The sequence below is a fragment of the Benincasa hispida genome, chromosome 5, assembly GCF_027475165.1.
Source record: "Benincasa hispida cultivar pf3 chromosome 5, pf3_genome.v1.1, whole genome shotgun sequence".
Taxonomy (NCBI): Eukaryota; Viridiplantae; Streptophyta; class Magnoliopsida; order Cucurbitales; family Cucurbitaceae; genus Benincasa; species Benincasa hispida.
Genome location: NC_143482.1, coordinates 67,532,862 through 67,604,950, shown reverse-complemented (window position 1 = coordinate 67,604,950; position 72,089 = coordinate 67,532,862). Strand labels below are relative to the sequence as shown.

The 72,089-nt window shown below is 38.2% G+C and overlaps 1 protein-coding gene and 1 non-coding gene across 2 annotated transcripts; both read right to left on the bottom strand.

Moving 5' to 3' along the window:
• Positions 1–8,143: 8,143 nt before the first annotated feature.
• Positions 8,144–8,250, bottom strand: LOC120078910 (small nucleolar RNA R71). Its single transcript, XR_005482185.1, has one exon. It is a non-coding gene; the product is annotated as a small nucleolar RNA R71 (small nucleolar RNA).
• A 23,565-nt stretch (positions 8,251–31,815) lies between these two features.
• On the bottom strand, positions 31,816–34,836 carry ACD32.1 (alpha-crystallin domain 32.1). Its single transcript, XM_039030918.2, has 6 exons — positions 34,065–34,836; positions 33,769–33,870; positions 33,406–33,637; positions 33,122–33,239; positions 32,497–32,661; positions 31,816–32,200 (listed from the first exon to the last, which is right to left on the bottom strand). Exons 1-6 carry the CDS (start codon positions 34,161–34,163, stop codon positions 32,164–32,166), a joined length of 753 nt encoding a protein of 250 aa, XP_038886846.1. The 5' UTR covers positions 34,164–34,836; the 3' UTR covers positions 31,816–32,163.
• Positions 34,837–72,089: the final 37,253 nt, after the last annotated feature.

The following is a 72,089-nucleotide window of genomic DNA, read 5'->3' as shown; positions in this document are numbered from 1 at the left end:
AAAAGTTGTTACAATTAGGATTCTTAATGATTAAAACACATTTGTCTTAAAGGAAAATGTGTGGAATTCCTCAAACACTACTAGCCTTTACAAAAACATTCTTTAGGATTTTCAGAAAATTCGCTAAGTGTCGCAGGCTCAACTAACGCAAAGACATGCGTCTGAAGGTTGTCAAAGCAGAAAAGATATATTGGTTCATGTTGTTCCTGTTAAATCACCACTTGAAAATATGGGTATTTGACTATTAGCATTTGGAAAGCAATTGAACTGGAAAACGGCTGACCAGGGCATGGAACCTAACGCATCTACATACATTTGGTTTGTAAACAAGCATTTCTCATCTTAATCTTTACCCACACTCTTGCATGTGTTCATCTTACTTGGATCAACACATACCCCTAGCATTTAGCACCGTTCTTTCATTAAGCCCTGTGTTTCACTTGAACTATTGTGTTTTCTTGTATGCATGTAGTAAGGTTAGTGTAGATGAACTTCTCTCGCATTTATTTAGAACCCTTCTGCAACTACTGCAATGTAAGGTCTGCGTCAGTCTAGCATAAATCTCTATGTTCGACCCTAGACTTACCAGGAACCTGAGTTAGATTTATACTTGGATCTAACTCAGGAAAAGCTTGTATGCATTATAAAGAGTGTAACGCATCTCACCAACGCATCACTCAATCTTCTTACCTAGAGAAGTAATTCACCATTCATCTTCATTCACCTCAATCTTGCCTTACATATTTATTTATAATACACATCTAGTGCACATCACGAAGAACGAACAATGATCCACCTGTATGTCACCATATATATGTTTAAGCTAAATAACCTAGGGTCTTAGTTTATTGGATTGAGTTAATGCACATATAAAATAACCTTTATTTTATTAATAATAATTCATTTATACAAGTTTACAAACTACAAGAATATAAGAGATTTAGGACACCAAATCCCAATAGTCTTTACATGAAAACCACGCTTTTGAGCTTGTGAAATTGTCTAAAGGAAAATCTGCACTGAAAATTAAGTGGGTTTATAGAGTGAAACTAGTGTAAGACCGAAATGTCCTTTTTATAAACAACCAAGAAGGAGTTAGTTAATTGTTAGTTGTTAGCTATGAAGGAAATCTAATTAGAAATCCTTTGAGCAGCAGAAGCGGATCGTTTTAAAACCCATTTAGAATGAACGTAACTATTACAGTCTTAAACGAAAATGAGCACATTATGCATAATTAAAGGATAGAGTATGCATACCTTTGAAGAACACTTCTTAGAGTATACCTCGATCGTTCTCCAATGCATCCAAAGAAGCACTCAAACGCAACGAATAGAACACGATCTCAACAAACGCCTCGAACCAACCGAGTCCAACTCGATCCTTGAACGAAACAAGAACACCACCACAAGTGTTACCTTGGTATTCTCGGTGTGAGAAATTAGAAGTTGTGGACTCTGTATAATCTTGGATTGAGGAAAGTAGGAGGTAGACGATCGAGTAGACGAGCGAGTAAGTGGGAGATAAAGATTGTCTATCGTATAGACGATGTACTCGATCATTTAGAAGATGAAGCCTATCGTATAGACTTTGTTACTTCATCGTGTAGCAACGATTAAGCAAGTAACTATCGTATAGTAAACTCGTAGCTGGATCATGTACGCTTTCAATGTTATCGCTTAGTAAAAATACTTTTTACTTGATAGCCATTTTCGTGACATTATTTCTGAATGAATCATCAATCTAATTTTGGAAAACCATTTTTCTTTTATCTCATAGTTACCATAAGACGTCCAATAACCTCCCACTCAATTCGGTTATTGGAGAAAAAGAATTAATTATCATATAATTAATATATTATAAATAAATATGATAACTAACTTATCATATTATACTTATAACTGATAGTTTTAATATTTCATCATATGAAACATATAAACCATAGTTATTTAATATAAATCATATTTATATTAATTTCTCCAATTAATGTATCTAGTACATCAAATCAATTATATCACATATAATTAAATTTCCTCTTGTTAATTTGAACAATTCAAACTAACCTAAAATCTGATTCTCAACTTGAACCTATTGAGCTACCAAGGGGACCTTATAGACTTGTAGCTTGAAGCCCTAACGGTACATGAGTCACTGACTAAAATCTTTAGTCACGAGATCCACCATCTGTTAACTGTTGGTCGGTCCACTAAAGACCGACAGCTGCACTCTTCGCACAATAAATATATTTTTGTGTATATATAACAAATCAACAGTGCGATGATCCTTCACAAATTGCTTGTAAGTACAATTGGGCAAATTTACCGTTTTGCCCCTATAGTTACATCTAACTCCTTAAGTACCACTGATTCCTATAATGAACAATAAGTCATAGTCCTACTATGACTGAGTCCTCTCTTAAAAAGAGAGGGTGTGACCACTATGTTCAAGACCCGGAATCAACTCTTAAGAGAGCAATTTATCTACTTACACTTGCTTCGAGAGCAATTTATCTACTTACACTTACGTTATCATGTGCTAAGATCTTAAACAATGTTGGATTGCATTGGTGAAATATGTTAAATTGCGTCAATTAAGCATAAAATTGATAATATTACAGTCGCATGCGTCCAACGCATTAGAACAGTTGATTTTTATATTTTTGTGCAGAATATGCGTTAATGCAATGCAAAGATTGCGATCATAGGAATTCATTGGTCGAGCGCAACTTCACCGCAAGGCTTTGCGTTGATCTTGCTCGCAAACATTCATCCAAGAAGAATCGTCGCAACTTGATCAGCCCAACATGGTGAGCGCATCAGGGGGAAAGGATAATTAAGAGTGATGGGATAGAAAACTAATGACAGTCGGATCTAAATTAAGTTGACAGCCGATAACCGTCACAAAGTATATTCAGCTTTATCAGTGATAATTATTCGACGCGTCAATCAGGAATTAAAGTTGTGCCATCTGTACAACCTGGAGAGAGAAGCCGCCTTTCACCATGGAAGCTCTATAAATACCAAGTGCATTCTTCAGAGAAGGGGTTAAGCAGTCGATTAATTCATCACTTTACAAGTTCACGCCTCTGTCCATAGTTTTCTTTCATTTTAAGGTGGACACGAGGAAGAAAGTGTGCCGGTAGGTCGTTCTGGTAAGCTTGGGAAAGCACCGAAAGCTCCAAGACAGAGAGAGAGCTGACGCTTGCGGAAGCGGGAACATTTTTAGATCAGAATAGAGATTCAGTGTAAAAAGCCTCGGTCAGCAAGGAATTGCTACCAGGCTCTCTACCTTTACTTTCAACTGTCATTTTGTATTATTTATAAGAATGGAATTTCCTTCTCTATATTTGTTCACTCTGTTGTTCACGCATGAGTAGCTAAATTAGTTGAATGGGTTAAGAAGCAATTAGCTAGCATAACGAGGGAATCTTCATTCTTGCGATTGTCCTGTTTATGAATACTTCATTCGTCTATTAGAGATACTCGTGAGGGTAGTCTAAGGACAGGATCTAGACTTGGGAAGGTCAAGTCAGAATCTAGGTTTGGAAGAACCAGATTATAACGCATAAACAAGAGATAGGCGCTTAGGAATGAGCACTATTTGTCATTAATGAATCGAATGTATGTTAGCGATAAGATATGATTGTATGCGGTCACCTTGCTTTCATGCATTTTGCATCAAGGTATAGGAAAAGAGTAGAGACTTAGGGATAAGCTCTATGGACATTTTGCATTCAACACATGCGTCCTAGACTTAGGAGCATCGCATTTACATTGGAAAATGACTTCCTGTGCATTGTTGTAACATGATCGCATAGTCTGACGGATTCCCGAGTAACGCTAGCTAAAAATCTTCTCAACCTGTTCATCACATACTCATTGCATCTATCAACGCAACTATCTTTCTCAAATCTATCGCCATTATTTACTTCTTTTTCATCAACGCAACAACACACCCAACACTTTATTTATTTACTTGGTTACCATAAAGTTTTCATAAACATTACCAACGCATCTATTTTCACAAGTCCCTGTGTTCGACCCTGGACTTACCAGGAAACTTAGGAGAATTTACACTTGAATTCCGCTGGGGAAACTTGAGTGCACAACGTAATCCATCAATGCATATCATCCATATTTTCATTCAATAAAATAACACATCAAGTTTTTGGTGCCGTTGCTGGGGACTTGCCAGCTAAATGTTTGTTAAGTTTTGTGTCTCTGCGAGCAAACTTTTTATCTTGGGTGTATTGCAACTTTTGCGACCAGGTTGCAAACAATACTGAAGTGTAGGCGATGTGCTGAAAGCCAATGTTGACCCCAAGGTAGAAGGGCAATCAGTCGCAAAAGAACTGAAGGTAGTTCTAAGCTCATGGTGGCCAACATGCGCCCAACAATTGTCGGAAGTTCCAATGGTCAGGGCAACTTGACCCAAGCAGTTGAGAGCCATCTCTTGCATGGAAGACTCCTTGCGGTGACAACACTCCTATTTTTCCAGGGACGTCTTCTGCTTTATTTTTACTTTGCTTTCTTAGTATAGGTTATTTTATTTTATTTTCATTGTTATTTTGGATATATGGCTACTTCCTTGGTTGTGGTACGTTTGCTCTTGTAGGTGCAACACTAAGTCTCCTCGGTTCGTAGTTCAATGGAAGAATTCCTTTCACCCTTCAATGCATGGCTTCAATCTCGTGGATTCCAACGCATGAACGCATGCGTTGTTCCATCTAAAGCTCTTCTCTTGTTATCTTGTATGCCTTATCCTTTTGAAATCCTTTCTTTCCCGATTGCGTTGTTTTGCGATGTTTCTATGAAGGTACGTATAGTTCACCGCATTTTCTAACTAATCAATGAAAGGCATTCTTTATGTTTATTAGTTTCTTCAAATTTTGGAAGTCTTGAGTTTTATCTTGTGCAAACCTTTGTTCAAATATTTATTAATGCATTCTTGTAATTTTGTCTTTAGCTTTGCGATGAGAATGTTGCCAACCTCTAAGTTTGGGGGTTGCAGTAGTTTCGGAGAATTGCATTCATTATATTGCGATCAAAAGAAAAAAAAAGAAAAAAAAAAGTTGAAGTGAGCTTTTAAGAATAATAACTCCACTGTCAATGCAATGGGGAAACCCTTGTTGATAAGAGTTAAGCTGTGAAAGGCACTTGCTCGAAGTTGGATATCTGCATGACACACGTAGGGGCAAGCAAAAACGAAGGCAAGTCGCCAGGATCAGCACATAAGCGCAACTCCTCTATCAGGCGCAAACCAAAACAAACGAAACAAGAGTTGAGTTGAATATGTAACGCAACGGAAGTTGGATGCCCGCATGACACATGTGGGGGTAAGCCAAAACGAATGGCTTAACCAGGTTCAATGCCGCAAAGGAAAGCATGAAGGTGAGTTAGAATTTCTTGAGTATAATGCATGCTTGAGGACAAGCATGATTTTAAGTTTGGGGTGTGATGACATGCAGAAATGCATGTCATCTTAGGCCTTTTACTTAGAATTATGAAGGTTGTTAGGCAGAATATGCGTCGATCATGATAGGAATTCATAAGAATATGAACTTGCGTCGATCGACATGTCGAATCTCGGCTAACTCGTTGTTTTACGTTAATTATGTGTTCAATGTTCTATCTTTGTAGCTAATGCAGGAAATGAACGCAAACGCAGCAATCGAACCACCGCATAGACGACCGCATGCGGAGAAACACTCCATCGCAAAGGCAAACACATCGATCAACGCATGGATGTTGCGGTCATCGTGTAGAGTTACGGTATTAAGCGAATGTGGCCATTGAATGATTGCAGTTGTACGACAACGCAACTAATGGGATCAACCCAAGGTAGGTGGAATGAATGCATCAACGCATCTATCTTGAGAAAATCCAAAAATGATGTTGACATTTCACCTACCACTCTATTAGTGGCAGAGGTTCAGAAAGGACGAACGCACCAAATGTCAGACTCAGAGCAGTCCAATTAATGCTGTCAGCAACCCAAGCTCTATAAATAGAGGCCGAAGAGCTGAAATTCAATCATCTGGAGATTATCCCTCAATCGGGGATTTTCCTTACGATCCAGACAAAATGCCTGAGAAGACACCTGAGAGTTCTTCACCTCTTTCATCCATTCTGAGTGATGACCGGAGTTAGATCTCGAGAGAGTCAGCTCCTCCACCCATCTATGGCACCAACGGCAGCCTTGACACACATCCGTTGGAAGTAAAGCTTAGCTTCCAGCCGGTCATTTTTTTTTCCTTTCTTTTCCCTACATTGTATTGTATGAAATTTTTGAATTAAGAAATTAATACAATCTGTTTTCAATGCATTTCTCTATTCCTTCGACTCCATCTCCATCTTCTTTGCTTAGCATCTTTACTTTCATTGCAGCACTTAGTGGGATTACTTGGATATTGCATACTTAGTCATATGGATTCGGAATATGAAGCATGTAGCAACCCACCGAGAGGTGTACGTTGCGTGAAAGTGTGAGTAAGCTTATTTGCTTAGTGTGAAGCTGCTACAATGCCTATCTATCAGCTAATGCATTGCTTGTCTATGAGTGAAGTCAGCAACTATCAACTGCCCAGGAGTGTAAGTGGTTGGACGCATTAAGCAAGGTATGCGTTGTTCACTAGGGATAGTAACAATCTTGCGTCAACCAAGTTCATGCGTATGTCTTGTCTTATGTTGTGCCCAACACCCCTTTAGAGCTACTCGAGAGAGAGTCTAAAGAAAGAACCTAATGACTCGAGAGAGCTAGGTTAGAGTCTAAACTCGAGAGAACGAGATTAGATCGACATAAGCAAGAGATAGGGACTTAGAGGTAAGCTCTGTTTGTCAACACTGCATCGCATGCACCCTAGGAATAGGAATGATGATATGTGGTCGCCTTGTTTGTGTATCATCGCATAAACAAGAATTAGAGGCTTATGTGTAGGCCCTATAGACACCTCTGCACATACATTGCATGCGTTCTAGCATAGAAATCGTAGCATTCGCACCGAGAGGTGGTTTACTATTGTATGAGTGTTGCATGATCGCATTAGTTTGTGTTGACTAGGGTTGCCCTTGCGGTCACTCTTAAGGGTTGCAATGAAAACATCTCCACGCATTTTATCTATTTCCCATACATTTATTTCATGTCAAGGTTTGTCGCATCTCTACCTTTCATGAATATTCTCATTGCGTTGTCTGTTAGATAGGAGTAGGAGTAGGATTAACGTAACAATATCCCCTCCATTCTTTTATTCAACCGCCGCATGCACAATCACTGCAAATATATAGTTACAAGTCCCTGTGTTCGACCTCAGATTACCCGAGAAACTTGCGTCCATGTTATACTTGGCGTGAATGCAAGAAAACTTGTGGCAGGACGCATGGTCATCGCATACATTTATTAACGCATATTCATTCCAACGCATGACCATCGATGCATGACTATCAATGCATATCTTAGGAACATGCATCGCATACCGCGTCCAAGGGAAGTTGGTTGTCGAGTAAAATGGACTTCCAATTCCCCTGTATCAAGTTTTTGGCGTCGTTGCCGGGGACTTCGGCAAAATAGTTTGTTAACGGTAATTTTTGTGATTTCTTTGCAGAACTCTCAATCTCTGGCGAACTACGACCCGGAGATTGAGAGAACATTTCGAAGGAGATTAAGAGACCACCAATAGCAACCACAATCAGACAAAGAAGAGATGGCGGAGGAGCCTGGAAATGGAGCACCAAATGATAATAATATCATGGCGAAACTGATTCTGTTGGTAAACGATCGTAATAGGCCCATTAGAGACTATGCATCGCCAAACCTCTATGATTTCTCTCCGAGAATCATGAGGCCTTCCCTCGACGGAAGTAGATTCGAGATGAAACCGGTGATGCTGCAGATGATCCAAATTGCAAGTCAATTTAGAGGAAGGCGTGGTAAGGATCTGCACGCCCACCTCCGAAGTTTTATTGAAATCTACAATACTTTTGTGTTCCCAAACATCTCTGCTGAAAAAGTTCGACTAACGTTGTTCCCATTTTCTCTATATGATCAAGCTAGGAAATGAGCTTATTCGCTCGAACCAGGAGAGATTACTTCTTGGGAACAGGTAGTGGAGAAATTCATGAAAAAGTATTTTCCACCTATTGAGAACGTAAGACGAAGAAAGCTTATTACTAATTTTGAACAAGATATGGACGAATCACTCAGAGATGCTTGGGCGAGGTTTAAAAGGTTTGTCCGGGATTGTCCGCATAATGGACTACCAGACTGACTTCAAATGAAAATTTTCTATCACGGTTTGAATCCCGCTTCCTAGACTACTGCCAATGCAGCAGCCGCTGGTGGTCTGCTTGAAAAAATTTACGATGAGGCAAAGAATATCCTAGACCGCATCTCCAAGAACCATGAAGACTAGAGGGAGAGTGACCAGAGATTGAGACTTAAATATTCTGACGCAAACAACAGTGCCATTGTTTCATTACAAATCCAAATGACCGCAATGATGAATTTGATTCAAGGAATGGCGATCAGCAGCCCAACACCGCAAGGTGGGCAAATTAACGCAATAAGTCAAAATACCGCAAGGTGTACGACTTGCGGTGATGGGCATACGATGGAAGATTGTTCGCAAAATCCACAATCTGTATATTTTGTAAAGAAAAATCCCTTTTTAAACACTTACAACCCCAGGAAGAGAAACCACCCCAAATTTTCCTGGAAGAATCAACAACAAAATTTTCAATCTGTGGCAAAAAAAGAAGGGTCACCAGGATTCTTCCAATGCAACAACGGTCAACAGAGCAATCAAGCAAGTAGCTTAAAACAACCACCGCAATCCTCTTCTCTGGAGAGCCTATTGAAGCAATATATAGAGAAAAACGAGACAGTGCTTCAAAGTTAGGCTACGTCCATCCACAACGTCGAATTGCAAATGGGCCAGATTGCGAGTGAGCTGAAAAGTAGACCACAAGGGGCATTGCCAAGTTCTACCAAACTTCCACACAACCCAGTGGGATTAGGTAGGGAGCAATGTCAGGTTGTGAGATTGCACAGTGGAAAGACTGTGGAGGGAGAAAAGAAGAGAGTAGAACAACTGAGCCTGAGATTGCGGTAACGCAAGAAGAAGAAAGAGAAAATGAAGCAGTAGAACCTGAGGTTGCATCGACCTCAAAGTCAAATGAAACGGGAACCGTGAAAGTTCAGTTACCACCTTTCCCTTAGAGGCTAAAGAAGAAGAAAAACGAAGAGGTACAGTACCAATGCTTCTTATCTATGTTAAAGCAATTACATGTTAACATTCCTTTCAGTGAAGCAATTGAGGAAATGCCTACCTATGCCAAGTTTCTGAAGGACATGGTAACTAGGAAAAGAGGCACTGAAAAATTTGCCATGGTGGCATTAGCGCAAAGTTCCAAATCCATTATCCCACTGAAGATGAGTGATCCTGGGAGCTTCACTATTCCTTGCTTCATAAGAGGACTCTATATTGGGCAAGCACTGTGTGACTTGGGGGCCAGCATAAATTTGATGTCGCTGTCAATTCTTAGACAATTAAATGTGAGGCAACTTGTGCCCACATCAGTGACTCTCCAATTGGCTGACAGATCTCTAGTTCATCCAGAAGGTAAGGTGAAGGATGTGCTGATCACGATTGATAAATTTATTCTGCCAGCTGACTTCATCATTCTAGACTATGAGGCCGACAAAGATGTGCCCATTATTTTGGGGCGACCTTTCCTATCAATGGGTTGTGCTCAAATTGATGTGCACAAAGGAGAAATCACTTTGAGTATAAACGGACAGAAGCTCAAATTTAATATAATTCGTGCCATGAAATTTCCGGATGAAGAAGACCTGCAAGATTCTGATGATGTCCTGAATTCGATTGAAGAAGAAAAGTCTGATGAAGAGTGTGAAGAAGAGGATGCCAACGCATCCGTAACTGCCTGCAATGCGATCGTAGCAAAAAAAAAAAAAAAAAACAAAGAAGAAGAAATGATTTCAACACAAGAACAAGAGCCAAAAGAAGAAAAAAAAACAATGTAACCTTCCTCGTGGAACCACCAATACTTGAACTAAAGACCCTACCAACCCATTTGAAGTACGCATTTCTGGGGTACAATGAGAAGCTGCCAGTGATAATTTCCTCTGTGCTCAACGAAGATCAAGAGAATGCGTTGATGAGCATTCTCAAGAAACATGTGCGAGCAATTGGCTGGACGCTCACTGACATCAGAAGAATTAGCCTTGCGTACTGCATGCACCACATTCGTCTTCCACAAAGCAACAATTGAAAATCAACGCAGACTTAACCCTACGATGAAGAAGGTCGTAAAAAAGGAGATTATCAAGTGGGTGGATGTGGGCATTATCTATCCCATAGCAGATAGCACGTGGGTCAGCCCCGTGAAATGTGTGCCGAAGAAGGGCAGAATGACGGTAGTCCCAAATGAGAAAAATGAACTAATACCGCAAAGGACCATCACTGAATGGTGCATATGCATGGACTACCGCAAGTTGAATGTGGCCACAAAGAAAGATCACTTCCCTCTGCCATTCATTGATTAAATGCTAGACAGACTAGCAGGGAATGATTTTTACTACTTATTGGATGGGTATGCCGGATATAATTAAATCATGATAGCTCCTGAGGATCAAGACAAAACCACATTCACCTGCCCATATGGGACATTCGCTTTTCACCGCATGCTGTTTGGCCTCTGCAATACGTCGAGCACATTCCAGAGGTGTATGATGGTGATCTTTTTAGATTATCTCGAGGACTCAGTGGAAATATTTATGGATGACTTCTCCGTATATGGAAACACTTACGAAGTCTGCCTAGCCAATTTGGAGAAAATTCTAAAGAGATGTGAAGAGACGAACCTTGTGCTTAACTGGGAAAAATGTCACTTCTGGTGAAAGAGGGTATAGTGTCGGGACACAAAATCTCCCAGGAAGGGTTGGAGGTGGACAAAGCAAAGATTGAAGCAATTGAAAAACTCCCACCTCTAACCAGTGTGAAGGCTGTGCGAAGCTTCTTGAGGCATGCTGGATTCTATAAACGATTTGTCAAGGACTTTTCTAAGATTGCACGATCACTGAGTGCGTTGTTAGAGGTGGATAGGAAATTTGAGTTTGACAACAATTTCCTCAACGCATTCAGTGTATTAAAAGATGCATTGATTACCACTCCCATACTAATTGCGTCGGATTGGACAATGCCATTTGAAATCATGTGCGACGCAAGCAGGTATGCGATGGGGGTTCCATTAGCGCAAAAGAAGAAAACTATTTTACACCCCATCACATATGCAAGTAAAACTCTAAACCCTACTCAAATAAATTATACCACCACTGAGAAAGAACTCCTAGCTATAATTTTTGCGTTGGAGAAATTCAAGACATATTTGTTGGGAACCAAGGTATTCATTCACACCGATCACTCGTCAATCAAATATTTAACGACAAAAAAGGACACAAAGCCGAGATTGATCATATGGGTTCTCCTCCTTCAAGAATTTGATATCGAGATAATTGATCGGAAGGGGACAGAGAATCAAGTTGCGGATCACTTGTCTAGACTGAAAAATCCTGAGTTTGACCGCAATGAATCTGAACTGAGTGTCGTGTTTTCGAACGAGCAGCTGTTCCACATAGAAGAATTTCCCTGGTATGCGGACATTGTTAATTATTTGATTTGTGAACAATTTTCTGAAGATTACACCTATCAGCAACACAAGAAGCTCAAGCATGAATGCAAACATTATTATTGGGATGAGTCGAATCTATATAAAATAGGTGCAGACCAAATCATTCGATTATGTGTACCAAATGCCGCTCAACAACGCATATTGTCGCAATGCCACGACTCGCCATATGGTGGGCACTTTGGAGGGCAACGCACTGCAGCCAAGGTTTTGCAAAGTGGATTCTTTTGGCCTTCATTATTCAAGGATGTGATTGACTACGCAATGAAATGTGATCGGTGAAGGCATAGGCAAAATTTCATGGAAGAACGCAATGTCAATGAACACCATCTTGGAGCTGGAATTATTCGACGTATGGTGGATTGCTTTCATGGGGCTATTCCTTCCTTCGCATGGCAAGCACTATATTTTATTGGTCGTCGATTATATCTCCAAGTGGGTAAAGGCAATAGCATGCACTGCAAGTGATGCGGCGGTAGTCTCCCAGTTCCTCAAGAGAAATATTTTTACTCATTTTGACACTTCTCGTGCCATTATAAGTGATGAAGGATCACACTTTGTCAATCACAATATCAAGGAGTTATTGCGTAAGTACAATATCCTTCACAAAGTGGCCACCGCATACCATCCGCAAATGAATGGCCAAGCTAAAGTGTCCAATCGTGAAATTAAATTGATCCTTGAGAAGGTAGTAAAACCTTAACGGAAAGATTGGGCAATAAAGCTTGATGATGCATTGTGGGTAGTCAAGAAGTTGAATTTCGATTTAAAGAAAGCAGGGGAAGTGCGAAAATTGCAGATGGTTGAGCTAGAAGAATGGAGAATCAATGCATATGAGAATGCGAAGATTTATAAAGAGCGCACCAAGTGCTGGCATGATAAATGCATATGCGCTAGAAACCTCCAAGTCAGGCAAAAGATCATACTTTTCAATTCAAGATTGCGGCTCTTCCCAAGAAAATTAAAATCGCGCTGGTCCGGTCATCATCAAAGAAATATTTCCAGATGGTGTGGTGGAACTGATCACCGAGGATGACAATCGAACATTCAAGGTTAATGGAAAATGGATCAAGGCATATTGCAGAGGAAATTTCCAGCCAGAAATAGCCTCCGCAAAGTTGAAAAATCTAGACTACCCTCTTACATGACTTTTGAACTCTCTTTCCTTTGTCACTTTACTTTTATTCAAGCTATCTGTATCTTACTCATTCTTATAATTTCCTTCTTTCTTTAAATAATAATAATAAAAAAAATACTTGTTGTTTTGTTTTAAAATCATTTGACCCTCTCTTTGTCTATTTACAATGATTAAGGCACAGGATTGTGGAGATATTACCAGAAGAAGCAAATGATCTCACTCCATCACCGTAATCCACAGAAGCAAAGATCGCCGCAAGGATGGATGCATCAATACACACTGTGGGCAACAACGCAAAATTTGGGGGTGTACTCTTCCTTATCCTTATTTTAAATTTTGCGTTATCACATTGTATTTCACTTTTCGAAGTTTTATCACCGCATCCTCCTTGATTACCGCAATCATTTAACAAATAGATAAATTTAGTAGTTTACCGCATTCTATTTCTTTGCCAAGTATGATTTCAATGAGGACAAATATGCTTCTATGTCTTTCGTATATATCAAAGTCAACTTAATCTTAAGATAGTCACCTCATGAAGAAGTTAGGGGTTTGCTAGCTTTCTTTCAAACTCTCTTTACAACGCATTCTATGACTATTGCATGACTTATTTTAATTTCTTTTGGCAATGAGACATTGCCGCATATTAAATTTGGGGGTGAGGAATTTATTTTCGACCTTGCTATATATATTTTGAAAATAACAATTCCACTGTCAACGCAATGGGAAACCCATGTTGATAAGAGTTAAGTTGTGAAAGGCAGTTACTCGTAGTTGGATGTCCGCATGACACACGTGGGGGCACGCCAAAACGAAAGTAAGTCACCAAGATCAATGCATAAATCAATGATCGCAACTCTAAAGCCAAATCGGTATGAGTTTAGTCTGAGAAAGAGTACATTGCTCGTAGTTGAATGTTCGCATGACACCCCGGTGGAAAATTTTCTTTTTGAAATAAATCATGCGATGTTCTGGAATTTAGTAAAGTCCTTTTGAAAGTTAAGCTTGCAATCCCTAAGTCTTAGAAATATTTTAGGAAGAGACTTGAACAAGACTTAAGGAAATTCTGGCATATAGGATTTGAACGAAGTGTTCTTGAGAAATCTAGGAAAAGAACTTTGCGGTTGACTTGCTAAAGGAATCTTTAGGTTATGCTTGAGGACAAACATTGTTTAAATTTGGGGGTGTGATAATGGGCAAAAATGCACGTTATCATAGTGCTAAGTTCTTAAACAATGTTAGATTGCGTTTATGAAATATGTTAAATTGCGTCCATTAAGCATAAAATCTATAATATTGCGGTCGCATGCATCCAACGCATTAGAACAGTTGATCTTAATATTTTTGTTCAGAATATGCGTTAATGTAATGCAAAGATTGCGATCATAGGAATTCATTGGTCGAGCACAACTTCACCACAAGGCTTTGCGTTGATCTTGCTCGCAAACATTCGCCCAAGAAGGATCGCCGCAACTTGGTCAGCGTAACATGGTGGGTGCATCCGGGTGAAAGGATAATTAAGAGCGATGGGACAGAAAGCTAATCACAGTCGGATCTAAATTAAGTTGATAGCCGATAACGGTCACGAAGTACATTCAGCTTTATGGTGATAATTATTCAACACGTCAATCAGGAATTAAAGCTGTCCCATCTGTACAACCGGGAGAGAGAAGCCGCCTTTCACCATGGAAGCTCTATAAATACCAAGTGCATTCTTCAAAGAAGGGGTTAAGTAGTCGATTAATTCAACATTTTACAAGTTTATGCCTCTGTCCATAGTTTTCTTTTATTTTAAGGCAGACGCGAGGAAGAAAGTGTGCCGGTAGATTGTTCTGATAAGCATAGGAAAGCACCGAAAGCTGAAGATAGAGAGAGGGCCGACGCCTGCGGAAGCGGGACATTTTTAGATCAGAATAGAGATTCAGTGTAAAAAGCCTCGGTCAGCAAGAATTACTACCAGGCTCTCTACCTTTACTTTCCACTGTCATTTTGTATTCAACTTATTTATAAGAATGAAATTTCCTTCTCTATATCTGTTAACTCTCTGTTGTTCACACATGAGTAGCTAAATTAGTTGAATGGGTTGAGAAGCAATTAGCTAGCATAATGAAGGAATCTTCATTCTTACGATTGTCTTGTTTATGAATACTTCATTCGTCTATTAGAGATACTTGGGAGGGTAGTCTAAGGACAGGATCTAGACTTGGGAAGGTCAGGTCAGAATCTAGGTTTGGAAGAACCAGATTATAATGCATAAACGAGAGATAGGCGCTTAGGAATGAGCACTATTTGTCATTAACGAATCGAATGCATGTTAGCGATAAGATATCCGTAGTGTCACAGGGTAAGGTATCCCTCCTTTATCCATCTACTACAGACCATTTAAGTTATTACTTAAGGCATGATCCACTTGTATGTCTCACATACATGCTTAAGTTACATGAAATAAACATGGATTTTAGCTTATTGGATTTGAGTAAATGCTTATAAAATAACATTATTTTATTAATAACAATATGTTTACAAAAATTTTACAAACTATGAGACCACAAGAAAAATTAGGATACCAATCCCAACAATCTCCCATTTATCCTAATGCCTTGGAGGACTAAGGTAAATACATAAAAATAGTACAATATACAATAAACTAGGGCATTCTCTATACCCAGTATCATCTCCCACTTGCCCTAAATAAGGTGCTGCATATCTCATAGACCCAGACTCTCCAGATGACTCTCGAACACTTTAACCGTGAGAGCCTTTGTAAACGGATCAGCAATGTTGTGCTCCGACGCAATCTTCGTGACTATCACATCACTGTGATGCACAATCTCCCTGATCAAATGATACTTCCGTTCAATATGCTTGCCTCTTTGGTGACTCCGAGGTTCCTTAGAATTTTCCACAACTCCACTATTATCACAATAGAATGTGATCGACAAAGACATATTTGGAACAACTTCCAAATCGGTAAGGAACTTCCTTAGCCAAATAACCTCTTTAGTAGCTTCACAAGAGGCTACGTATTTGAATTCCATAGTAGAGTCCATGATGCATCATTGCTTGATGCTTCGCCAAACTACAACCCTTCCGTTCAGAGTGAACACTGACCTTGATGTCGATTTCCGAGAATCTCTATCAATTTGAAAGTCAGAGTCTGTGTATCTTGTCAGGATCAAATCCTTACCTCCATACATGAGTATATAGTCCCTCGTTCTCCGAAGATACTTGAGGATCGTTTTGACCGCCGTCCAGTGATCTAATCCTGGATTGGACTGATATCGACTGAAAATCCCTACCGCATAGCAAATGTCAGGTCTAATACATAACATTGCATACACAAGGCTTCCTACAGTCGATGCATAGGGAATCTATCTCATTTCCTCAACATCTTGAGATGTCTTAGGATATTGCTCCTTAAACAAAATAATTCCATGCCTGAAGGGTAATAAACCCCTCTTGGAATTCTGCATCGAGTACTGGATCAATATTTTGTCAATGTACGATGCGTGAAACAAGGCCAACCTTTTATTCTTACGATCCCTTATGATCTGGATCCCTAGAACATACTATGCCTCTCCCAAATCTTTCATTTGGAATTGGGCAGCTAGCCACGTTTTAATGTCAGCCAGAAAACCTACATCGTTCCCAATGAGTAGGATATCATCCACATATAGCACCAGGAAAGCTACTGAGCTGTTGATGATTTTCTGGTAAATACAAGGCTCATCAACATTTTGATTAAATCCAAATGATTTGATCACACTATCAAATCTAATGTTCCAAGATCTAGATGCTTGTTTCAGCCCATAAATTGACCTATTAAGCTTGCAAACCTTTTGCTCTTGATCTAGAACAATGAACCCCTTGGTTGTGCCATGTAGATGGTCTCCTCAAGATTATCATTCAGAAAGGCAGTCTTGACGTCCATTTACCATATCTCATAATCATAAAATGTGGCTATGGACAGGCTGGTAGACTTCAACATGACAACAAGTGAGAAAGTTTACTCATATTCCACTCCCTCAACTTGGGTATAACCCTTTGCACGAGTCTAGCCTTAAAAGTCTGCACATTTCCATTTACACCTCATTTTCTCTTGTAGATCCACTTACACCCTAGAGATTCTACCCCATCAGGCTGATCCACAAGTTTCCAGAGGGAATTGAAGTACATAGATTCCATTTCATGATTCATGGTTTAATCCACTCATCTTTGTCAACATCCTCCACTGCTTGCTTAAGATAATGGATCCTCCACTCCATCATCAGACATGATGTTTTGGGCTTCAGTCAAACCTATGTAGCGTTCTGGTGGGTTCGCAACCTTCCCACTACGTCGAGGAGACTCAACTCTTGAGATGGTTGACTAGATGAACCGACATCAACAACTCTTATTAATCTATCAGTCTATTCAACAACTCTTGTTGAACTCTCAATAGTCTCACTATAAATCTCATTTAAAACAAGCTTACTACGTGGTTTATGATCTTGGATGTGGTCTTCATCCAAGAAGATAGCATTTGCCAACACAAACGCCTTGTTCTCACTTGGATCATAGAAGTATCCACCCCTCGTTTCTTTGGGGTAGCCTACAAAGAGGAAAACTTTCGAATGCAGTTCCATCTTTTTAGGGTTAGCCACAAGCACGTGGGTCCGACATCCCCAAATCCTAAAGTGGCATAAACTACCTTTATGGCCTCTCCATAGCTCAAAAGGTGTTTCAGAAACACTTTTCGAGGGAATATTGTTCAAATTGTAACATGCAGTCTCCACTGCAAATCCCTAAAACGAGTTTGGAAGATGAGCATAACTCATCATAGACCGAACCATGTCCAATAGAGTTCTGTTTCTCCTTTCTGATACACCATTCTACTGAGGTATACCTGGGGCCGAGAGTTGGGACATAATTTCATGTTTTATCATATAGTTCTAGAATTCTAAGTCCATATACTCTCCACCATGATCAGATCGTAGTGTTTTTATCTTCTTACCTAACATGTTTTCAACTTCAGCTTTATACTCTTTAAACTTTTCAAAGGTGTCAGACTTATGTTGCATTAGGTATAAATACCCATATCTTGAATAATCATCTATGAAAGAGATGAAATATTCATATTCACCTCGAGCTCTTACACTCATCGATCCACAGAGGTTTGAATGTATAAGCTCCAAGGTTTTCTTGGCTCTATAACCTTTTCCAGTAAAAATTCGTTTGGTCATTTTTCCTTCAAGGCATGATTCACATACCGACAGAGTTTTCTTCTAAACTATTTAGAATTCCACATTTCACCAACTTCTCAATCCTATTGAGGTTGATGTGACCTAATCTTAGATGCCAAACATGGGCGTTTTCCTTAGGAAACCTTTGGTCTTTTTGCAGTTTTCGTTATTTTGAACATTTCAGTATTAAGCAAGGCTTTTATGACTAACGGCCTTAGTATATACAAGTTATTTTCCATTGAACCAAAACCAATCTCCATACCATTCTTGAAAAAAAAACACTTTATTCTCAGAAAAGGATACGGAATAACCTTGTTCAATCAGACAAGAAACTGAGATTAAGTTCATCTTGATATGAGGAACTACATAAACATTATCCAATAACAAATAATATTCTTATCCAAAAATAACTTCATCCTGCCTACAGCAATAGAGACAACCTCACCAGTACCGACTCGAAGAGTCAACTCTCAATCTTCCAACTTTTTCTAGGAACTAAATCTTTGATAGGTGGAACTTACGTGATTAGTAGCACCTGAATCAAGTATCCAGGTAGAATCATCATTCTCTACCAAACACGTCTCCAAGACAAATAAATCACATTTACTGTCTTTAGACTTCTTCCTCTTCTGGAGAGTAATGGGGTCAGTATCATAATCTATATAAGCTTCAAGTTCTATTTTAGAGAACAATTCTCGCCGATGAACTTCATCTGAGTCAGCAACAATTGTTTTCTCTTTTAGTTCCTTGACATTCAAGAAAGATGGGAGATTATCTTTAGAATTGACACTACTGGTTTCTTTGTCATCCATCCTTTTTTGCTCAAAAAGTAAGAATTGACATTCAAACAATTCTTGCAACGAGTTCATGATCTGACATGCAATCACCATGTTCTCAAACCTTTTGGCTAATACATGAGGTATGCTAGCCAAAATGTGAAGTTGGGCCATAGAATTAGCCTCCATCCACACCTCATATGCATTACGAACATTTCGCAGTGCATCAAGGGTCGGGACTTGAGGACACTCCTCAACCATGAAAAATTCGAGGTCATTTATCACGAAATACGTTTTAACAGACTCTTTCCAATGTATGTAATCGGTCAAATTAAAAGAGACAACTAACAGAAAATCAAACAATGACATGTTGCTGAAAAAAAAAACACATTGATCTACATTAGATTTTAGCAAATACTCTTGAAAAACAAGATCTAATTTGGTTTAGCAAAATCTAAATGAACCCCGTGTGACATCTAATTTTGCAATGATGCTTCAGTGGTTTAGGACAAAAGCCACAAAAAGGCAGTCAATTTATCCCTCATCTGAATTAAGACACTCTCAACCAGTTGTTAACACTAGAACAACTATTGTTCCTATAACAACTAGCCATCATTGATTTAGTCAAGAAATCATTAACTTGCTTAACAATTTCCCGTAAGTGTGATCCTTTAGTTTAGATCCTAGAGTTCCGCCCCAAGCAGCCAATCCGAAGGGAAAAATCCGATTGGGGCAAAAAATAAACCGACCCTATCCATTTCTGGATTTCACCTTGATATTGACCAACCGCACAAACCATCCGAAGGGGGAAGCTCCCAGGGCGCCACAAGGTCGTGCAAGAAGATCTCATGGTGCAAACTAATGAAGGAGACCGTGGGACATGTTGACATACATCTTTCACCCACTCACTATAAATACTCTCTGCTTCCACCTTGATATTGACTCATGCAAATACCATTCGAAGGGGGATGCTCCCAAGACACCACGAGGCCAAACATGAATCTCACGGTGTGAACATTAAGGGAGAAACGTGAGTGGAATTGACATATCATATATATATATATTCCTCACACTGAGTATTTTAAGAACCTAGGATTTAGTTTACTTAGAAAAACACGGGTAATGACTTTAACTAAGTGACTTTTTAGGTTTACCCAAAAGTAACTCTTACTTTGGAAAGTTAAACAACTTTTGATCATCATTCATTAAACACTTTAACAAAGTCTTTGATCAACTATTGCATGCTTGTAGTAAATCTATCTAATTCACCTTTCTAGGTAGGTTCCCAAGTAGGGGTGTTCCGTTTCCGTCAGCTTAAATACCCTAGCCTAGCCAAAACTAGCCTTAGACAAAAGGTCCTTTATAGATAGATTTATTACAAATTTAACCTTTTATTTAAATCAATTTAATCCTATTAAACCGATTTAAAAACTTAGGTATCTAATCTCATTAGAACCATGAACTTCGGTCTATCTCAATCAAATTTTAAAACCCTTTTAAAACATGAGTCCACCTAAGTTCGCATGCAACTCTTTCTTATTGATTTTTATTCTAATTTCCATTATAACTCTTATAAAAGGAAACAACTAAAACCAACCACAATGAAAAGCAACACATTCATAACTCTTATAACTAAGCCTAAGTGTCATGCTCCATGCATTGTTCATTCATTACTACTTTTATATAACTCTTATATAACAAAGTAATGAAACAAGTATACATGCTCTCATACACCCTTATACTATAACTCTTATAATATAAAGATGATGCATGAATATGCTCAATGCATGCACAAATATAACTCTTATATCATATGATGCATGAGCATGCTTTCTTGTAATTTATTCATGATTTACTATATTATAACACTTATAATATATGATGCATGAATAAATGCATAGCCCATGGTGTGTTTTAAATCTATATGTCATACATTATGGCATATAATAAACATACATATCATGTATATTAGATAAAATTTGATGAACCGGGATAATTAGCTTCAAATCCTTAAGAATAAAGCTAACTGTTACAAAGAGCATTGAGTCCACCAGTTCAAACAGGCAAACCGGGTCTTGAACGGTCTGGGCCAAACCATGTCTCCTTGATCGTGTAACAGCTCTTTGTGATCGTCTAGCAACGCTGTATGAGCATAAACGATCGTTTAGCAACGATCGAGTACCTTTGACTATGTGATGAAGCATGAAGGTTACGCGATCACGCAGCGCACATCGTGTAACGCATGCCTTAAACGATTAAGTAGACGAAAATGATGCGGTGAAGCATAATCGTCTAAATGATCGCAAAGCAAGCATAAAGTATCGTATACTGGGTGATCGTGTAGCCAGTTACTATGAGATGAAGCATATTGGACTACACGATCGTTTAGTGCACGCGCCTGTTAAATGATGAGTGTTAAAAGCTCTATGTAATCGTTTACCTTAAGCGTCCACACGATCGAGCAACCAATGCTACACGATAGAGTAAACTCTTTACTCAATCATTTAGCATCAGCTATACGATTGTTTAGTAAATACTACACGATTGGGTAGAACTATTCTACACTACCATTTAGCCAAATTTGAACGATCATTTAACCTGGACTATACAATGTGACTAACCTTTGGTCTTCTTCCTCGATGAGAATAGCATCTCCATGCTTCGAAATTTCATCAAGAACGACTAAAAAAACTTCAAACACTTTGAATAAAGACTCGATTACGTGTTAATTATATCCAAAAACGCAGGGGCCCTTACAAATTAACACTCTGTAAACTTAAAGAAAGCTTTAAATAGAGGTAATCATTCCGCAAACATCCATCAACACATCCACAAACACATTTAACTCTTAAACGCATTGTAGAAAACTTAAAACCCACCATGACGGTAAAAGAAGTTCAATACAATGATGGAATTTGGAATATCATAACAACCTGGCTCTGATACCAATTGAAGAAAATCTAATTAGAGATCCTTTGAGCAGTGGAAGTGGATCATTCCAAAACTCATTAAGAATGATCGCAACTATTACAGTTTTAAAGGAAATGAGTAGATTATGCATAATTATAAAATTACAAGTATGCTACGAGAAAGGAACAAGCAAGTGATAGAGTATGCATACCTTTGAAGAACTCTTCTTCAAGTATCCCTCGATCGTTCTCCAATGCGTCCAAAGAAGAACTCGAACGCAATAAACAGAACACTATCTCAACAAACGTCTGAATGCACCTCCAACCCAACCGAATCCAACTCGATCCTCGAACAGAACTGGAACTCCACTACAAGTGTTACCTTAGTATTCTCGGTGTGAGAATCTAGGAGGTTTGGGCTCTGTATGATCTTGTTTGAGGAAAACAGGAAGTAGATGATCGAGTAAGTGGGAGATAAAGACTGTCTATCGTATAGACGATGTACACGATCATTTAGAAGATAAAGCCTATCGTATAGACTTTACTACTCGATCGTGTAGCAACGATTAAGTAAGTAACTATCGTATAGTAAACTCGTAGCTCGATCGTGTACGCTCTCAACACTATCACTTAGTAAAAACACTTTTTACTTTATAGTCATTTTCGTGAGATTATTTCTGAATGAATCATCAATCTAATTTTGGAAAACTATTTTCCTTTTATCTCATAGTTACCATAAAATTTCCAATAACCTCCCACTCAATTCGGTTATTGGAGAAAAAGAATTAATGATCATATAATTAATATATTATAAAGAAATATGATAACAAACTTTTCATATTATATTTATAATAATTGATAGTTTTATTATTTCATCATATGAAACATATAAACCATAGTTCTTTTTCTATTTCATGGTATTTAATATAAATCATATTTATATTAATTCCTCCAATTAATGTATCTAGTACATCAAATAAATTATATCACATATAATTGCATTTCCTCTTGTTAATTTGAACATTTCAAACTAACCCAAAATCTGATTCTCAACTTAAACCCATTGAGCTACCAAGAGGACCTTATAAACCTGTAGCTTGAAGCTCCAATAGTACGTGAATAATTTACTAAACTCTTTAGTCACGAGATCCACCATCCGTTAACTGTTGGTCAATCAACTAAAGACCGACAACTACACTCTTCGCACTGCAAGTATATTTCTTTATCGATATAACCAATCAATAGTGCAATGACTCTTCACAAATCGCTCGTAAGTACAGCTAGATCAATTTACCATTTTGCCCCTAAAGTTACATTAACTTCTTAAGTATCACTGATTTCTCTAATGAACAATGAGTCATAGTCCTAATATGACTGAGTCCTCTCTTTCAAATAGAGGGTGCAGCCACTATGTTCAAGATCCGGAATCAGCCCTTAAAAGAGTAATTTATCTACTTACCTCAGCTTCGGTGAATGAATGAATTCCGTCTTGTGTAGTTGAGTTCCCAGCTCCCTAATCAGACGAATCCCCAAAAAGGGCTTGTTGAGTTTGCAATCTAGCCACTCCCACTCATACTAATCAAAGGACACCCCTCATAGGCAGGAGTTCCCAACTCACCCAGGATTAAGGTCATGTCACCTATGGTCATTTTAGTGAAATGTAAGTCTCAATTATCAGCAGCGTTATATAAAGAGACTAATCATTTCGTGGTTCGGTCTTATACAAACTCTTTGTATAGGATACCCTCGCTTGCATGTCTCCACATGAATGGTCCGGATCAGACTATTTGTAGTACTTTACAATACTTGTAAACATCTACAAAGCAGGTCGTATCCGTAGTGTCAACACCATAAGGTATCCTTCCTTTATCCATCTACTATAGACCATTTAGGTTATTACTTAAGGCATGATCCACTTGTATGTCTCACATACATGCTTAAGCTACGTAAAATAACCACAGATCTTAGTTTATTAGATTTGAGTAAACGATTATAAAATAACATTTATTTTATTAATAACAATATGTTTACAAAAAGTTTACAAACTACGACATCACAAGGAGAATTAGGATATCAATCCCAACAAGTTAATTGTTAGTAGTTGTAATAGTTAGTTAGTCATCTTGTAACTAATTTCTTCTATAAATAAGATCTTTCTCTCCCATTTTGAGAGAGAATAATTTCTTTCAAAAATTTAGCCTTTTGGTATTGAACCAAATTTTGGTATCAGAGCTCTCCAAAATTAAGGACCAATGGCTAGAAGAAGAGTCAATCTGCCAATCGAAGGAGACATTCACGAGCAAGAACAAGAGGTGGAAGAAACCCCCACCCTTTCTCTAAGAACTATAACATGACGTTTGTTGTCCGTTGAAAATTCGTTTGAGGGAATTCATAGAACATTAACGAGCCTTCAATAAATTATGGAAACCCTTACTCAAAGAGTTGATATGCTGGCTGCAGCACCTCAAAATCGAGAGAATTTTCAACCATTCATTTGGAGGAAGAGGAAGGAGAGGCGGCGGACAACTAAGACAGGGTAAGAATCAGCAAGAAATTCACCAAGAAAGAGCTCCAAGAGTTCATAGACAACTCCAAGAAAATCCAAAAAAAAAAAAAACTGATTGTCCAAGAAAGATTTCAAGAAGAGTAAGAATGAGACTCATTTAGTGAATATGATCAAAAAGAAGAATTTTTTGTGCCAAGAAGAGGAAGGGGCGAGAGATATGAGATGAGAGGTGATTCAAATGACTACAAAATGAAGATTGACTTACCAATGTACAGTGGGAAGCGTGACATTGAAACCTTTCTTGATTTGATTAAGAACACAGAAAATTTCTTCACCTACATGAATATACCTAAACACAAGAAAGTGCATCTAGTGGCCTTAAAGTTGAAAGTCGGCACCTCGGCGTGGTGGGATCAACTTGAAATCAACCAGAGAAGAAATGGGAAGCGGTTGATTCACTCATGGGAAAAGATGAAAAGATTGATGAAAGAACGATTTTTTCCTCCCAACTATGAACAAAAGTCGTACAACCAATATCAAAATTTGTATGGAGCATGGTCAGTGGCTGATTATATTGAAAAGTTCCACCGACTAGGAGGAATAATGAACTTGATTGAGAATGAGCAACATTTGATTGTGAAATTTGTTGGAGGCCTACGGACATCAAAGAAAAGGTAAAATTACAATCTTATCACTTATTATCTGATGCTATTTCTTTTGTTGAAACCATGGAGGAAATAAATGAAATTCATTCTTCATAAAAAAGAGAAGCATGGGAAGCCTCCACAAGTAGAAGGAGAAATTCCCCAAATAAGATCCTTGACCAGTCGAACTTTCCATCTTCAACCAAAGGAAAAAAGAAAGAAGGCCATGATGAATGAGAAGAGAAAAAGATAGAAGTTGCCTACAAAAAGAAGAATCAAAATCCTTACAATCGGCCTTCTTTAGGCAAGTGTTTTTGTTGTGGCCATGGCCATCTTTCAAATGCATGCCCCCAATGAAAAAAAGTGGATGAAGAAGGCAAAATTTTGATTGAAAACAGTGAAAAACATGAAGAAGAGATTGAATTGATTGAGCTAGATGAAGGAGAAAGATTATCTTGTGTTCTCCAAATGGTGCTAATTTCTCCCAAAGGAGAATCCAACCCTCAACGGCATTGTCTCTTTAAGACAAGACATACGATCAATGGAAAGGTGTGCAATATGATTATAGATAGTTGAAGTAGTGAAAACTTTTTGTCCAAAAAGCTTGTGACAACATTGAACCTTAAGGTGGAGCCTCACCTGAATGCTTACAAGATTGGTTAAGTGAAAAAGAGTGGAGAGGTTCAAGGGAATGAGATTTGCATTGTTCCCCTCTCGATTGGAAGTGGTTACAAAGATCAAATTGTGTGTGATATATTGGAGATGGATGTATATCATATCATTTTAGGGAGACCATGGCAATTTGGCACTCGAGCCTTGCACAAGGGGAGATAAAATACATATAAATTCCAATGGATGGATAAGAAGATTGTATTACTCCTACTAAATAAGAAGAATAAAGAAAGGGTTAAGTAAAAGAAAAAGACAACAGTCACTTGTTTATTACAATCAGTGGCAAAACTTTAATAAAAGAAAGAGAAGTTGATATTTTGAGGTTTGTTGTTGCTGAAAAGTCCAATGACATGCCAGATGGTGAAATTCCTCCTAAAATACAAACATTATTTGATGAATTCCCATCGTTGAAGGATGAACCCGAGGGGTTACCCCCACTACGAAATATTCAACACCACATTGATAAATTCCAGGAGCGACATTAACACACTTGCCTCACTATAGGACGAGTCCTAAGGAATACAAAATTCTTCATCAATATAGTAAGGATTTGCTCAAAAAAGGGCATATTCAACCAAGTCTAAGCCTATGTGTGGTGTCAACCCTTCTTACTCATAAAAAAGATGGTAGTTGGAGTGTGCGTGGATAGTAGAGCCATCAATCGGATCACTATGAAATACCACTTTCCCATCCCTCGAATAAGTGATCTACTTGATCAACTTGGAGGACCACTGATCTTTTCTAAGGTGGACTTGAAGAGTGGATATCACCAAATATGTATAAGGCTAGGAGATGAGTAGAAAACGGCCTTCAAAACTAATGAAGGACTATTTGAATGGCTAGTTATGTTATTTGGATTATCGAATGCTCCAAGCACTTTCCTGAGACTTATGAATCAAGTACTTCATCATTTCCTTAACAAATTTATCGTAGTGTATTTTAACGATATTTTGGTGTATAGCAGGAGCTTCGAGGAACATTTACAGCACCTTCAAAGGTTATTTCAAGTATTGATAGCAAAGAAGTTATATGTCAATCACAAGAAGTGTCTTTTTATTGTGAAGGAGATTGCATTCCTTGGCTTCCTAATTAGCCAGAATCAAATCAAAGTTGATCCAAAGAAGATTGAAGCAATCACTCATTGGCCAACTCTATCAATAGTGAAGGACATCCAAGCTTTCCTCGGCTTGGCATCATTTTGTAGGAAGTTTATTAAAAATTTCAGCTCGTTGACAGCCCCAATAACTAATTGTTTGAAAAAATGCAGCTTTATATGGGGTGAAAAGCAACAAACCAGCTTTGATTGTATTAAAAAGAAGTTGAGCACCAACCATGTTTTGAAGTTACCAGATTTTTCAGTTCCATTTAAGGTTACAGTTGACACTTGTGGCGTGGGGATTGGTGGTGTCTTGTCTCAACAAGGCCATCCAATAGAATATTTTACTGAAAGAAAGCTCAACACCTCGAGGCAAACATGGAGTATCTATGAACCAAAGCTATATGCTGTTGTCCGAGCATGAAAGCAGTGGGAGCATTACTTACTATCCAAGGAGTTCCTTTTGTTGACTAATTACTTCTCTTTAAAATATTTGCAAGCTCAAAAGAACATAATTCGAATGCATGGAAGGTGGATTTCTTTCACCCAACGGTTTGATTTTGTTATCAAGCATCAAATTGACAAAGAAAACAAGGTAGTTGATGCCTTAAGTCGAAAGAGTTCTTTGCTAACCTTCTTATCTATTAAATTGATTACATTTAACCACCTTCTAGAATTATATGAAGAAGATGTAGACTTTGGAAGGTATGGTACAATTGCACTAATCTCATAAATTCAGAAGATTTTCATATTGTAAATGGTTTCCTATTCAAAGATGAACAATTATGTATCCCACGTGCATCTCTTCAAGAGGCTCTAATAAAGGAAACTCACTCAGGAGGATTGCAGGACATTTTGGTCAAGATAAGACTTTGACTTAGTCTCTATGAGATACTATTGGCCACAAATTCGAATAGACACTAGTTTTGTTAGAAGACGTGTCGTATGCCAAAGAGCCAAAGGGATTTCCACAAATGTCAGCTTATACACACCTTTGCCTATACCCACATCTAGGAAGACTTATCAGTTGGTTTCTTACTTGGACTTACTAAAACACAATGGGGTTATGATGCAGTTATGGTGATTGTTGATCGCTTCAGCAAGATGTCTCATTTTCTAGCTTGAAAGAAAATGAATGACGTGATCTCCCTTGTTAACCTCTTCTTTAGAGAAGTTGTTAGACTTCATGGAGTGCCTAAATCCATCGTATCAGACAGAGATGTCAAGTTTCATAGCCATTTTTGGCATGTTCTATGGAAGAAGTTTGACACGTACACTAAAATTTAGTACTACATCTCATCCACAAACAGATGGCTAAACGGAGGTAATCAACAAAACATTGAAAAATCTTATATGTTGTTTGAGTGGCACAAGACGTAAACAATGGGACTTAACCCTTGCACAAGCCGAGTTTGCCTTCAATATTATGAAAAACGAATCAACCAAAAGATGCTCGGTTGAAGTAGTATATACTCGGGTTCCAAGACTCATATTTGACCTTGTCAACTTACCATCCTTTGTGGGTGTAAGTATTGAAGTTGAAAATATGGTGGAAAGAATATAAGAACTCCACAAGGAAGTCCGTGATCACTTAGAAAAACAATTGTGTCGTACAAAGAAGCCAAGGATAAGTCAAAAGGAGAAGTAACGTTTGAAGAAGGAAATCTTGTGATGGTTCATTTACGTAAAAGCCAATTTCCTACAGGAACTTATAATAAATTGAAGGATAGACAGCTTAGACGATGTAAAGTACTAGAAAAATATGGTATGTCAATCCCATCTTCAATATTGCTGATTTGAAGCCATATTATGCCTCGGAAGACTTTTATTTAGCTTCTTAACTCACTCGAGGACGAGTTTGATTTTGGGAGGGGTGGATTGGTGTAAGGCCGAAAGGCCCTTTTTGTAAATAACCAAAGAGTTAGTTAATTGTTAGCTGTTAGCTAATTGTTAGATATTGTAATAGTTAGTAAGTCATCTTGTAACTAATTTCTTCTATAAATAAGATCCTTCTCTCTCGTTTTGATGGAGAACTATTTCATTCAAAAATTAGTCTTTTGATATTGCACCAGAAATAGGAAGAACATACCTCAAAATCGTGTTACAAAGTGAGATTGGTTGTCAAAGGGTTCGGTCAGAAGAAAGGTGTCAACTTTGATGAAATTTCTACTCCAGTTGTCAAGATGTCTTCTATACATGTAGTCTTGGATTTGGCACCTAGTCTTGACTTAGAGGTTGAGTAGATGGATGTTAAGACTGCTTTTCTTCATGAGGATTTAGATTAAGAAATATATATGGAATAGCTAGAGTGTTTTGGGCTGAAAGGCAAAGAGTATCTGGTGTGTAAATTGAAGAAAAATCTTTATGGGTTGAAACATGCACCAAAGCAGTGGTACAAGAAGTTTGAGTCAGTCATGAGAGAATAAGGCAACAAAAAGACTACTTCTAATCATTGCGCTTTTGTTTTCTGGTGATGATTTTATTATAGTATTGTTTTATGTTGATGACATTTTGATTGTTGGCAAGAATGTTTCAAGAATTGATAGGTTGAAAAAACAGTTGAGCAAATCCTTTGCCTTGAAGATTTGAGGCCAACCAAAATAATTCTTGGGATTTGAATAATTTGAGACAAATCATCCAAGAAGTTTTAAATGTCACAGTTGCAATACTTGGAGAAAGTGCTTGAGTATTTCATCATGAGTAAAGTGAAACCGATCAGTTCTCCTTTATCCAGTCACTTCAAGCTGAGTAGCAAACTGAGTCCTTCTACAGATAAAGAAAAGCAAGATATGAGCAAGTCCCTTATACTTCAGCAGAGAGCTTGATGTATGTCATGGTATGTAATAGACCTAATATTGCTCATGTTGTTGGAGTTGTAGTCGTTTTATGTCCAATCCAAGAAAACAACATTAGGAGGCAATCATCATGAGATATTTGTGAGGCACTTCTAGTTTGAAGCTCACATTTGGAAGTGGAAAGCCAGTACTTTCTGGTTACACTGATTCAGATATGGCAGGAGATCTAAACAATAGAAAGTCTACTTCCAGTTACTTGATGACATTTGCAGGTGGTGCATTGTCTTGGCAGTCAAAGTTGCAGAAATGTGTTGCACTTTATACAACTGAAGTATAATATATTGTAGCAGCAGAGTCTTGCAAAGAGATATTGTGGATGAAGCATTTTATATAGGAGCTTGGCTTCAAACAACATAGATATGTGATATAGTGCGATAATAAGAGTGCTATTCATCTTGGTAAGAATGCTACATTACATTCCAGAATAAAGCATATAGATGTGAGGTCTCATTGAATGAGAGATGCTTTGAATGATGAATTGTTTGAACTTGATAAGGTACATATTGATCATCATAGATTTGATATGTTGACAAAAAATCTACCAAGAGAGAAGCTTGAGTTTTGTCGTTCCGTCGTAGGAGTGGCAAGTTCTTCCACAAAGTGAAATACAGGGATATTTGTTGGGTTATTTCACTTTTTAGTGAATAGCCCATTAAGCGGGCATTAGTTTATTTTATTATAAACAAGCAGACACATAGAGCGAGAAAAAGAAGAAAAACAGCAGTGAGAAAATTTGAGAAAGCTTCATCCAACAACGAAGTTTTTCAACCATTTAGGGAACAATTCGCAGTTCGATCAAGTTAAAATTTTGACAATGAATTCCTAACACAATGGTCTTCAACCTTGAGAGTAAAGATTTAATTTTGGAGTTATCTACAGATAGATACCGTGGATAATTGGTTGGTATTCAAGTGAGACATTTATAATTTTATTCTTCTTTATTTGTTGTCATTTGTTGCCGAGATTGTTAATCTTGAGATACATTTGTATATGCCTCTAGTTGTGACTACGAAGAACTTGTAAAATATCCATTATTTGATTATAGTGGAGATTTTGACTCTGGTCCATGGTTTTTTACTCCTCACATTGAGGGGATTTTTCTACGTTAAAATTGTCTATGTCCTTATTTGATTATTATTGTTGTTACTAGTTTATTAGTACTCAATTAGATTCATACAAGGGGAGATAATTGATCCAAAAGGTATAGTAGTTATCCCAACCGTTTCCAATTTTATTACATAATTCTTAGGTACTTTGCAGGTAGCGTCTTTATTTGACTTCAAAAACATCTGAAATGCTTTCTTGTTGTCTAATTTTATGTAGAAATATCAATTTAGAAACGCCTCAAATTTTGAATTAATAATATACACACCAATCTGATTAGAGGAAAAGTAATAAGAAAGTTTCATTGGGATTATATTTGAGAAAACTCCATTAAGATGCTTATAATGATGATCAACAAATTAATGCATTCCTTTTTATTTTTAAGTACTGCAAGGTGAATGATTGAACCTCTGACCTCTTGAGACAGAGGTCATATCAATATCATTGATCCGAACTCACGTTGGCAAAATTAATGCATTCTCATGTGAGTAATGTTCTTAACATAGAGATGAGTTCCAAAACCCACTCCTCTTTTAAGGTGTTTAAGGTAAGAAGTAAAGGGTTATAAAATCTAGAGAGTTATGAACTCTTAAGACCCACGTTGTAAGGAGTTGATTAGATATAAAAATAATATTTTTTTAGCATGGGATTCACCAACTCCTTGAAGCAAACAATAAGTGGAGTTCACAACTCCTACTTCTAAACACTCTGGGTCAAACACACCCTGAAAGAAAATCTATAAACAAACACTCACAAGCACAAAGCAAGAAATTAAGCAAATAAGAAGATTTGCCCACTAGAGTTATTCTTAGGATTTTTGTTTTTTCCTAATATTGTGAATAGACAAGAGAAGAGAGTTGGAAATGTTTTTAAATTTCCAGGAATTCTTTAAGGTGATTATATTGATTCTTCATCAACATGTAGAATCAAAATTGACAACAAAACATGTGTAGATTCCACAGGATCTGTCCAAGCATCCACAATAAAAACTAAACATTATTTCGGTGTCTTTTTTTCTTTTTTCTTTTTTTTTTTTTGAGATGAGAAACAATTTCATTGATAAATGAAATAAAAGATATTTTAACATAATTATCAACCAACCATATCTTGTAGTTATAATATTTTTCCCAAAAAATTGCTCCCTCACATATTTTTGAGGTGATTACCCTAAGGCACACCAAAAAGGATAGAAGATAATAGAAACTTAAATATAATATAACATAAGCCAACTTCATCTATAAGTTGAATACAAAAACCATCATAGCAATAGCCAATAGCCAATAGCCAAACGCAATTACCAGAAACAACATTGCACAACCAGACATGTCACAGATAAAAGATATACGTATACATATATAATTATACATATATATTTTGACAGCAATCCACATTGATTCATATGAATACTGTAGATGTATTAAATAAACCATCTTTGGATATTTCACCTATGTAATGTATAGATGTAAAGATACTGGATGGTTTAGATTGGGAGCAATTTGCGCGTACCATATACCTTGCGCATGCCTTTGAGAAAAATGACACTCAGAGTTTTGGTAGAGTAATCCGCAGTAATCCATCCCTGCAACCACATAAAAAGAAGACAACACCACCGTGCCATTAGCGAGCAAGCGAGTGAACTATCTATTTAAAAAAATAAAATAAATAAATAAAAACTAAAAAAAATAAGTAAATAAAACAGGGTATGAAAATGAGCAGTTTGGCTATCTGTCATACAAATCCACGAGTGAAGGGGAAAAGAAAAGGCATTGTGGGCACATGTGCAGAATTAGCCTCATGAAAATACTGGGATGGACAGCTTGAAGTTGAAAGCTATTCAGATGTAACGTTGCGAAGGACTGGCATCTTGCTACTTACCAGAACTCAGCTAATACTCCATCCTTGTTAATGTTGGTTGGAAGTGGCCACACAACCTGGTAAGGACCTTGTAAAATCTCTCTCTTGTGATATGAAGAGATAGAGTCGCTTGAATATCCTACTACTTCACAGTATTGATTTGAGCGTTTGCCGATTATAGTCAACCTGCCAGAGAACAGCTTTCCACTATCAGATCAATGTATTTATACACTCATATTTAAGTTTACTTGAGTTTTTGGATTTGTAGTAATTTAACGTGATATCATATAGAAAACCTTGCGTTGTAATCATCTCATGTTAGTTAGAGATTGTTTTAAGAGAGGATTAAAATGACCCACAGGGTTAGGGATGATAAAGCCATTTTGACCCAAATCCACCCCATTTATATTCCTATATTCATATTAATAGTTCATATATAAGTTTCATGCTAACATTCAAGCTTACATGAGGCAAAGATTATCGAAAACATATTGAAAAGATTGTTCTCCATCATCATTTTTCTCTTCAATTTTTAAATCCAAGTCCCATAAGAGAAGTGTGTTGAAGATATATCAATGAATAAAATTACAAAAGCATTTCAAAGAATCTCAAATTTCAAAGAATCTTTATAAAATCGTTGTCTTACTTTTGGTCATCGACCTCAACTCTAATGTCATTGATCTTGACTCCTGGAATTTCCACGGTCAATACATAACCTCGGCCCGATTCTGCCACATCCATCCTCGGAGACAATCCACCAATTCCTGTATTAGAATAAGAAAAATAGAAGTAAATATGTATGCCCTTTTCAATTCACATTAAAGAAGAAAAAGAAGTAAATTCTATGCTTCAACATCATGTGGCCAAGAGCCTGAGGTACATTCAGCTTTATCTATTCATCAATAGCTAATTGAAAAATCAACAACCAACCATTTGATCCAGAGGATGGCTGTTTTATCTCTGAAATGAAATGGTTATTATGTTCATTGATTCCCAAACATGCCCTGGCAAACAATGGAGGTTCAGATGCAATCAAATTGAAATTCTGAGCCACAGGCTGTTCCATTCCAACACTCGGAATCCTTCCTTCCTCTGCAGGTCTTGAATACAATGGTCCTTCAGAGACATCCCAAAACGCCTGAGAATTAGACCGTTGATTACCCTGAAATATCATTTTAAGGTCAGAGAAAGAGAACAAAACCAAGGTCTCCAGAAAGAGAGAGCAAAAGTTCTGAAAGAAATGTGAAGTGTTCAATCACTACTACAGTGAATTCAATTTCATAAGTTAATCACCTCTGTAGTTGAACCCTGCCTCATATAAGCGCCACAAGCTTCGGATCCTTGTCTTGCAAAGTACGTCTTATTATCGCACCTTCGAATGACAGAACTACAATTCTAATCACCCCGAAGAAAAAACATAAACACGTTAAGAAATCAAGCAACCCCAAATCCTTAAACAGACAAAATGGGTACCCAATAGCATCAATCAAACGTATATTACAAAATTTCAGTAATAACACTGTACGATCTAGAATTTACACCCAAAAAAGAAAAGAGTTCGTCGGGAAAAAAGATACACAGAAGAGTACCGCAGGGAGAACATGGCCATGTGCGGGGGAAATATCGCCGGCGGGAGCGAGGTGGGCGGCAAGGACGTCGAGTCTGCGTTTTCCGGCGTGATGCTCCATCAGAATATTGCCGAAAAGCTGGAGAAAACCCTGAGATTGAATTAAACTGTAGCGAGGCCTTTGCAGTGAACAAGTGATTAGTGGTTGGCGCGAGGAGGTATAGAAGTGGGAGATACAAGATTTTTTTTTTTTTTTCTTAAAATATCGTTTTTGACCTTACTTATTTGGTTGAGATAATTTGTATCTATACAAAATAGAATTTGTCCCACGTCCTAAAATAAATTGAATAGGAGAGGGATAGCTCATCTATTCATTATAATTGAATATAAGAGTAATAGTTCATCTATTTTTACAAAGAAAGAGAAGTCGTTTAATTTTTTTTTCAATATGAGATCTCAACAAAAAAAAAAATATTATATTGTATGTGTACTAGACTCTCGACTCTTATCGCATCTTACTTCTTGCAATTTAATTATTCGATTTCTTTTAATACAAATAGTGAGAGCAAAAGATGAGAGCTAATAACAAAGAGTGAGAATGAGTTGTAAGAGACAAGAGAGAAAGAAGTGAGAAAACCTAAAATCTAAGGAACGAGAATAACGAGAACTAGATTCTAACTCAAATACATAATATTCCATTTTGGCAATTTCATGTACATCTTTAAGAATTGGGTACGATTACATTTAGACCTTTTAAAATGAGTCATGTACTTTTTAAGTATTGAAATTTAGTTAAATATATTTTTAGAAACAATTATAATACTATGTTTTTTTTAGCACGTTATTCATTCATTACCATTTATTGCTTGCTAAGAAGTATAGATGAGTATTTAATAATCATGAAGGATCCATGAAATCAAATAGTATATCTTTCAAGGACTTGTCAAATGTTGAATGGAAGGATAAGATACTATTGTACTACTAGAAATTTTCCTTATGCTTTCACTATATCTCAAAATTTTCCTCTATTATTCTTCTGTCGAAATAGGTAAAAATTAATTTCAAACTAATGATAAGGATGTAATACTCGAGTATGAGAGGGATACATGAATACACTAAGAATATATTCAAATGAAAGGAGATCTTGAGGCTATAAAAACAAAGTCCATATAAGTTTAAAATATTTGATAGTTACTATCTATACGAATAACATACACTTTCATAACTCAATTATAAAAACTCAAAATTAATACCTAGTTCGTTAAACATTTGATTTTTTAAAATCGAAATGATATTTACTAATTTGTTTTCTTTTTCATTGGAAAGTGACAAGAGTGGGGACCTTTGAGATAAGCGAAAGTCTATGTTTAAAGACGAACTGTTGCCACGCCATTGAGGAGGTAAAATATCAGCCGTAGATATTAATATTCAATCACTGTATTTTGTCTGATCTTCACATTAAAGGACCACAATTGTTAATAGAAAAGTCATATTCCTTTTTTAAATATTTTAAATAACAAAATTTCTAAAAATATTTTCATCCTAAAATGTCACTATCTATTCATAGCCAATAGTATAAATAAGATTTATATAATATAAATATAGATAAATAGTAGATATTTGTAAATAAGTTAATTTATTTTAATGTATTTGAAAACAAACCAAAAAAAAGTCTTGATTTCTTTTAAATAATAAAATGATCGGCTTTATCTCTTACATAATATTTGTCTAATCTGCTTTCAAATTTAAATTTCATTTTGATTTAACTTTTGCATTACTGCAGAAAGTAGAAAATAGCTTACAAGAACGAGCATTGTAATATTAATCTTATAACAAAATGTAGGTCCCACCACAAAATTTGTAATCGACAAACGTAATCTGATTGCATAAGGGAAGGTCATCAATACATTTATGTTTGCTTATTACGTGTTATCCACACCCACTTTTTACATTTTTATTGATGGATTACGTTTCATTTGGGGTAAACATGGCCTAAACTCACTATCATTACGACAATTTTGATTATGAATTAGTAAACATGACTTTCCATATGGTTTGGAAAATAATCCTACATGGTCTATGAGTAAATTTAACCGTTAGTTGACTAACAAATAAGTTGGTGTGTCATATTTTAAATGAGTGGATAACATTACTAATTTTTTTATTACATTTTAGATTACATAGATTTCTTTTCTTTTATTTTTTACCCTCCCTCTTCCTTTGTAGAGGTATTCATGGGTTGGATTGAATTGAGTTGAAAGACTTTTTAGACCCAACCCAATTGTTCGGGTGGTAAATTTCTTCAACCCAAATAACATTTATTAAAAAATGAACCCAATCCAACCTAACCCTGAAATATTTTGGGTTGGTTCGGGTTAATCGGGTCATTTATTTAAAATTTTGTTCTAAAAAGAAACAAAACGTAAATATGTAAAAATTTTATTTAATTATTTTCATATATTGAATTAAGATTAACTACTCAATTTCAATTTATATAGTGAAAATTTTATTTTTAAAATGCAAAAACTATTTTTAAGAGTTGTTGAAGAATAAATTATTAAAAAAATATTGAAGTTAAATAAAATTAAAATCAATATATATATAAATAATTGTGTTATAAGTAACAAAAAAAAAATTTATATTTTAAATTTAATAATAAATTCGGATTGATTTGAATTATATTAGGTGAATCCATAAATCAACTCAATTCATAAAATTTCCATTTATTTGAATCCAATCCAACTCAAATAAAATGCTAAATTGGTGTAGTTGACAAAAATATTAGTAACAGTTTGTGCTTCTAAAAGCTATTTGCAAAATTAGCGTAGATGTTTTGTCGTTATTGAATTATTGGTCTTTTGAAAAGACAAGACCCTTCAAAATTTGAGCAGGGTGTGTCTTAAAAGACACAATTTCTGTTTTTTTTTTTTAAATAATAATATTTAATTTCTTTGAACGGTCGTTAACTGCGTTTCTTCTTCTTCTTCTTCTTCTTCTTCTTTTTCTTTTTAAATTTTACATCTGTTTCTTTTTTTCTTTTTTTTTTTTTTTTTAATTTTACACCCATTTATTTTTTGTATACTTATGGCGAAGAGTCACCACATTTTTTGTTCGATTGTTTTGTTTATCTTAGAGATAAAAAGAGAAAGTTAATTTACTCGAAGAAAAATGCATATTTTGTCCGAGTAGTTTGAGTCTATTTTCTATTTTGTTCATAAGTTTCAAAATATTACATTTTTAGTTCTTAAGTTTTGAGTTTTATTTTAATTTGATCCACATGTTTCAAAATGTTACAAGTTTACTCTCAAAGTTTGAATTTTATTTCCATTTAATCCCTAAGTTTCAAGATTTATAGTTTAAACCTTGATTTTTCGCTAAATATTGATTTTCAACCTTTAATGCTCACGTCTACTAATTAATTTAAAAGAATTAAGAGAAATGCAATTAATTAAGTTTCACTATTTTTAATCACTATTAAAATTAATTTTAAATTTTCACTTCATAATTATTTTAAATTAATTAATAGACACTAATGCTAGAGATTAAAAGTAGGCATTTAGTTTTTAAAAAAAAGAAAAAAAGAAAAAAAGAAATTTTGATGTTAAAAAGTGTAAATCTTTAAACATAGGGACCAAATAGGAAAAATCAAACTTCATAGGTAAAATTGTAACATTTTGAAATATGGTGACTAAAATGAAATCAAATTTAAAACTTAAGGACTAAAAGTATAATATTTTGAACCATAAGGATGCAATAAAATTAACCCCAAAATCTAGGGATAAAAATGCATTTTTCTCAAAAATAAATTAATTTTTACTTTTTATCCTAATGACAAAAAATAATAATAATTTTTAAAATCTTAAAGAGAAATAAAATTGTTGATGTCAAAATTCAGAGGGAGAAATGCACCTGACATTCATGTGACACAAAGGCCTACCAATGAGAAAACATGCACACTAATGTGGTGTTTGCTACACACACTCTGATACGTAAGTTAGAGAATTTAAGAGTGTTGAAGCTAAGGAGATTGACAATAGGATTCAAGTTACCTCTTCTAAAGTTATAAAAATGTATTTATAGATGTGATTGACTTAGGTTGTTTTAATACGATTTCAGAGTCGCTTTAGGACAATCATACAACTACCGGGTCAAGAGGTGTACCCTATTTTGCGTTTGGCTAGGATCGGCCTCGGTTAGTCGAGCATATTTCCTTAGGCCTATTTGGTCCTAGGGTGATGCCTTGGACTAGAACTGTAACGAAAAACAAGAAAACAAAGAGAATGGAAGTTGGAAACAAGAGAGAAAAATTGCACGACGGATCAAGTGTTTCAATTAAGTTCTACATTTATTTAAGTGGAAACAATACAAGTATTTATAAGAAAAATAAGAAACCACCAACTAATGCATTATCCTTAATTTTCTACCACTAACCTAGAAAAACTCCCTTAATCAATTCATTAAACCATTATACCTGGATCCTCCAATTTAGAAACCACTACCCTAAATAAAAGTCACTAACTTCAATTAAAGAAAAAAAACTAATTTAATTAATAATTTGCAAAATAAGTTTGCACTAATTTTTAACACTCTCCCTTAGTGCAAACAAACAATTAACAACACCAAGTGCACTCCTGAATTCTTTAAACTTGACTTTATTAAAAGCCTCGGTAAATATACCAACAACTTGCTCCTTGGAATATATCTTCTCCAATCGAAAATCTTGCATCAAGACTTTCTCTCGAATAAAGTGAAAATATGTTTCTATGTTTTGTACGATTATGAAACACTGGATTTCCTACAACTTGATCACACTTTCATTATCACAAAAAATGGAAACTAGATAGTTTAAGCTGGAAGATATTTCTTCCATAAGCATTTTTAGCCAAATACACTTCTGGTAGCCATAGTAGTTGCTACATATTATGTTTCACAACTTGAAAAAACAATAAAGGATTACTTCTTACTGCACCACGAAATAGCTTCTGAACTTGTATTGAAACGGTATCCTGTTGTGGAACGTCTGCCATATACGTTACCAGCCCAATCTGCATCAACAAAACCACTTAAAAAAAAGGTGTAGCTTGTTTGACAACAAGCTAAAGTATAGGGTGCTCTTCACATATCGTATAATCCTTTTTTCTGCAATTAAATGAGCTTCAGATGGTATATCCATAAATTGAGCAGCAACACCAACATAGTAAGAAATACCCAACCTTGTGATAAAAAAATAAATTAAACTACCAACAAGTTTTCGAAAAGGTGTTGCATCAATCAATTATTTTCCTTCTTTCTTAATCAGCTTCAAGGGTGGCTTCATGGGAGTAGTCATTGGTTTTGACTGATTCATGTCAAAACGATCAAATAAACTTGCTGCATACCCTTTCTGTGAGACAAAGTATCCATATGATCTTTCAACCTCCAAACCAAGAAAACATTTTGCTTCACCCAAACTTTTCATTTCAAAACGAATAGATAAAGCATCTAGAAGATTATTAATTTCAACTTCGCCATCGCCTGCTATGATCATGTCATCAACATAGAGTAGTAGCATTGTACATCATGAACTTGTCTTTTCAGCAAATAGACCTGATCTTCATTTGAAGATCTAAACTCACAAAATTCAAGATACTGAGCAATCTTACCATACCAAGCATGAGGAGATTGTTTAATACCCATAAAAAGTATTCTTGAGTCAATACACAAAATTTTGAAACTCTTTAGAAACAAAACCATGGGGTTGTTCCACGAAAATATCTCGATCCAACTATCTATAAAGGAAAGCATTCTTCACATCTAACTGCCACAATTTTCAATCTTTGCATGTAGCTAATGAAACAACTGTCTGGATGGTTACCATTTTTGCAACAAGATTGGATGTCTCTTCATAGTATAGACCATATTGCTGTGAAAAGCCACGAGCTACAAGACGAGCTTTATACCTATCAATAACACCATCAAGCTTTTTCTTTAACTTGTAAATCATTTACTAGTAATCAACTTGACATTTATTGTCTTTAGAATAAGTTCCCATGTGTCATTCTAGCTAAAAACCAAGATTTCCCCATTCGTTGCTTCTTCCCATTCAAGAATGCCTTTAGCTTCATTATAAGACTGTGGTTCATCTTCACAAATATCGCCCATTGAAAAACAAGATACAAATGAATAATTATTTAACTGTACCTCATAATCAGAGAAATAACAAGACTATGTTCTCGATCTAGAAGACCTGCGAGAAACAATTTTAGTATCTTCATTTGCTTCAACATTTTATCCACGATTAACATTAATATCATTCTCATTCGATACATCATCAGTACGGAAAAGGTGACACGTCAAAAATGTCTTATTTCTTTTAATTTGCATCCATTTGGTATGATGAAACTTCGTCAAACACCACATCTCGAGAAATAAAAACTTCTCTTGTCTTTAGATCCATACATCTCCATCCTTTCCTGTGAGTATCATATCCAACAAAAATAAGGTGTTTTACCTTTGGGTCTAATTTAGTACGTTTACTCTTTGAAACATGAACATAACAAATTGACCCAAAACTCGACGATAACTTCTTTCGTCTTTGTATCCATACATCTCCATCTATAGTGGATTTTTCCCAAAAATGAAATCCATAGTGGATTTATCCAAAATTAAACACCTAGTCCACTAATTTAGTGATATTTGAAGTGTCAAATAGTTAACTAATTAGTTTTTTCATGTTTAATTTGATTAAATACCTGAGAATTCATGAGAATTAAAGGCATGCATTTGAAATTTTCAGACAAATTTCTGCTAAAAACTACTTTTTTCATCAAACTCTCCAAACTGATCTAAATCCCTTCTCATTTGGAGTTCCACCATTCAATCCAAGACTAGGATTAGTAGAGAAGACTCTCTTGGTGGTCTACTGCAAGAATTGAAGGTCAATTTTGTGGAGATTGCAAGGAACAAGTAGAAATCATCAAAGGTATTCAAACTGAAACCCTACTGTTAGAAACTTTAAGTTTGCATGCTTGTTACTCAAATTAATGGAATTCGACTGCTTAATGATTTTGTTTGCTTCCATGTTATGCATGTTTACTCTATCATATGCGTGATGCGTTAGAGATTTGTTCTTTAATTCATGTTCAACTTCTTTCGATGCAGATACCACATTTATCCTATTTCTAGGGTGTATGCGTTAAAATAAACAGACAAGTGACATGAATAATTTTATCTCTAGAATTATTTCATGCCCTAGCTTGATGCGTTCGACAATTAACTACTCTCTTGAACGACTAATTTCGTTTTCACTTCAATCAACCGATCAGGCAGATTTAAGTAATTAACTTTATGCATTCATCAAGCCAGAAGATTCACAAACACAAACAACTTAAATAATTAACAGGTGGAAATGTGAAGAATGGTCGAAAATGAGATTGAATTAAAGATATAAGTTTGATACAAATACTCTAAGTTCAATCAAGTGGAATGATAAATGAGAATGCAAAGTAAAAGAAGTCAAGCCGCAGGGTTCAATCTCTTATCCCCTTTGGCTTGTTTTAATGCTCGCTATGACCAACTCAGTGAGGGGTTGAAGAAGATGTCTCTCTCGAGCTTCTCTTCGACAGCATCTCGTTACCAACGGTGGAGAATGGCTACCATCTCTCCTACTCCTTGCTTGCAGACGAAAAAGGTGAAAAAATGTCTAACTCTCTAACTACTGGCTAATTTTCTCTAACTTGAACTGTTTATCTTGCAGGAAACTTCTCCTTATATAGGCAATCAACTCAGTCACTTGGTGATGTGATTGCATTAAATTCCATACCCTGAGACAACCGCCTCCCACTCTACTTTGATTAGACGTTGCTAGTCAGATGTCCATGCCTGCAAATTGTGATTTGACGTGAATTGCACGAGCCAAGTGTATCTCTCATGTGTCAGATAAATTGGAAAGAATTCAGCAAGTTAGATCTACCTGATCAGTTGATTGAAGTGAAAATGCATTTAGTCACAGAGTAGTTAATTGTTGAATGCATCAAGGTTGCACGACTGTTTTGGGTTGAGTGATGGTTTTTCTAGTGGAAGATGAAGTGGTTAGTTTATTGGTTGAAATTAAGGGTCTTGAAGATGGAGATAAGGATGTGGGTGGGGAGGGAAAAACAGAAGGAGAGGAGAATGAGCTTACCGGGCTATTTTCGAGGAAGCTCATTTAGTTGGTTTGGCTGTTCGAAACGTCTAACGTGTTTCCTGGTGAGGAGCTTGAAGGTTTCTTGAAGAAGGCGACCGGAGTGAGGCAGATGGACAACAAGGGAGTTTGAAAGAATTTAGGGCACGGGAGACCAAAATAGGAAGAAAGAAGGTTTGAAATATTTTACCCTTTTATAGAAAACGTGTTAGGAGAGAGAATGAGGGGATAGACGTGACTCTTCGCCAGTCTGCACGTGATGTTATAGCTGTGCAATAAACTACCTGAAAAGACGCCTAGGGCCACCTAAATACTTGAGCAGTTCGTCTCCCAATATAATGGCTTTTTTTCTTCCAACACATGGGTATGTGTTGGTCTAACTCTAACGTCCCCAGTTCAAGTTTCCCAAATTAAAAATCCACAAAGTTGGTTTCACGACATTCATTCAAAAGGCAAACTAAAAAAATTCACTACCAAACCAGAATTCAAACAAGAACAGAAAAGAAACATGATATATAGAAAGCAAAAAGAAAGAAAAGGAAGTGTCCCTAGAATATTTGTACCTGATTGCACGCAGGGACAACTTCGACGCAAGCTTCAAGCAGGTTCACGTAATTCGAGGATGTTTTGCAACGTTCCGCCTTCAAAGTATGGGTTGACTCTCTACCCATTTACTTTAAAGGAGTTTGTTCCATCCTCTCGTGTCAGTTCCACGACTCCATGGGAAAGATTGTCTTGAGAATAAATGGTCTGGACCATCTGGATCTTAGTCTTCCTAGAAACAATCGCAAACACGAGTTAAATAGTAAAACTTTTTAACCAACAAAAAGTTCTCTCTTACTAATGTGTTGGTCATGCCAATACTTGGTCCTTTCCTTATATATCTTTGCATTATCATATGAATTCAGTCGTCATTCATCCAACTCATTTAGTTGCAGCTTTCGGTGTTCTCCAGTGACTTCCAGGTCTAAATTCAGCTTTTTGACTACTCAGTATGCTTTGTGCTCCAATTCTAACGACAAGTGACATGCCTTCCCAAACACTAACACATATGAAGACGTTCCTATTGGCATTTTGAATGCGGTCTGGTATGCCCAAAGTGCTTCATCAAGTTTCTACGCCCAGTCCCTTCTTAACACATTGACTACCTTTTCCAAAATTGTTTTGATTTCTCTGTTTGAGATTTCAGCTTGCCCGTTTGTTTGTGGGTGGTAGGCAGTGGCCACTTTGTGCCTAACATTGTATTTAACAAGTAACTTTGAAATAATGTGGTTAATGAAATGCGTACCTTCATCACTGATTAACGGCCTGAGCATTCTAAAGCGCGTGAAGATATACTTTTTCAGGAATTTTGAAACTGTTGCCACATCATTCTTTACACAAGCTATTGCCTCAACCCACTTCGATACATAGTTTACTGCTACGAGAGTATATTACTGACCACAAGAGGAGGAAATGGCCCTATGAAATCAATACCCTAGACATCAAAGAGTTCCATTTCAAGTATGTTGTTAAGGGGCATTGCGTCCCTTGCGGATATATTACTTGTGTGTTGGTATGGATTACATTTGAGTACATAGTCTCGTGCATCTTTGAACAGAGTGGGCCAGAAGTACTTACTTCGAAGGACCTTTGTCGCAGTCCTTTATCCTTCAAAGTGGCCTCCATAGGGGGAGTCATGCCATTTAGATCGTATGCGTTGTACCTCCACTTCAGGAACACATCAACGCATGATCAGGCCAGGGCCTTGTTTTTAGAGAAATGACTCATCCAAAAAATAAAACTTGTTGTTGTTGATAACTTGTAGAAATACAAGTTATTTTTGCTCTTAAGTCGGAACAACTAAAGTTTTTAATGATAAATTCTCCTCATTTTTAGAAGAAATGCATGGAATTACTCAAACATTAGCAAACTCATGCAAAAGAAGTTTTATTACTAAATACTGCAGCACTAATGCATTGTATTGTAGGATTTCAACAAGAAGCTAACGCATGAGTAAGAAGTATCGCAGGCAAAAGTTCTAACGCATGGGCCATGCGTCAGAGAGAATTCAATGCAGAGAAGATTCATTGATGCAGGCAATTTGTGTCAAATCACCACTTGCAAGTATGGGTACCTGTAGTAGGCGGCGTCTGAAAAGCTTCTGAGTGTCAGGCGGCTGACCAGGGCATGGACTTTAATGCTGCCCATCACCAAGCCGGAGATGACCAATGCCTATAAATAGATGAAGTCCCTCCAGAGTTCAACACACAATACATAGAAATTTCAAGATTCTCACTCTCATAATTAGCGTAGTCATAGTTTAGATCTTTAGAAGCTGTGTTGTGGTGCCAAGATGATCAGAAGGGTTGAGAACCACCATCACCGCCGATCAAGGAGCGAAGGAAGCCAATCTTGAGAAAGATACTTCGTCCGATTCCTATACAAGTGATTGTACACAATTAGAATTGAGTCAAAGAGATACAAGAGATTGTACTCCGCGGCTTGACTTCGTTCCTTTCATCTCATTTATCGCCTTCATTTCATTTGATTAAATATTGCTTTTGTAAAGACAATCTACTTCTTTATAAATTCATATATTTGATTCATCATACTTTGTCGTTGTTTATTTCTTGTTTATGTTGAATGCATCTATACTTTATGCAAAACTTCATTTCAAATGCTTAAGTTATCTTGATCAATTGTTAAAAGCATCTTTAATTTAGACTATTCGAGAGAATAACTAAGTCGCATCAAGTAAAACGCCTAGTACATCTAGAGATAGACTTACTGGTGTTTATTGCATTCTGTGTTCGATGCATGCATCCTAGAGATAGGTTTTGTATGTTATTTGCATTGAGAAATGTTGAATAAAGTCTAACACATAAACAAAGATAAGCAAATCATCCCATCTCATCTACATCACACTCTGGTTTGTGTACATTCATCTTAGACCAACGCATACCACTTACATTAAAATCCCTTCTCGCATGATCCATCATTCACTACTCAACTCTTTTGTATCTTCTTGCACAAGCACAACACTTTAATGTAAATAACACATTTCTCTCATACATTTAGGAAACCCCTACAACAGCTACAATGCAAGGTCTACGTTAGCTTAACTGAATCCCTGAGTTCGACCCTGGACTTACCAGGAACCTAAATTGGATTTATACTTGGGTATAATTTAGGAAAACTTGAACGTCAAATAGGAGGAGTGTCATGCATTCTGTTTCACATCTCTAACGCACCAAAGTGTTACAAATACATAAACGCATCAAAGCATCAATGCATCATTTATACTTATAACTTCTTTTTCCAATTTATTTTATACAATACACTCCCAGCTCGAATCATGATAGCAACGAACAAGTTTTTGGCGCCGTTGCTGGGATTTAGAAACAAAACTAACCAGAAATTTCATTGTATCTTTTGTAGGAACACTTCAATCGAGGGAGAATTACAAGATACGCCTAAGCTTGTGAACGTTTATGAGCAGGGAAAGCACTCTTGAACTCATATACGAACCCGAGATTGAAAGGACCTTTCGACATAGAAACCGATCTAATCGTCATCGAAGGTTGAGGCAACAACTTCTTAGACAACAGAACAGACAACGAGCAATGGCAGACATCCAGGAAAATTAGAACTTAGATCAGAAACTAGCTCATGCTGCACAAAATCCGATCCTAATGCCGAACAGTAGCACGCGTCCCATGAGGGAGTATGCGTCCCCTATACTATATGATTTCTCTCCAGGAATCATATACCCAACACCAGATGGGATGAGGTTCGAGATGAAATCTGTAGTGCTTCAAATGCTCCAGACTGCTGGACAATTTTGGGTGGTCGTGGTGAAGATCCTCACGCCTACATGAAGCGTTTCCTGGAAACGTGTAATTCATTTGTGATTCCTGGAATCACCCTAAAGGCGATGATAACTTGTAGAAATACAAGTTATTTATGCTGCCTTATCTAGATATTGCGGCAAAAAAGAGAAGGAATATGCGTCGATTGTATGAAAATTAGCTCAGAAATACAATAAATATAAATTATCACAATTACACCCACGAACATCATCAAGATGGTAGAAGAGAATATTTCTATTCTGTTTTGCAGGAAAGCAAGTCACTGCTTGCGATCAAGGCTTAACGAGGAACTGAACAACGCATCTCTGTCACATTACGCCTGTCAATCAACAATGAAGAGACGATTAATGCAATGACGGCGCAATGCAACAGTTGATCCCGAGCTGAATTTCAACCGCATGCAGTAATAAAAACAACACCGCATGCGAGCAACCGATCGAAAGATGTAGCTGAGCGATGCAAATGTGGAGGATTGTGATACGTGTACAACTAACCGTTCTGCAGATTTGACGGTCTGATTGCATAATAGAAGGAATATCTACTTCTCCATCTTCAGAATTTCCATAACAATAAGTGGGACCCACAAGCAAGAGTCAAAGCTTTTCACCTACAAACACCCCCATAGAATTCAGAGAAGATATACTTGATACAAGGGCTAATTAATGCTAGATTATTGAGAGAAAGGCTGAGATGAGTACTAATCGGAAGAAATCCGGGAAGAAAAGAAACAAGGCCGAGAGGTGAGTCTCAGTGCAATTCTGTCAAATCCCCGTCGTGAAGCTCTGTGCTTAGATCCCTGCTATCAGTTGAGTAAGCCTGAGAAGAAAGCTCATCCTTCCGCACGATCCATCCACATCGGCAAGCAAATCTCCATCCAGATCGGCGCCAAGACATTGACGTTCATTTGTATTTGTTTCTAACTCTATTTCATCAACTGTATTTCATCTTCTTAATCTCTTCATTCACAAATCATGTATCAGATGCTAAATAGTTTTATTGAATGTCTTGATCACTTTTATTTCCACTTTTCTGTCTATTTTCGTTCCTTCATTAATCGTTTTCTCCATGAAGTTTTCTTTATCCCTTGGTAATTAATATGGATTAAACGAGTAACTTAATCTGTGATAAAGAGATAAATGTGTTTAGCTAAGGCATGCTAGATGGCATCTTCACTTGTGAGAGTAGAAGTGAAGATGTCATTCTGATCTATCGAGAAAAGGTTAGAAGAATGCGTTGACTAAAGCGAGTAGTACTTCCAGAGATGGAAGCAACCTTGCGTTCATTATGTTCGTCCCTGTTTCACCACAGAGATGTGAGAACGCGGCCAATCAGCAAGAGGTGTACGCCAAGGAAAAAGTGGAACAGTACTTATATCTTTAACGTAATTAAGGAACTTGCGCTGTTTATATTAGTTATTTTTTCTCTTTCTGATTCACACAAAATACTTGTCACCGCATTACACGATCTTTGTATAATCTTCACAACCAGCCTTGACCTCGGTATCTTGTATCATGAAACCTGTATCTTGTATCATCTTAGCTTAGATTTACTTTATCACAATTTATTTTATTATAGCATTTTTACCGCTTTACTTTACTTTATTGCATGTTTAAGTACTTATACACAAAACTCTTTTATAAATTGAAAAACCCCTGGTCGCATATATCACAAACATAATGCAATGACCTCAAACAGTCCCTGTGTTCGACCTCGGATCACACTGAGAAACTTGCGATGAAATTATACTTGGTTTCAACGCAAGGAAACTTGTGACAATACACAACATACTACAAGAACATTCATTAATAACACATATCTAGAAGTAGTATCGCATATCATCGCATAAAATCTGCGTAACAAGTTTATGGCACCGTTGCCGGGGATTGGTTAAGGGTTTATTGTTTGAGTGTGTTTGTGGTGTTTTGCAAGACAGATTTCGTTGTACTGGCTGTTCAACGCGAAAAGTAGTTTGACGGTTTATGAATACTGGTGCTGAACCAGAATTCGAAGCTGACCCTGAGATCGAGCGTACCTTTTGTGTACGGACATGTCAGAATCGGATAAGGCGAAAGAAAGCAGAGAGCATGGCAGATAATAACGACAATGCGGTTCCCGTAGTGAATCAAGGGGCTGTTCGACCAATGCAGGATCCTGTGTTACTGGCGGCTGATCGTAACATTCCCATGAGGAATTATGCGGCACCCAACCTATACGACTTTTCGCCTAGGATTTCGAGGCCTATTGTGGAGGAGAACGCAAGGTTTGAAATAAAGCTAGTCATGCTACAAATGATCTAAAATGTAGGGCAATTTGGGGGTCTGCAAGGTGAAGACCCGCATGCCCACTTGACCAGCTTTGTCAAAATGTGCGGAAACTTCTCACTACCTGGTGTTACCCCGGAGAGTATTAGATTGTATTTGTTCCCTTACACCTTAAGGGACAAAGCCAAGAGGTGGGCTCACTCATTGGAGCCGAACGAGATCACATCATGGGATCAACTGGTGGAGCAATTCATGAAGAAGTTCTTCCCACCAACTGTCAACTCAAGGCGGCGAAAGGACGTGCTGAACTTTGAACAAATGGAGAATGAGACCCTGAGCACCGCCTGGGTGCGATTTAGAAGATTGGTGAAAAACTACCCGCATATCGGGATACCCGATTGCGTTTTGATGGAGACCTTTTATAACAGCCTGAATAGATCGATGCAGGTTGTTGCTGACGCCTCTGCGGCGGAAGGTTTTATGGACAAAACGTATACTGAGGTCAAGGTCATCCTTGATCGTATATCACGGAACATGGATGATTGGATTGATGATGGCTATAGAGGTCGAGGCGCCAAAAGAAGAAAGAACGAAACTGCCATTGTCCCTGCGGAGACAATGACCATACTGGCCGCTCAGATGGCCACGGTGACCTCGATCCTTCAATCGATGGCAATCAATCAAGGAGCCATCTTCCAACAATCAGTACAACCTACTACGCCGGCTCAAGTGGTTGCAATAAGTTGCATTAATTGTGGAGGGGCTCATGTAGCAGAAATGTGCCCATCAAATCTTCAACAAGTATGCGCCATCCAAAACAACCCCTTCAGCAAAACCTACAATCCTGGCTGGAGGAGCCATCCTAACTTCGGTTGGGGAGGCAATCCTAACCGGGGGGGCAATCAACCATCAGAGTGGCAGTCGAGGAAATCCTCCTTTTCACCATAACTCGAACCAGGGGCAACCAAGGCAACCGCATAACCAGCAACCCTCATCATCAAACACCTCTGGAAGCTCATTGGAGGCCCTGCTGAAACAATACATGGATAAGAATGACGCAATAATGCAGGCGCAGGCGTCTTCAATTCGAAACTTGGAGATCCAAGTGGGCTAGCTGGCATTTGAGCTGAGAAATAAAGCACCAGGAACGTTGCCCAGCAACTCAGAAGCCTCGGGATCCAATGGAAAGAAGCAATGTCCTTAGGACATTGGGCAGGCAAGTCGGACCACCTACAGAAATGCGGATTGCGCTCATTCAAAGAAACGCATCTTCCAGTCCATATCTCACATCTATATTTAATGCTTTCTTTAAATTCCTGTCTTATTGAATTCTTGAATTTTATCTTTACTTCTCCATTTAATTCGTTTCTTAACTTCATGAATTTAATTCTTCATTTATTTCTTTGCATTTATTTTTGTACCGTCTTTAATTCTTTTAACTTTTCTGTAATTAATGCGTTGGTCCTTAATTAGTGAATGATTGAGAAATAAAGAGAAATTTATTGCCGCAAGTCATAGCAACTTGCGTTTATGAAAAAAATAATAAAATAAAATGAAAAAAAATCAACATCTAGTATGCAAGGCGATGATGGACGCATCTTGAACCAAGCAAGATACCTTTGCGTTCATCCAACTCAAATGCGTTGAAACCGAGAGGTGTGTTGCACACGCATATGTCCTTTGCTCGTCCTTGGCTAAATGCACTATGTTGAGGTAGAGTGCGCTGGTAGCAATGTCGTGCGCCCGATCCTCCGAAAATGTGTTAAGGGGTGTGTTGAGGGGATGCATGAGTTGTTGCTCATCCTCTGTGAAGATGCAGTTGCGTTGGTGAACACATTACGTTAATCTTTACCTTGCATCCATTCGAATAAAACATTAAAGAAAATTCTTTTTGTCATTTAAGGAGTCCAATCGTTTCGTATCACAAAGCAATGATGATTCTGCAGACAAAAGGACGTTTTTATGAAATTTCATAAATGAGGGAAGTTCGAGCGATAGGCCTTTTGAGTGTCTCGAGACTTGTCACCACGAAAACCGCGTTGGGCCCACTACGGCCCAACCTATAAATAGGAACCTTTCCCTGTTTGTGAACTTTTTACCTCATTTTGCAAACTAAAAACCCTAGTGCCCAACATATGAAGCTTTCTTCTTCCCAGAAACCCAACGGTTTTTCCAGTCCTCCTCAGCTTATCATCCATGGCCGACCAAGCTTCCCAACACTCTACTTCACCATCAACCTCTTCCTCTGACCAAATCACCATGCGAGAGGCAGCATTCCTCACTGCCAGTCGCAGACTTGTTGCCTAACCCCACACCGTCCCGAGGATCACTGGTAGAACCTGGAGAAACCCCTTAGCCATCAGACCTCCTCAGTTCAAGAGGGGGCAAAGCACTAAGAGCACCCTAGTTCCAACTCCTGCTGTCTTAACTGAGAGTGAGAAGAAGAGACGTGATGATATGGAGGTGTTTGGTAACATTCTGAGCAATCTGAAGCAAGGAGGGGGATTACCCGAGGTAGGGGTTGTAAACCAACCACTGACGACAGAGGAGGTGACGGTGGTGGTGCCGGAGGCAGTGGTGAATGAAGAAGAGATAGAAATAGGCACTCTGGCCTTAGAGACTCCTGAGGTAACTGCCAACGCAGAAACCTATGACAGAACCTCCAAAGTTGCAGTGGCTGAAGTTGTGATGGATGAGGTTTTAGTGGAGACGCAACCAGAAGTAGTTGAAGAGAAAAAGAAGAAAAAGAAAAGCAAAAGGAGAAAGGCTGGAGAGGAGGAGTCTTCTCATCATCGCAAGAAAAAAAAGAATAAAGAAAAGAAGGATGATGACGAAGATGAGGAAGAGAAGAAGGATAGGAAGAAGAAAGAGAAGGAAGAAAGAAGAATGCGTCGGCGTGAAGAAAGGCGCCTAAGAAAAGAAGAAGAAAAGAAGAAGAGGGCTGCGAGCCCAGAAAAAGGATAGAGAATCAACCTCTGTAAGGGAGGATAGGGGGGAAACAACACAATTGATGGATCCGGCGCAACCTGAATCAACGTAAATGGTTGTAACGAAGGCAGGCGAAGAAGGAGAAGATACCCCCCTGATGTAGCGTCGCAGGGAGAATGCGCTGCAAGGGTCTACTGTTGACCCTCAAAGATTAATCATCGTATTAGAAGAACAGGAAAGAAGGAGAAAAGAAGAGGAGGAGAAATAGGAGAAAATGAAGCGCGCAAAACTCATCATGGCAGAAGGAAATCACAGAAGAAGACTGCAAAACGAGGAAATGCAGTAATAATGAGATCGCAAGGCTTGAAGCGATAAGGCAGCACGGGGAGGAACAACATCTGTTGCTGGCCTCCGAGAAGTTTGTAGAAGTGTTCGAGAGAGAAGAAAGAGAAGAGGAAGAGGAAGAGAAAAAGAAGAAGGAAGAAGAGGAGAGGAGATTGGAAGAAGAGAAAGAGAATAAGCGTAAAGCTAATAGGAGGCACTTACAGAAGAAAAAAGGGTAAAGAACTTTCGGAACGCAAGAAAGAAGAACAACGCATAGAACGGGAGAAGAAGCAAAGGCAAGTAGCCCGCCTTGCGTTGGCAAAAGAAAAGGGTAAAGCAATCGCAGAAAGTAGTGAGCCCGCGTTGGCAAGGAAACATCCATCGAAGAGAAAAGAGAAAGATGACATACTGAAAGAGATGGGCTTCTATCCTATGCCAACGCCACTACCTGATCTCATCACAAGTGTGATTGTGGAACATGGCTGGGACATATTTTGCCAATGCCCAGCCATTATTGTGCCGCAGGTAGTGAGAGACTTCTACAGAGGGCGTCTACATGGAACCAGGGATGTGGTGACCTTCAAAGGAGAAACGGTGTCCTTCAGCGCAAGGGACATCAATGAGATATACCAAATGAAGGATAACTCGAATGTACTAGGGAAAAAAATTATTGATGACCCTATTGAGCAGCAGATGGAGGACTCGTTGCAAGTATTAACGCAACCAGGCACGAAGTGGTCGGTTTCACTCAAGGGCATCCGCACCCTAGCATCCAAGTCTTTGCTTTCGGAGGGAAGGCTTTGGGTCTACTTGGTCAAGAAGCGGCTGATCCTAACCACACATGACAAGACTGTATCAAGGGATCAAGTCATGGTCGCATATTGCATCGCGCGCGGCATACTGATTGACGTAGGGCAACTGATCGCAAGACAGCTCAGAGCCCTAGTGGGGCACATTCGAGGACAATACTTCTTTCTGTGGACTGTTTCAAGTCTGTGCTTGTCAATGGCCGTAGGCGTTGATGAAGAGCCTATGCCTGAAGTCCATGGCCTCATCAACATAAAGATCTTAAGGTTGATCCTCAAAGACTCCCCACATTGCCCTGAGCTACCCTTAAAGAGGCCCGCAATCAATCTCAATGCGCCGCAGGGACCAAAGCCTAAGAGACCACGTAGAGAAGATAAGTGAAAAGGTCCAAGAGTCAACAACGCATGATCCAGAACCTTTGGACCCTTTGCCCTTGGAAATTCGCCCTCCAAGCCCTTCAAGCCCACCTGCACAACCTTCCTCTCCATTCCATGAACACTTTACCAATCTACTTCTCGTTCCCAATTCTCCAACTGTTCACCCAACAGCCCTAACTTCACCCTCAGCTTCATCATCGCAACCTTCCATTCCACCACCGTAAGTTGATGACCCACACTATTTGGGCGAAGGCACCTCTACCCAACCCCAAAACGATACTGGTGAGACATCGCAGGCAAAACCCTCTATAACCTCCCTGGCTGCTGAGTTAGCAGAAATGCGGTCACTTCTGACCCAATAACAACTTCTCTTCCAACAGTAGCAACTCTTCAACCAACAACAAGCCTACTTCGACCAGCGGTTTGATGCAGTAATGGAGCAAGTTGATCATATTCAACGAAGTGTTGTCACATCAAGGGAGGTGTTGATCAACATACATCGCAACACTCATACGATCAACCGCCACCAAAGACAACTTGTGGAGCGCAACCATGAATACTTTAATTTTCTCATAGCATACCTTCATGGTCTATTGGTGCCTCCGCATCTCAAGCAAGACTTGCTTTTTGAAGAGACTTCTTTTGCATCACCGCGAAACCCTCCTCTAGACCTTCCGGCTCCTCAGTAATAATCTTGACATTTTATTTTTTTATGCGACCATTCTATACTTTTATTCAATTCATTATTTAATTAAATTCTTTGATTCTTTGTACAGGCAACAATTTTGTATTGCATTAATTTTTAATTACTTGTATACTTTGTTAATATTCAATACAAATGAGTACATATTCACTCCTTTTTGCCTGTGCCTTTTTCTTTATCATCTTTTGACAATATTTGCCATGTTCTGATCTTTTATTTTTGCATTCTTCATTGCATTGCCATGATGTAATATATGTTTATACTTGGAAACATTTCCCATACTTTGTAAATTCTGACTAACACCTAGTTAATTCTTAGTTTAGCAGTACTTTACCTTTTATCTTTCAAAGTTCTGCTCATACCTTCTTCTTGAAATTTTATTCTAAGTGTTTGTCTAGTCTATCCAAACAACACAATGAGAACCTTGCTCATCTTTAGATTTGGGGGTGGGGAAGATCTGAGTAGATAAGATCAAGAATATGCGATCTTCAAGAAAATGCGTTCATATTTCCATTCCAAGAAAAAAAAGAGAGAGAGAGAGAAATTTTTTTATGGCAAACTCCAATGTCAGCACAAGGGAAAACCCAAAAACAATCCCAACCTGATAAGAGTGTAGTTGTGAAAGAAGCCTGCTCGTAGTTGGATGTTCGTATGACACCCGTAGGAGCAAGCCAAAATGAAGGTGGGTTTCCGAGACCAACGCAGTATGAAAATGAAAAGAAAAAAAAAACATATAAAAGAATGCAAGGGACAACTCCTCGGAATATCGTGAGTTAAAGTTGAATTGGCACACAACCATAGTTGGATGTTCGCATGACACTCATGGGAACAAACCAAAACAAAGGGTGTAACCATGACCAACAGTCTCTAATAAATGATGCAAAATTTGACCACCACATATAGACATATCAAGTTTTTTTGACAAAGAAGAGATAAACATTCTATTTTAAAAACTAGAAAAGCATCATTGAGCAGAATTTTGTTGTATAGAAGAATAAAGTAGGGCTTTGTTAAGAATTAGCAAGGATAGAAGGAAATTGCCTTGTTAAAAAATGTGCCTAAGTGTAACATTCGGAGCAACCAATTGATGCAAAAATATGGGAGAAGAATTGAGCTTTATTGCCTTAGTAGAAGATATGTTTGAGGACAAGCATATATCTAAATTTGAGGGTGTGGTAACTTGTAGAAATACAAGTTATTTATGCTGTCTTATCTAGATATTGCGGCAAAAAAGAGAAGGAATATGCGTCGATTATATGAAAATTAGCTAAAAAATACAATAAATATAAATTATCGCAATTACACCCGCTAACATCATCAAGATGGTAGAAGAGGATATTTCTATTATGTTTTACAAGAAACCACGTCACCGCTTGCGATCAAGGCTCAACGAGGAACTGAACAATGCATCTCTGTCACATTGCGCCTGTCAATCAACAATGAAGAGATGATTAACGTATGACGGCGCAATGAGACAGTTGATCCCAAGCTAAATTTCAACTGCATGCGGTAATAAAAAAACATCGCATGCGAGCAACCGATCGAAAGATGTAACTGAGTGACGCAAATGCGGAGGATTATGACACGTGTACAACTAACCGTTATGTAGATTTGACGGTCTGACCGCATAATAGAAGGAATATTACTCCTCCATCTTCGGAATTTCCATAACAATAAGTGAGGCCCACAAGCAAGAGTCAAATCTTTTCACCTATAAATACCCCCATTAAATTCAGAGAAGATATACTTGATACGAGGGCTAATTAATGCTAGATTATTGAGAGAAAGGCTGAGCTGAGTACTGATCGGAAGAAATCCGAAAAGAAAAGAGACAAGGTTGAGAGGTGATCTCAATGCAATTTTGCCAAATCCCCGCCGTGAAGCTTTGTGCTTAGGTCCCTGCTACTGATTGAGCAAGCCTGAGAAGGAAGCTCATCCTTCCGCACAATCCATCCACGCAGGCAAGCAAATCTCCATCCAAATCGGTGCCAAGACGTTGGCGTTAATTTGTATTTGTTTCTAACTCTATTTCATCAACTGTATTTCATCTTCTTAATCTTTTCATTCACAAATCATGTATCAGACGCTAAATAGTTTTATTGAATGTCTTAATCACTTTCATTTCCACTTTTCTGTCTATTTCCGTTCCTCCATTAATCGTTTGCTCCATGAAGTTTTCTTAATCCCTTGGTAATTAATATGGATTAAACGAGTAACTTACTCTATGATAAAGAGATAAATGCGTTTAGCTAAGGCATGCTAAACGACATCTTCACTTGTGAGAGCAGAAGTGAAAATGTCATTCTGATCTATCGAGAGAAGGTTAGAAGAATGCGTTGACTAAAGCGAGTAGTACTTCCAGAGATGGAAGCAACCTTGCGTTCATTACGTTCGTCCCTGTTTCACCATAGAGATGTGGGAACGTGGCCGATCACCGAGAGGTGTACGCCAAGGGAAAAGCGGAATAGTACTTATATCTTTAACACAATTAAGGAACTTGTGCTGTTTATATTAGTTATCTTTTCTCTTTCTGATTCACACAAAAGACTTGTCACCGTATTACACGATCTTTGTATAATCTTCACAGCCAGCCTTGATCTCAATATCTTGTATCATGAAACCTGTATCTTGTATCATCTTAGCTTAGATTTACTTTATCACAATTTATTTTATTATCAAATTTTTACCGCTTTACTTTACTTTATCACATGTTTAATTACTTGTACACAAAATTCTTTTATAAATTGAAAAGTCCCTGGTCGCATATATAACAAACATGACACAATGACCTCAAATAGTCCCTGTGTTTGACCTCGGACCACACCAAGAAACTTGTGGTGAAATTATACTTTGTTTCAACGCAAGAAAATTTGTAACAACGCACAACATACTACAAGAACATTCATTAATAACGCATATCTAGAAGTAGTATTGCATATCATCGTATAAAATCTACGTAATTGGCGATCAGGCTGTCTTTGTTCCCTTATTCTTTGTGTGATGACGCAAAACAATGGGTAAGCTCACTGGAGCCTGGTGAAATCACCACTTGGGAGAAGTTGGTGGAGAAATTTATGCAAAAATACTTCCCACCTACCACCAACGCGAGAAGGCGTCGAGAGATTATGAACTTTGAACAAGAAAAAGCTGAGACTTTAAGCACCGCATGGAAAGGGATTGATAAAAAAATTCCCAAATCATGGACTACCACTAACTATCCAGATGGAGACTTTTTATGGTGGATTGAATAGAGCATCGCAGATGGCAGCCGACATAGTGGCAGTTGGTGGAATTATGGATAAATCTTACACTAAGGCCAAAGAGATATTAGACCGCATTGCTAAGCACAACATAGAATGGGTGGACAATACATATGATGGAAGAGCTGATAAGAAGAAGAGATCTCAGAATGTTAATTCTATCGATTCCAACGCAATAGTCACACTTTCTGCACAAGTGGCTATGATGACCAGCCTTTTGCAGAACATATCGCTAGGAAACGCATCAAATCAGCAGAAGGTGAATCAGGTAAAAGCGTTCGGACAGCCTATGGTTAGCTGTGTGGGCTATAGAGATCCTCATTCTTATGCTGATTGCCCACAAAACCCACAGTCAATATGCTTCATTAAAAACAACCCATTTTCCAATACATATAATCCTTGATGAAGAAACCATCCACATTTTTCTTGGACAGAAGGAAATCAATAGGAGCACCACCCGGGGGCAAATAAATAGCAAAGGTAAGGACCGCCGCCTGTATTTCAACCAACGCATCAGCCACATCAACAGTCCTTTAATAGAGGAGAATAGGCGTCGAGCTCAGGATCTCTGCTTGAGAACCTATTAAAGGAGTACATAGCCCAGAATGATGCGTTGCTGAAAATCTAGGCGTCGTCTATCAGAAACCTGAAAAATACAGGTAGGGCATATAGCGAGCGAGTTGAAGAACAGGCAGCCTGGAGTTTTGCCTAGCAATACTGAATCTCCTGGGAACAACAATGGAAAAGAGCAATGCCATGCGATGACGTTGTAAAGTGGAAAAGCTCTTAAAGAAAGAAGAATGAATCCAAGAAACATCAGTCCTTTAAAAGAATGCAACACACGTTCAATGGCAATAGAAGATCAAGAAGAAAGAACACTTAAGACCACAAGCCATTTAGAATCAAGTACGTCTAACGTGGGAAAACCTGCAGTACCGCTGAATGCACCATTCCCTAGACGTCTGATGAAGAAGAATGATGAACAACAATTCAAGCGCTTTCTTGAGCTTCTGAGGCAATTGCATATCAATATTCCACTTATAGAGGCCTTGGAGAAAATGCCAAAATATGTAAAAAATTTTAAGGACATTTTGACGAAGAAAAGAAGAGTCAGCGAAACAGAAGTAATCGCGCTAACGCAGGAGTGCAACGCGTTAGTAAGCAACAGTCTACCCAAGAAACAGAAGGACCCTGGGAGCTTCATAGTTCCTTGCTCGATCTGAGGGTTGGATGTAGGACATGCATTGTGCGATTTGGGAGCCAACATTAATCTCATGTCACTCTCAATCTTTAAGAAACTGGAAACTGGTGAAGCACAACCTACTTCTGTTACTCTTCGACTTGCTGACACAATCAAGTACCCAGAAGGAAAAATTGAAGACGTTCTGGTAAAGGTTGACAACTTCATATTCCTAGCAGATTTTATCATCTTGGACTATGAAGCAGATAAGAAGGTACCAACTATCCTTGGACGCCCCTTTCTAGCTACTGGGAAAGTTTGAATAGACGAGCATAAAGGCGAATTGACTATGCGCGTAGACAATCAAGAGGTGAAGTTTAATGTGTTAAACGCATTAAAGTTCCCGGACAGTGAAGAATGTCAATTGAACAGTATAGAGTTTCCTGAAGAAGAAGTATCCATGTGTGTGAGGTCCTCGCGTTGGAGAAGAACATGAAAGAACTAGAGCCGCCAAGTTTGAGTGGGCGACGAATGAAACCAACACATCCATCACTAGAGGAACCACTAGAACTCGAGTTACCTAGTCACCTGAAATATGCCTTCCTTGGAACAAACAAAACTTTACCTGTGATCATTTTCGCGAATCTTACTGAGCCTAATGGGCACTCTCTCTTGTAGATGCTGAAAAAGCACATGCGTGCAATAGGATGGACGCTAGCGGATATCCGTGGCATCAGCCCATCTTATTGCATGCATAAGATCAGGCTAGAAGAAGGGAAGTCGAGATCGATTAACCCTCAAAGAAGGTTGAACCCCATAATGAAGGAAGTGGTCAAGAAAGAAATCCTAAAATGCCTGGACGTGGGAGTGATCTATCCTCTATTCGACAGTAGTTGGGTAAGCCTAGTCCAATGCGTTCCCAAGAAAGGGGGAACAACTATGATAGTCAATAGCAATAATGAACTCATACCTTCGAGGACTGTCATGGGCTGGCGCGTCTGTATGGATTACAAGAAGCTCAACGCGGCAACTAATAAATACCACTTCCCCCTTCCTTTCATTGACCAAATGCTTGATAGACTTGCTGGCAAAGAATTTTATTGCTTTCTTGATAGATACCCTGGTTATAACCAGATTTTGATTGACCCAGAAGATCAGAAGAAGACAACATTTACCTGTCCCTTTGGAACATTCGCGTTTAGATGCATGCCCTTTGGACTGTGTAACGCACCTAGAACATTCCAAAGGTGTATGATGGCTATCTTCTCTAACTTCTTAGAAAAGACTGTTGAAGTCTTCATGGACGATTTCTTAGTCTTTGGAGATTCATTCCAATCATGCCTAGATAATTTGGAGGTCGTCCTTGCTTGATGCGAAGAAACAAACCTTGTGTTGAATTGGGAAAAATGTCACTTTATGGTGACTGAAGGAATTGTCTTAGGCCACAAAGTATCTAACGCTGGGTCGGAAGTAGATGAAGCCAAGATAGATGTCATAGCTAAACTTCCACCACCATCAAATGTTAAAGGTCTACGAAGTTTTCTAGGGCATGTTGGCTTCTATTGAAGGTTCGTTAGAGGATTTTATCAAATTGTGTGACCTCTGAGCGCATTACTAGAGGCGAACCAACCCTACGATTTTAATGAAGACTATAGTGATGCGTTTGAAACGTTGAAATATGCGTTTACTACAGCTCTGGTACTAAGCGCACTAGATTGGACGCAACGCTTTATTCTCATGTGCGGCACGAGTAATGTTGCAATAGGAACAATGTTAGGACAGAAGAAAGGAAATTTGATACATCCCATCTCTTACGCGTCTAAGACACTGAATGACTCTCAGGAACACTACACAACCACTGAAAAAGAAATGTTGGTTGTAGTGTTTGGCATCGAGAAGTTTAGATCTTATTTAGTTGGTACATCAACCATCATTTACACAAAGTTTAGATCTTATTTAGTTGGTACATCAACCATCGAGAAGTTTAGATCTTATTTAGTTGGCATCGAGAAGTTTAGATCTTATTTAGTTGGTACATAAAATTCCTAATGAGTAAGAAGAACACGAAGCCAAGATTAATAAGATGGGTGCTACTGTTATAGGAATTTGATATTGATATTCAGGACAGAAAGGGAACCGAGAATCAGGTGGCTAACCATCTGTCCAGGTTAGAAAATCAAGAAATGCAAGATCAAGAAAGTGAAATCAATGACGCATTTCCTGATGAAAGCTTGTTCAGAGTTGAAGGCAGGGAACCTTGGTACGCGGACATAGTTAATTACTTAACTACCAAGAAATTCCTTGGGAACTTCAACTTTCAGCAAAAGAAACGATTAGTACATGATAGCAAATTTTATTTTTTGGGAAGAACCATTTCACTATAAACAAGGCCCTGACTCCATAATGTGTTGATGCGTTTCAGAGGAGGAGACACAACGCATCTTGGCTGAGTGTCATGACTCTCCTTACGGAGGGCATTTCGGTGGGCAAAGAATCGCTGCGAAGATCCTTCAAAGCGGATACTTCTAGCCCACTCTCTTCAAAGACGTGAGGGAGTTTTTTCATAAATGTGACCCCTACCAACGCACCAGGAATATCTCATCAAGGGACGCAATGGCCTTGAACAATATTCTCGAAGTTGAGCTGTTTGATGTTTGGGGCATTGATTTTATGGGACCTTTTCCCCTGTCCTACGACCAACAATATATCCTGCTTGCAGTAGACTATGTATCAAAGTGGGTAGAAGTAGTAGCTTGTGCCAGAAATGATGCGTTCACTATTTCTAAGTTTCTTACCAGGAACATCTTCACACGCTTTGGAACACCAAGAGGCCTGATAAGTGACGAAGGTACGCATTTCATTAATCGCATCATTTCTAAATTACTTGCCAAATATAATGTTAGGCACAAGATTGCTACCTCTTACCACCCATAAACAAACGGTCAAGTTGAGGTATCCAATAGGGAAATAAAATCTATCATGGTGAAAGTTGTCAACACATCACTGAAAGATTGGGCACATAGGCTGGATGAAGTGCTCTGGGCCTACAAGACTGCCTACAAGACCCTCATAGGTATGTCTCCATACTCTCTAGTATTTGGAAAAGCTTGTCACTTACCCCTAGAGTTGGAGCACAAGGCTTTTTGGGCAATTAAGAAGCTAAATTTGAACTTGGACGCAACGGGCGCTCAATGCAAACTTCAGCCCAATGAGCTTGAGGAGTGGCGATTGAACGCATACGAGAACAACAAGCTCTACAAAGAGAAGACAAAACATTGGCACGACCAACGTATTAGTAAGAAAGAGCTTGTTGTTGGCCAAAAAGTTCTATTGTTCAATTCACGTTTGCGTTTGTTCCCAGGGAAGTTAAAATCTAGGTGGTCAGGACCCTTCATCATTAAAACAGTCTTTCCATATGAAGTAGTGGAATTAACACGGAAGGATGGCACCAACGCGTTCAAAGTAAATGGACAAAGAGTGAAGCCATACTTTAAAGATGGCATGGAACATCAAAAGTCATCACTCGCACTATACGAAGCCAGCTGAGGCCCGTGTCGAAGCATTCCTGCTTTCGCATCGATATATATTCCAAGGACGCTTCCTTTTTCCTTGTTCTTTTTGCATTATGTATTTTACCAATGCGTTTGAGTTTGTTGGTTTGTTTGTTTGTCTGTGTTTTAAGATTGATTGTTCCTTGTTATTGCCTTTATAAGTTAGAAATTTTACTTGTTTTTTTTTTAAAAGTTGTGTATAATCGGGATGGGAATAACGGATGTGTCAGACTCAAGTCTAACACATGGCCCTAGTTGAAGGGACGCGTCTCGAAAATACAAAGCACTCGAGTGCTTAGAAACCCAAGAACGTCCCTTCGACTTCGCATTTATTACGGACGTCAGGCGCCACCTGACGTCACCCCACTCTCTCTCCTCTGCTTATAAAAAGACCAAAACGCTTCGTTTTCTTCTTCTTCCTCACTACCTTTGAGCCCTCCGTGAAAAAGAAAAAGAAAACCCTAGTCCTCTCGTTTTCCCTCACCGCCGATCTGTTCAAGCCCTCTCCGGCCATAATGTTGTATGCATCTAATAGTTAGAACCAAATGATGAGCTTCGAAAACAACTCGCCGGTAAGTTTTTTCTCCTCCTCGTCTATTTCGACTTCGCCTCCCCCAAGCCCTCAAAAAACCTCAAAAGCCTCTGTCCAAATCAAACCTATGCATGGCGGAGCAACCTCCACCTCCCAGCGATCGTCTCGGTCAAAGCCTACCACAACACCCACAAAACCTCCTTCTAAAACCACCAAAGCCATCGCAACCCTTCCTTCTAAGACTCCTTAACCAAAACCCAAACCTACCATAACACCTATAAAACTTCCTTCTAAAACCACCAAAGCCATCACAACCCTTCCTTCTAAGACTCCTCAACCAAAACCCAAAGCTACCCCTAAGCCAAAACCCAAAAACCCTCCAAAACCAAGGCAACGTCTGTCATCTACGGCTGCCAACAAGCCATCACCAATCCTGCCCCACCACCATTCATTCCTAACATAACTCTGGTGGGTGAAACGTATGAGCCCATTCTAGCCTACCTTCATAACGCCCCATCACCAGCCGTGCGTTCACCTCCTCCACTTTCAATCCAACCCTTGGCCACAATCTACCCAGTTGAAACAGAGGCGTCTAGCCAACCACCGCATTCACCCATCGTCATCTCATCCCCTGGGTTGCCTCATACCCAATTAAACACCCCTTCATTTACTCCACCTAGGCTCAACTCTCTCGTGTCAGAGCGTAACCTTGAAGAGTTAGCGGAATTGGCTCGACTAGGCGAGCAAGAAGTGTTTGGTGCTATTTTGGCAAGCCTTAATCAAGGCCAAGAGGAAGAGCAAGTGATGCGTTCCAACCCACCTAACGCATCACTTGAAATAGACGAAGCAGAGCACTACGCAATGATGCTCGAGGCAGAATTAGAAGAAGAAGATGAAGAAGAAGAAGAAAGAAGATTTGGCCCTGACGCATCTCAAACACGCTAAACTAACGCGAATGAAGGGCCCTCAAAAGAAAAGAGAGTGTCAAGAAAGAGAAAATTAATCTTGGAGGAAAAAGATGAGCAATCAGCATCCGGTCCTGTGGATGCAATGCGTGGGAGTTGCTCAAGGCACGACGCGTTAGAGAAGGACTTGGAAGATTATCAGCCTGTAAAGTAGGGGCGAAGAAAGACAGCTCTCCAAAGGGAATTGGAGAATGAATTGAGAAAGCTGGCACGGGAAGCCAAGGAACACGCGGCGGGCAAACACAAGGTAACCGACGTGTTACCTAAGAAGACCACGGGAAGAAAGCACCAGTTCAATGATATCCTTGTAGAGAAAGGCTTCTTTCCCAAGCGTAACCCACTGCCAGTATACATAAGAGAAACAATAAACGCAATGGGTTGGGGTCAGTTCTACATTGGGCACACAAGAATTTGGCACAACCTTGTCCACCAGTTCTACAACAGTGAGTTTAACATGGAGAAGAATAAAGCATTTGTTGATAAGGTATTGGTGTGTTTATCATCCAATAAGATCAACGAAGTGTTCAACATCGCTAGTAATCCAGACACAGAAGGTAATCGCATCTTAGAGGAACCAATGCCGAGCCAACTTGAAGATGCGCTAAGAGTGGTAGCCAAGCCTGGAAGCAAGTGGCAAACATCTAGAAATGGAGCAAAGATGCTAGCTTCCAAGAACTTAAACCCAGACGCAAATCTATGGTATTATCTGATCAAGAGGGGCATCATGCCTTCAACGCATGATGAAACATTGTCGAAAGAATGCGTCTTGACTACCTTTTGTATCATGTAGTGCATCCCTTTATATGTAGGAAGAATAGTAAGGGATCAGATCAAGGCCATCAAAACCAAACCAAGAAGACAACTGTATTTTCCATGGCTGATTTATGCATTGTATGAACATGGGGGCATCCCTTTGGGGGATGATCATGAAGAGATCGACAGTCTGATGGACATCAAGTTAATCAGGCGTTTACTTCGTGGTTCACCGCATCAGCCTGCCTTACCTCCCAACGAAGTGGCATCCAGACCTTAATCATCTAAACTCGCCCTCAAAAGAAGATGCGTCCAGATAGTTGAACATAGCGATAAAGCTTCAGAGCATGAAGATTACGAAGTAGAGTTTGAACTTACAGATGAAGAAGCGCGCCAGCCTTAAACCTCACTCTCCATGACTCACCAGTGGCCCCGTCAGAAGGGAGTCTTGATCAAATGCATCAAGAACCTACTGATATAGATCAAGACATCCCTTGTTCCCTTCCTTCGCCCTCACCAAGACCAATTCCAAATTTTGTGCCTCCTCCAACCATCTTTGAACCAACTAGGTTAGGATCGAGTAACGTTGTAAATTTTGAAGACCCAGTTAGAAGAAGTGAAGAACCAACACCACCTCAATGCAGCACTGACCTTGAAGAGTTGAAAACTTTCATCAGTGATCAACTCAGACCATTGGCCGCGTCCATCGAAGGTCTTCAGCAACAAAATCGAATTCTAAGAGATTACCTAAGGCAGCAAACAAGAAGGATGCAAGACCAATTTGTTTGTACAACGCAATACATCAATCAGGTATTGGTTGGAATGTTTGCTCTGCCTCCACTACCTGCTCATCTTAGAAACCCTTTGCACTTTATGGATGAAGACCCTGCAGAAGAATGCATGGATGATGCACCAACATAATGAAGTTTTGGGGTGTTGGTTATTTTATATTTTGATTTATTTGATGATCTTTTGTATTTGTTTGACTTGCTTGTTTATTTCATGTTATTCTATGAAAATGAGTGAGAAATTTCTATCATTTTTTTTCTTGCATTTGATCTTAGCATACCTCTTTTTTGTTCTTTAGCTATTTTCTAGTCTTGTGTTTTGCCTTATCTCAATGATATCAACAATATGAAATCTATAAGTATAGAGTAAGCGTAGGGAAAATCAACAAGGCCTGAACTTATCTAAAAAGACTATATGGTTTCTTTCTAACACATGCAAGCTTTAAATCAAAACTCCTTTAGGACTCTCAAAGCCTTTTCGAAATTTTGTTTCTCTTTTAGTAATGAGGATTTAGCTCATCTCCAAATTTGGCGAGGAGCGAATCTGAGTTTAGACGCATCAAACGAGTACATCATAAAGAAAGGGAACAAAATAGAAACATGTTAAATGCAACTCCTCTGTCATTACTTCAAAAGAAAAACTTCAAAATGACATGAGTTAAAAAGTTGGAATAGGCACTTAGCTGTAGTTGGATGCTCGTATGACACCCATGGGGGCAAGCCAAAACGAAGTTAAGTCTCCTAGACCAATGCATCTCATAAAACTTCTCTATCTAGTTTAAGAAAGTTGTATCTTGAAACGAATGAGTATTAGATATTAGTTTAGTTGTGAAGGGTTCTCACCCGTAGTTGGATGCTCGTATGACACTCGTGGGGGTAAGTCAAAACAAAAGTGGGATACCTGGAACAATGCATGGTAATTGAAAATTCATAAATTTTTCTTTTTATCCGACATTTATCTTCAAAAGAGCATCTAACGTATTGCTGGTTTAGAAAAAAGGGGAATGTTTTAAGAAACGAAGGGAGTTATTGATAAAAGGCTTTCTGCACCTGAAACTAAACATTATTCCTTTTAGAAAAAGAGTCAATCTGCATTACATTTCCCAAACTCTTTCCTCAAGTTATAATTGAATATGATGAGAGGCGAACTCTACACACTCAAGACAAGGTAGATAACAAAGAATTATTTTGGAATGCTTGAGGACAAGCATTGTTCAAATTTGGGGGTGGTGATAACTTGTAGAAATACAAGTTATTTTTGCACTTAAGTTGGAACAACTAAGGTTTTTAATGATAAATTCTCCTCATTTTTAGAAGGAACACATGGAATTACTCAAACATTAGCAAACTCATGCAAAAGAAGTTTTATTACTAAATACTGCGGCATTAATGCATTGTATTGCAGGATTTCAACAAGAAGCTAACGCATGAGTAAGAAGTGTCGCAGGCAAAAGTTCTAACACATGGGCCATGTGTCGGAGGGAATTCAATGCAGAGAAGATTCATTGATGCAGGCTGTTTGTGTCAGATCACCACTTGCAAGTATGGGCACCTGCAGCAGGCGGTGTCTGAAAAGCTTCTGAGTGTCAGGCAGCTAACCAGAGCATAGACTTTATTGCTGCCCATCACCAAGCTGGAGATGACCAGCGCCTATAAATAGATGAAGTCCCTCCAGAGTTCAACACATAATACATATAAATTTCAAGATTCTCACCCTCACAATTAATGTAGTCATAGTTTAGATCTTTAGAAGCTGTGCTGTGGTGCTAAGATGATCAGAAGGGTTGAGAACCACCATCAACGCCGGTCAAGGAGCGAAGGAAGCCAATCTTGAGCCAAAGAGATACAAGAGATTGTACTCTGTGGCTTGACTCAGTTCCTTTCATCTCATTTATCGCTTTCATTTCATCTGATTAAATATTGCTTTTGTAAAGACAATCTGCTTCTTTATAAATTCATATATTTGATCCATCATACTTTTCCATTGTTTATTTCTTGTTTATGTTGAATGCATCTATACTTTATGCAAAACTTCATTTCAAACGCTTAAGCCATCTTTAACTTAGACTATTCGAGAGTCTAGGCTTTGCGTCCTTCTTATCCATCAAGAACTTGATGGCGAGATGGTCTGTCTATATGGTTGCCGATGTATCAACTAGATAAGCTCGAAATTTTTCAATGGCAAATACCACTACTAACATTTCCTTCTCTATAGTTTTATAGTGTTCTTGAGACTCATTAAGCGTTTTGGACGCATAGAAAATAAGATGTATAAGGTTTCCCCTCTTCTGACCCAACATCACCCCAACTGCCACATTGCTGGCATATCACATTAAGATGAAAGGTTGTGTCCAATCAGGAGCTATCAATATTGGTGCTATTATTAATGTATACCTTAGAGTTTCAAACACATGTTGGCAACTTTCATCCAATATATAGGGTCTGTTCAATTTTAACAATGCGTTCAGTGGTCGTGCAATCTGGAAAAATCCTTTAACAAATCTTCAGTAAGAACCTGTATGGCCTAGAAAGCTTATTAGGGCTTTGGCATTTTCAGGTGTGAGCAACTTTGAGGTCACATCTATCTTCTTCATCAACTTCCAACCCTAACTTAGAAACCATGTGTCCAAGCACAATAACTTTTATTACCATGAAATTGTTGGGATTGGTGTCCTAATTCTCCTAGAGTCTCGTTGTTTTGTAAAGATACACATTGTTCAATGAATAAAATAAGTGTTATTTAATTCTGGCATTTACTCATATCCAATAAACAAAGCTCCTTGGTTATGTGATATAGAAGTGGATCATGCCTTAAGTGATAACCTAAATAGGTCTGTATTATAAGGATTAAGGTGGGATAGCTAATATGGTGACACTACGGATATGACCCACTTTATAGAGGTTGTGTTGTAAACTACTATAGATGGTAGATCCTAACCATTCATATGGAGATGTGCGAGCGGGGGTGTCCTATATAAAGAGTTTGTATAAGACCTGGACCATAAGATGACTAGATTCTGTATATAATGCCATTAATACTAGAGACTTACATCTCACCTAAACGACCATAGGTGACACGACCTCAATCCTGAGTGTTTTGGGAACTTCTGCCTTTGAGAGCGGTCCTTTGATTAGTATGAGTGAGAGTTGCCAGATTGCCAACTCAACATGGCTACCTTTTTGGGGACTTGTCTGATCGGGAGCTGGGAACTCAATCTACAATATGGAATTCACTTCTTTCCCGAAGCAGGGATAAGTAAAGAGATTGCTCCCATAAGGGCTGATTCCGGGGCTTGAACATAGTGGCCACAACTTCTCTTTGGAAGAAAAGACTCAGTCATAGTAGGACTATGACTTATGTTCATTAGAGGGATCAGTAGTACTTAAGGAGATAGATGTAACTACAGAAGTATAACGGTTATTGGCCCAGCAGTACTTACGAGCAGTCTGTAAAGGGTTGTTGCACTACTCATTGGTTAAGATGGACACATAATATATCTGTGGTAAGGAGAGTTCAACTGTTGGTCTTTAGTGGAGTGCCTGGCAGTTAACGGATGGTGGATCCCGTGACTAAAGAGTTTAGTCAGTTATTCACGTATCGTTGGAGCTTCGAATTATAGGTCTATAAGGTTTCCTTGGTAGCTCAATGGATTCAGTTGAGGATCAGTTCTTGGTGTTGATTTGAAATGTTCAAATTGACAAGAGGTATTTTGATTATATATGATATAATCAGTATGATGTATAAGATACATCTAGTGGAGGATTGATGTAAATGAGATTTACATTAAATACCATGGAATAGAAAAAGAATTATGGTTTATATGTTTCATGAGATGAAATATTAAAACTATAGTTTATAAATATAGTATGATAAGTTGGTTATCATTTATATTTATAATAATATTAATTATTGGATAATTAATTCTTTTTTCTTTTACCTAACCATATGAGTGGGTGGTTATTGGAGTCATGGTAACCATGAGTTTAAAAGAAAAATGGTTTTCCTATTTTGAAAAAAGTTTTTACAAAACGATTGAAAATGATTTTGAGTTTTCTCTCTCGGTAAAAAAGAAACTCACGTAGTCGTCAAGTAAATTCGGATTTACTAAACGACGGCTGGGCAAGCTAAACGATCATGCAGTATTTACTAAACGATCACATAGTTTTGCTAGATGATCATTGGCCCAAGGTAAACGATCGTGTAGAGTCTGTAGGCGACAAACTGAGCTAAATGATCGCATAGCTTTTGCTAGACGATCGCTTAGCTTTTTCTAAACGATTGGGCATCGACCTATACGATAGGTCTCTGACATCTCCCACTTGCACAGTCATGTATGCGATCGGTGTTTCCTCATTCGTCTGCCTCATACCAAGTCCGAACAAAGCCTGTCCTCTAGATTCTCACACCAAGAATACCATGGTAGCCTTGTTGGTGGTGTCAAATTTAACTCGACACTGTCGAGGTTTTCTGGAGGCCGTTCGTGGTGCTGTGGAGGCCATGCTGTTGTTGAGGAGTTCGTAACCGAGGCGATCATTGAGGATGAGCGCGAAGTGTTCGTGCTATGTTCGCTGCGGTGTTGCGGTCGTGTAGATCGAGCGTTCGTGGTTACTGTTGTTCGAGTGATCAGAGTGCGCAACGGAGCGTGGAGACGCTTCTGCCATTGTACGTAGAGTTTTCCCTTTATGCATTTGAGTTTTTCATGCTATAATTTTTGTATGAATAGTGTAACCATTTGTTTGAAGTCGACTGTAAATGATTTGTTCATTCATTATCGTGATTTGGAATTATCTTTCTTTCGCTGCTCATGGAAATCTTGCTTTCAATTTCCTTCACAAATGACATTTTCCCCAATAAAGTACAAAGTTAGTTTCCTCGCATCTAGCAAGGATGGCTTCAAGGTTGTTGAGGCAGCTTGGGTGAGAATCTCCAAAGACTAAAAAGTCATCCATGAATACTTCAACAGATTGTTATAAAAAATCAGAAAAGATAGCTCTACATCTTTGAAATGTCCATGGTGCATTGCATAGTCCAAAGAGCATACATCAGAACGCAAACGTTCCAAAGGGACAAGTGAATGTTATTTTCTCTTCATCTTCTGGGATGATTAGGATCTGATTGTAGCCAGAATATCCTTCCAAAATGTAGTAGAATTCCTTCCCAACCAACCAGTCAAGCATTTGATCGATAAAGGGGAGTAGAAAATGGTCTTTCTTAGTCAATTCAATCAACTTTCAATAGTCTATGCAGATGCGCCATCTATAACAATTCTAGATGGAAATAAGTCATTGTTGCTATTGATTACCACGATTGTTTCGCGTTTCTTTGGGGCACATTGCACTAGACTGACCTAGCTGCTATAAAAAATGGGGTAGATAACCCCTACGTCAAGCCATTTGATAATCTCTTTCTTCACTATATTATTCATAATAGGATTGAGCATGTATTGAGGCTTAATTGATCCCCTTTTTCCTTCTTCCAATCTGATCTTGTGCATACAATAAGATGGGTTAATCCCTCTAATATCAGCCAGCGTCCACCCTATCGCACGTGTATGCTTCTTGAGTATTTGCAATAGAAGTTGCTCATTAGTATGAGAAAGTTCAGCTGAAATTTACCTAGTAAAGTGTTGTTATTGCCAAGGAAAGCATATTTAAGATGATCCAGAAAAGGTTTCAGCTTAAATGTTGGTGGCTCCTCTAGAGATGGGAGTATTGGTTTTGACTACCACTCATTCAGACATAGCGGCTCAACAAAGCTCATGGAGGTGTATCCGTATTTGGAGGAGTAGGTGAACGTACTCGTGAAGGAAATGATCTTTACATGGAAATGAAAGAATCCGGAGTAATTAATGAAGAAAAGATTGTAGAACCAAAAGTGGCTCTAGTCTAAGGTCAGATGAATGAATCACCGGGAGCTCATATGAAAGTTGGTTTAACTGCCCTAACTATAACGAAAGAATACTTCCATCTCCAAGTTTAACTCAGACTTAGCTCGCTTCTTTTTAGGTATAAAGCAGTGTCAAACCAAAATACCCAACAAGCATTAGCTCTCCCTAGAAAAGAGGTGATCCAGCCGCACCTTCTAGTACAACTACCTTGTTATGACTTCACTCCAGTCACTAGCCCTACCTTCGGCATCCCCCTCCTTGCGGTTAAGGTAACGACTTCGGGCATGGCCAGCTCCCATAGTGTGACGGACGGTGTGTACAAGGCTCGGGAATGAATTCACCGCCATATGACTACCGATGATAAGCCGGAGGAAGGTGAGGATGACGTCAAGTCATCATGCCCCTTATGCAATGAGCTACTTTAGCAGCTTGGCCAGTTACTCGAGATTCCCGATTATTCCATTTTCTAATGTTAGCAATGTATAGCGGTCAAATAGGATCATTTTCTGCTCGAGACCTCTTACTAGTTTTTATCACGTGGGAGTTAGAATTAATTCCCGTTTATCTACTTCTATCGATGTGGGGTGGAAAGAAACAGTTGTATTCAGCTACAAAGTTTATTTTGTATACTGCGGAAGGTTCCATTTTTTTATTAATGGGAGTTCTGGGTATCGGTTTATATGGTTCTAATGAACCAACTTTAAATTTTGAAACATCAGCTAATCAATTGTATCTATAGCACTTGAAATACTATTCTATCGGATTTCTTATTGCTTTTGCTGTCAAATCACCGATTCTACCCTTACATACATGGTTACCAGATACCCACGGAGAAGCACATTGCAGTACTTGTATGCTTCTAGCCGGAATCTTATTAAAAATAGGAGCATATGGATTGGTTCGGATCAATATGGAATTATTACTCCACGCCCATTCATCTTTTCACTCTAGTTGATAATAGTAGGCATAACTCAAATAATCTATGCAGCTTCAACATCTTCAGGTCAATGCAATTTAAAAAAAAGAATAGCTTATTCCTCCGTCTCTCATATGGGTTTCATAATTATAGGCATTGGTTCTATAAGCAATACGGGACTGAATGGAGCTATTTTACAAATAAAAAAAAGGAAGAGTGGTTATTGAATCATTTACTGCTCTGGGTCTGCTAAATCCTCTATTTTCTATTCCTTCGCTGGAAGGTCAAAATGAATTCCATTGTGGAGTCGTATACACTGCATAAAGGATGCCTGTACGGTTGTTAATCCTATCTTTTTTTTTATTATCTTTGACTCATCATGATCATGATGTGAGATAGAGAAAACCATTTATTAAATCATCAGGGTAATGATGCATCAACCTACTAGTTCTTTTTATGAGGCACAAACGGGAGAATTTCTCCGGGAAGCAGAAGAACTATTGAAGCTACGTGAAATCATCACAAGGGTTTATGTACAAAGAACAGGCAAAACCTTATGGGTTGTATCCGAAGACATGAAAAGGGATGTACCGAAAAATACAACATTTTTGTTACCCGACCAACCATCAGGAGAAGCAAATACAACGAGCACACTAATCAGTAAGATTGATGAAGTAACGATTAATGCAAAAACAGCCAATTGGAAAGCAATAGTCATGTTTCTAATCCTCCAATCTACCAACAAAATATACCATTTGATCTCTTTACCAGCCAGCCAAAATTTTGAGAAAATGTATCAAGT

Bases quoted from the DNA above. Each gene is read 5' to 3' on its own strand.
- ACD32.1 (XM_039030918.2), bottom strand. From the start codon at position 34,163: ATGGAGCATCACGCCGGAAAACGCAGACTCGACGTCCTTGCCGCCCAC. The intron at 33,871-34,064 runs GTACTCTTCTGT...CGGGGTGATTAG, and splicing joins ATGGCCATGTTCTCCCTGCG to AATTGTAGTTCTGTCATTCG. The intron at 33,638-33,768 runs GTGATTAACTTA...ATGATATTTCAG, and splicing joins GGCAGGGTTCAACTACAGAG to GGTAATCAACGGTCTAATTC.